Source organism: Pipistrellus hanaki (assembly GCF_964339955.1).
Source record: "Pipistrellus hanaki genome assembly, chromosome: 16".
NCBI lineage: Eukaryota > Metazoa > Chordata > Mammalia > Chiroptera > Vespertilionidae > Pipistrellus > Pipistrellus hanaki.
Window position 1 is genome coordinate 44,276,816 of NC_140518.1, and position 71,018 is coordinate 44,347,833.

At 49.6% G+C, this 71,018-nt stretch overlaps 1 protein-coding gene across 2 annotated transcripts; it reads left to right on the forward strand.

Moving 5' to 3' along the window:
- The first annotated feature begins 7,650 nt into the window (after positions 1-7,650).
- On the forward strand, positions 7,651-49,334 carry HS3ST3B1 (heparan sulfate-glucosamine 3-sulfotransferase 3B1). 2 transcript variants are annotated; one of them, XM_084861445.1, is made up of 3 exons: positions 7,651-8,699; positions 18,186-18,317; positions 45,111-49,334. In XM_084861445.1, the coding sequence occupies exons 1-3, from the start codon at positions 8,137-8,139 to the stop codon at positions 45,727-45,729; spliced, it is 1,314 nt and encodes a 437-aa protein (XP_084717571.1). In that variant the 5' UTR covers positions 7,651-8,136; the 3' UTR covers positions 45,730-49,334. The 2 variants fall into 2 exon arrangements, with proteins under 2 accessions (XP_084717571.1, XP_084717572.1); XM_084861446.1 differs by lacking the exon at positions 18,186-18,317 and having other exon boundaries at positions 7,658-8,699.
- The last annotated feature ends 21,684 nt before the right edge of the window (positions 49,335-71,018 follow it).

The following is a 71,018-nucleotide window of genomic DNA, read 5'->3' on the forward strand; positions in this document are numbered from 1 at the left end:
TCCGTGCACCGGGCCTCTAGTATATTAATATTGGTTCATCTATTGTAACAAATGTACCACATTAATACAAGGTGTTAATGATAGGAGGGACCTGTTTTGGGGGGTGATGGTGACAGGATATATGGATCTCTCTGTATTTCCACCCAATTTTTCTATAAATCCAAGCCTTCTCTAAAATAATAAAGCCAATTAACTAAAAAAAAAAAAAAAAAAAAAAAAAAAAAGAGGAATAAGGAAAATAATTCTCTAAACTCTTAAAGAATTACAACTACTACAATCCTTCAACAGAACAAATGAGTTCCAAAAATAGTTGAATGTGTCAAATAAAATGCCTTAAAAATAGAAGTAAAAGAAAAACAGCCTGCTAATAGAGATCACAAAAGGGTAGAAGAGAGTACAAAATAAAGAATTAACAAGAAATGAAAAAAATTGAATTTAATTTCAAAGATCTAGCAGTCAAGCTAAAGAAATTTTACACTCATGAAACTTGGAAAATAAGATTTTAAAACATAGAGAAAAGTGTAGGTATGAAAAACAAAGGAGATATAATGTATATGCAATTAGTATTGTTTAAAAATAGAATAAAACATTGGAATAAAAAGAATGTTCAATGTTACAAAATAAAAATATGTTCCTGAAAAGTGAAATAAACCATAAAGCTGGAAAGGTATGTTATGTTCCAATTAAAATTGATACAGCAAGGCCCATATTGAGATGGAGACCAGTGAAGTGTTTCAACTTTAAAAATAGTGAATAGCTTGAGTCAACATGTTAGATAAGCATCTGCTGTATGCAGACTGCCCCCTTGAATTCAGCCCTGAGGACACAACAGAAGCAGGAGATTGCAGAACACAGGGTGGAGGAAATGCGAAAGGATGCCTTAGGAAGCTGGAAGGCCCTTCTGTCTCATTGAGGGGGAGGAAAGGGAGTCCAGAGTGTGGAGGAGGGGCAGGTGCTACAAATGGGAAATCTGCTGGGGAGGCACTTCTTCCCTTGCATCTGTCTTCTACCTCCTCCATTCACATAAAGTACAACATTTAAAATAACCCTGAGAGGTGAGCTCAACTGAAGTTGGGAGAGCAAGAGGCTAAACAGACAATAGTCAAACCCCATTTGTCACACCAGAGTGTCTCCCCACGCTGAAAACACACGGAGGAGCACAGGCCAGGGCCCGTCTTGTCCTTCCCCAGCTCCATATGGTCAGCTGATAGCATGAGCTCACTGAGAAAAACCATACAACTGAGGCGTGCAAACAGGCAGCTAAAAAAAGATAGAGATGCCTGAGGTGACATACACAATGGTTGAGAAATGTACAGTTGACCCATGAACAACGTGGGATTAGGGACACTGAACCCCTGCAATGAAAAATCCACCTATAATTTAATTTAACTACTTAACCCCCAAACTTAACTACCAAAGGCCTTCTGTTCACTAGAAGTCTTACCTATAATATAAACAGTTGATTAATGCATATTTTATATGTTATATGGATTATATACTGTATTCATATGATAAAGTAATCTAGAGAAAATAAAATCAAAAGGAAGAGAAAATATACTCATAGTATTTGTGGGGAAATATCCAAATATAAATGGGCCTGCACAATTCAAACTCATATGATTTAAGGGTCAACTATACTCAGTAAAATGTGTTGAACTGCAGAATAGATACCACCAAAGAAAAACTAGCAACATTCTAGGCCAGTGAAAAGCAGAACCCAGCCAAATTTTTCTTCAAGTCTAAAATGACAATAGTCATATTCTCAAAAATTCAAAAGGTACAACATACAGAAACATTTCTCAAAACATCAATAATAATTATTTATTCCATGAATTCCAGCTAACAACATTATGTGTAAAAAATGAAACTCTCAGATTTCTTGGCTTTCTTGAGTCACATAACAATAAAACTAAGAGTAAACAACTTATGCAATTGTGTTAAGAGTGTAAATAAAGCCTTGATAAAGTGAAATAAAGTACATACTTAGTGAATTTTTCTTAATTTAGAGGGGTGAAAAGAAGTAGAATAAATGTGTTATTGTAGCCATTTTTCAAACAGGGACTTAATAAATACAGTCAATAAGTAAAAATATGTAGTTTTTAAGAAAGAATGATTCCAACATTTTAAAAGTGAAGTAATTTATAGTTGGTATTTTTAAAAGCGCACACACACATACCAATTTGGAATGGTCATCCATTTCATGATAGAAGATTATTTAGCGCTACCATTTGAAAAAATAAAATAAAATAAGAGGCGGATAATATATACTCTTTACTTATTTATCTCTGAAGAGACACTTGGGTTTGGGGTCAGAGAGTCGGATTTACTCCATTTCTTACAAATTTGATTTTTTTTCCAGAGCTTGTCTGAATACTTCCATCATTAAAGAAAACCTGGCACAACAAAGACAAAGAGTGAGGAAGAAGAAACTGTGCATGCAGTTGACAATGAAGAGGAACAGAAAACTGTGTTTGGAAGTTGATGTGGATCATCCCAGAGAGACACACAGACGGGCGGGGTCTCTGGAGAGTGAGCCCGATGCTCATTAGGAAGTGCCCTTGGGACCAACACCTGTAGGAGGAGGGGGAGGAGGAGGAGGAGGAGGAGGAGGAGGAGGAGGAGGGGGAGGGAGAGGCCGCCTGGGGCAGAGGGAGAAGCACTGCCACCCATTGCCAAGCCCACAGGAAGCTCTGGGGCTGCTTGCCCTGCAGGGGTGTCTGCAGTTGGCTGGGATGACCAGGCCCCTCCTCTGCCCCCTCCTCCCCCCCACCCCGCCGCCAGTGGAGGGGGGCCACCTGGGGAAGGCGGGTGATGCCAGCCTTCAGTCCAGAAGGGCTGACAGCTGGCAGCTGAGCAGGCGTGTCCCTCATGGAAGGGGTCTGGGTGTCACAGCATTGTCCATCACAGGGACAGAATGTGACTCAGAGCAAGGGGGTAGGAACAGAGATGTCCTTGAGGTGAGAGTGGCTGAAATCCGGAGCACCAATGGGGTCACTGTGTGTCCACTGGCCTGCAGCTTCCTGCAGGTGACACGAGGGCGGGAGGAGGGAGCTGGGGTGCGGCAGCATGGGGGTGGGAGGAGGGAAGGTGCAGACAGTCCCCTGCCAGCACCTGTTCCCCCACAAGCTTTGAGGAAATACTCATCTCTGGGACCGGGAAGTGGCCTCCCTGAGACTTTCCAGAAGTGGCAGGCACTTGGATTTGCCTGTGGGAAGATTTTGTGGAAAATGAAAGCAGGGCCAGCGTCTATGGCACAATTTCCTCAACGCAGCGCCCAAGGCCAGGAAGGTTGGAGACAGGGTTGGCAGGGAGATGTCCACTGTGGGGAGAGGAAAGAAGGAGAGGGGGACTGAAGCAGGGGCAGGCGGGGGTGCAGTGACAGGCCGTGGGGGAGGCTCGGAGGCTGTGGAACTTGCTCCAGGCCGCACAGCCGGTGAGCGGTGGGACAGCTGCGGACAAGCAATGCCGCCCTGGTGGGGCCCATGCCAGGCCCTGGCAGGGAAGATGGCATGCTGGGCCTGGGTGATGTGAGGAGTGCCTGTGCCAACAGGACTGCTCACAGCTGCCCGGAGGAGAAGGGACATCACGGTGCCTTGGCGTTGGTAAGGCAGCTGTCCTCGCCATCTCGGGCCCGGAGTGAGGGGACAGCCATGGGGACCTGGTCACCGCGAGGCCTCCAGCCTTGCGGCCTCAGCCAGGAGGGAGCCTGGGCACACATTCTTCCACCTCAGCTCCCCACCCTCACCCCCTACCCCGCCATTTCCCAGGGGCAAAGGAACCTCTGGCCCAGAGCAGGGTGCCATGTGGAGGAGGGATTTGGAATCAGCCCAGGCCTTTGACTCCTCGGGGAACAAGTCACAAACCAATGTGGGCATCGAACTGCTGGCATCTGGAGGAACATCGATGGGCCGTCCTCTAAACTCGCAGAGGGCTCCTCATGCATGGAGGTGTGCACTGCGGTGACCTGCTACCCATGCACAAGTGGGGGTGCTGGGAATACGCCTGAGGCTGGCGGTCCTTACCCCTTGGCGCAGCGGGGGCTTAGCGCTGGGAAGCGTTTCTTTCCTCCAGGTGGAGACCTCCAGCCTCTCCTATGGGGACTTCTAGGCCTGCCAACGCCCAGCTCCGGCCAGGAGCTCCCTGCGCGGTGAGGGGCTCCCTGGCTGCACAGACGCCCAGAGCCCTGGGTTCTGGGATGGGCGGGGGTGGGGAGGCGCCGCAGAGGCCCCAGCAGAGGGGCAAGTCTCCTCCGCGTGTCGTGTCGCAGTGAACTGCCCGCCGCTTCAGCCCCGTGGCCGCTCCAGCGCCCGCAGCTCTCGGGGCGCCCCCTTGCGGGCGGGCGCGGAGCCGCGGCCCCAGGCGCAGCCAGCCAGCCGCCGGAACCCGCAGGGGCCGGCCGCCCACTGGCTGAAGGCGTTGGGGTGGGGGAGGTTGTGCGGTTCCGGTGGCAGCCCAGGAATGAGGCCATTGCAGGGAGCAGTGGGGGACACGGACCAGGGGCGCTGGGGTCCCGCAGGGGGAGCGGGCGGGGTACGCGAGCAGCTGCGGGGGTGCGCCTCGCTCCGGAGTCCTGAATCCGAAACTCCAGGCATTAGACATCGCGGGGCTCTTTGGCCCAAGCCTCCTATTTTTCACGTCTCTGTGTGTGTGTGTGTGCGTGTGTGTGCGTGTGTGTGCGTGTGTGTGTGTGTGTGTGTGTGTGTGTGTGTGTGGAGGGGGGCGCTTTAGGGACCGAGAGTGGCGCCGGGGAGAGCGTGGAGGGGACGCCCCGGGGGCAGCCCTGGCCGTCCTCGGGGGCTGCCTGCGGGAGCCGGACTCTCCCAGGCCCAGGTGCGCAACCCCATCAGCGAACCCCAAACCATCTAACCTAGCGCAACTCTGAGCCTTGTAGGCATACTGGGGCTGAGTTCCAGATTCCTCGCGTGCACACGCGCTCACTGAGCTGAGCGGGGAGGACCGCTCGGGGCGTGGGCGGCGGCGCTCTCCTGCCGGCCCCGCGGAGAACCCTGTGCCTGTGCCGCGGGGCAGAGGGTCGGGGCTGAGACGCAAATTGTCCACCTTTAGCCTCGCCAAGGCTCCGCCCAGGGTCGGGCCCCGGTTCTGCATCTACGGATGGGACTGCTGGCTTTTGCCAAGGGCAGAGCCCGCAGCGTCGGCCTCGCGCGGGGATGTGGAGGCTCCACCTGGGATTGGAAAGCTCAGCGGGCGGCACAGGGGACTGATGGGCCAAAGTAGCGGGTAGCGGCCCAGGTCCTGCTCTGCCGCCGTCACACTCCACCGGGAGCCGCTCCGACCCGGAGGCCGCCGACCCGGGTCCTCAGAGGCCCCTGGCGCCCCAGCCCCGCGCGCTCCCGGGCGGTTTCCGACACCCACGTCTCCGGTTCCATTCCTTCCCTTCCCGCACCCGGAGGGAAGGATCCTAAACAGATCCGGTGGCTCCACTTGTAACTGCTTACAGACAGAGACCGTTTTTTATTAGGATCATCAAATATTTTCTAAAACCATGATTCACACCCATCCGGGCCTGAAGTTAGACACCTGGAAGCTACGGTTCTCCTGAACACAACACAGATCAGAAACCACTACCGCCCTCCTCCCCAACCCACAAAAATCAGCAACTCGGGCCGCCTAAAGAGGGAAGACAATAACGTCATTCCCCAGAAATAACGTGATTTGTAGATACACTCTTTGGAGACACTAATGTTCCCCTCTCATATTTCCAAAATAAAGGGTCAGGCTAATGCTCAGACACACATTCTCATCATCATCATCATCATCATCATCATCATCATCACCACACACATACACACACACACACACACGCGCGCGCGCGCGCGCGCGCGGGGGGGGGGGGGCTGGTGGTAAATTACTTCTTCTAAAGAACAAACACAACATCCCAGCGACAGGAGAAAAAGAAAAAGAAAAGCTGGAAAAATATCCCCTGCGAATGTAAAAGGGGGGGGAGGGGGGAGTCTTTTATCGGAATGATTTCTCCCTCCACAGTTTTGTCGGAAAGTATCTGGGGCTCAAAGTTGCTGCAAAAAGGTGGCGGGGAGCAGAGCCCGGCGCGGTCCCCAGGGTTCGCGGAACCTCCCGGGTCACGGCCACCGCTTTCGGGCACGTTTGCGAACCTGAGGGACCCAGGGCCTGCGTCCCGTTCCGGCTTTCTCTGCGCTCCAGCGGAGCAGGACCTCGGGGGCTTAGGGCACTTAGGGGACTTAGAGACATTCACTAAAAAGAAGAGGCCAGAGTGTCGGGGCTGGCGGCCGAGGCAGAGGGCAGGGCTCAGGTCGGTTCCGCTGCGACTGCAGTGGGCCGCGAATTGCAACCAGGCTGAGGCTCCGGGCGCGCACCTCGAGGGCGCACTCCGCCCGTCCGGCTGCCGCGGGTGGGGATCGGAAGGAACGCTCCGTCCCGGAACAGCCCGCCGCCCGCCGCCCGCCGCCCCGCCGGACCAGGTGACAGGCAATAGACCTTCTGAACCGCAAGGGATGGACCGGAGCTTCCCGAGCCTCCGCGTTCCGCGCGCCTGGTGAGGGGGCAGCATCCCTGCCCGTGCTTACCGGTTCCCGCCGCGGGCTCAGCGCCCCGCCCGCCCCCGCCCCGGGGTACTTTTCAGGAAGAGACCCGGAGAGCGGCTTCCAGTGGACTGACTCTAAATAAATGCAACTCAGGGGTCTGTCTTTAAAGTTTGGCATACATTGGTGAGAAAACAGCACCTAATAATTAGTGTAACAGGCCAGCAAACCAAACTGTATCCTAAATGAAGGTGAACGGGCTTTATTATTAATCAGGGAAAAGGGAGGATTGAACCTTTTCTCCCAACTTAATGTCCCCAACAAACTCATATCCCCACAAAACTCTTTACAGGTGACTTTCACACTCACTTTCCCACCAGCCTTTATCTCCCTGATAATATCTCTTCCCACCCCAAACCCCCATTCACCCTCATCTTTCTCAAAAGTTTGGGCAATTGGGGTAGATTTTTTCTGAGGGCAGTTTGTACCCATCCCAGCTAACGTGGCCAACCTAGAGAGATCAACTCCTAGCAAAGAATAAGAAAGCCATTAAAAATAAAAACCTGATAGCAATTTCCAAATATGCTTTCTACTTGAACTTCATAAACCTCCTACCCTCCCCCCGCACCCCCAGCCTATGGATGGTTTTGGGTCTGCACTCATGTCCCGGTCCTGCAAGTTCCATCTGACTATCGCTTCTCCAATCCCTTCGCTACTGCGCAACACACACACACACACACACACACACACACACACACACACACACACGTCGGGAGCCCGCCCACGAAACAACTGGATGGGACTTGCGTCCCGACCTCTGGGCTAGGACAGCGAGTGCGGAAATGCGCCGGGTGCCGAAGTGCACCCACCACTCGGTGGGGTCTGTCCCCTTCCAGCGCCGGCTTATGCCAGCATCCTCCTTCCCTCCGCTCCTGTCACCCGTCCCTGGCTCCGCCCTCCCTACTCTGCAGCCAATAGAAACCCCCGGCCACTTCCCTCCGCCCCAAACCCTTTCCACACCCCCGCTTCCCGGGAGCTGGTTGGCTGCTGGAGCCTCTGCCAAGCCGCTGTATTTGCATGGCGGCGCTGGCTTCTGGTAGGCGGAGCGGCCTGTCACTCCCGCTGGCCGGGCCCGCCCACCCCACCTCGGTCTCTACTCTTCCTGCGCAGTTCTCCTCCGCAGCCTCCCTCTGCGAGGAAGTGCCGGGCTGCTCTCAGCAGCGGTTCGCGGGGCGGCGGGGAGGGAGGCAGCCCCGGGCCGCGGCCGTACGCACCGTCCGAGCGGCCAGGACGCGGGAGCGCGGCGCCCTCCTGCCCCGGAGCGGGCCGTCGCGCCGTGAGAGCGGTCCCCAGCCCGGCAGCTGCCCGCCACCCCGACTTTCGATCCAGTTGCGGCTCCTCCCGGGCAACATGTCAAGAGCCGCGGCCGCTACAGCTGCTGCCGCCACCTGGGGAAGCGCAGCGGGAGCAGCGGCGGCGGTGGCCCGGGGCGCACGGGGGCAATAAAGCCCCCCCACCGGGCGTCCGGAGGGCCGAGGACCCCTCTCCGCGCTCGCGGCTCCGGCGGGACCGGTGCCATGTGCTGAGCCATGCCCCTCGCCGCGCCCGCGGGCCGCGCATGGGGCAGCGCCTGAGCGGCAGCCGGCCCTGCCTCCATGCCCCCAGCTGGCTCCTGCCCCAGCCGCAGGCGCCCCCGCCGCCGGTGAGGAGGAGGCTCGCGCTGCTCTTCGCCATGCTGTGCGTCTGGCTCTACATGTTCCTGTACTCGTGCGCCGGCTCCTGCGCCGCCGCGCCGGGGCTGCTGCTGCTGGGCTCGGGCTCGGGGTCCCGCGCCGTCCACGACCCACCCGCCCCGGCCCCGGGATCCGACCAACGGGCTCTCTCGAAGCTGTTCTTCCAAACCGTCCCGACCACCCCGCTGGCGGCGGCCCCGGAGAGGGCCGAGGGCGCCACGAGCCCAGAGGAGCAGAGCCCCGAGGCGCCGGACTCCCCCAGCCCCATCTCCAGCTTCCTGAGCGGGTCCGGGAGCAAGCAGCTGCCGCAGGCCATCATCATCGGCGTGAAGAAGGGCGGCACGCGGGCGCTGCTGGAGTTCCTGCGCGTGCACCCCGACGTGCGCGCCGTGGGCGCCGAGCCCCACTTCTTCGACCGCAGCTACGACAAGGGCCTCGCCTGGTACCGGTGAGTTTCCCCGGCAGGGCCGGGGCCAGAGGCGTCCGCTGCTGCCCAGAACGGGGGAGGAGGAGGGAGACGTGGCTTGGGCTGGGGAAGTGACAGGGGTACAGTCTCGAACCCCCGAACTCCCGGGGGCGGAGAGGGGCAGAGAACGAATGCGTGGTGCCGGCCCGCCGCGGGGAGAACCTCACCCCTGCGCGGCACCGAGTGTTTCGGGAGACGGGGGTGTGGGGTGGGGGGTGGGGGTACTTTCCACAACCCAGAGAAACTTCTCGAGCAGCTCCGGCAGCTCCGTGGCCCAGGGTGCCCTAGGAATGAATGATCAGGAGAGCTCTCCGCAGAGAAGGGCGCTCCGGGAGGCATGCAGCCCTCTAACGGCGGCCGCGCCTCGGAGGAGTCCGTGCTGTGTGGCCCGGGTTTGACTCTGGAGCTCGGACCAACTTCTAAGGGCTCCGGCTCCCCTCCTGGGGGTGTGGGTGGGAGGGACGGCGCCCCGCTCGGGCCGCCGGGAAGCTGGTCACGGTTTCGTTACCGTCCTCCTCCCTGCGGGAACCCGCACCCGAAGAGGGTCAGACTGGCTTCTCTGGAGAGCCGCTCCGGCTGGGAGGGCACGCTGGGCGGGCGGCCCGCGCCTCCACCTGGTGGCCAGGCGAGCGGCGGGCGCTGCGGGCGGACGGTGGGCGGCGGATGGTAGAGGGTGGAGGGTGGACGGTGAACCGTGTACGGCGGGTGGTGGAGGGTGGAACGGTGGACGGTGGATGGATGGCGGATGGTGGAACGGTGCTGGTCCCTGTCGGGCAAAGGCGCGCACTGCAGGCCGGAGCGAGCGCCGCGCGTCTGGCGAGGCATCCGGGCGACCCCGGCACGGCCGCCGGTTTCCGCCTTCCCTCCCGGCTGGGGTGCAGGTCTCCACCGGCCCTTTACACGTCGGAGTGCGAAGAATATTGGGGGCCCTTGGATAAGAAATGTGGGTTTCCGAAAACTCGGTTCTTGAGTCGGTTGTGGGTCCGGTTCCAAAGGGACGGACGGGTAACCAGGACCTCCGCCAACGCCTCCCGCCGCTGCCTGTTTTGTGGTGAGCGGTTCGTTTTTGGGATGAGCGGTTGGGTCGGTCCAGCTTCCGGTGAGACGCGGGACAGCTGAGGGTCTGGAATCCCACCTTCCCTCGGAAACTTCGTCGCCAGCTCTCTTCTCCCCACCTCTCCCCCAACCCGTCCCGGGCAGGACTCTGCCTTCTCCCCGGCAGCCCTCCAGGCCCGGAGCCTTCTGGAGGCTCGGGACTCAGAAAACCAACCCGGAGAGGCAACCGGACTTCCCTCCCGGCCCCCAGCCCCCTTTGGGCCCCTGGAGAGGACGGGAGATAAAAGGGGTCTGACTCAGGGGATTAAAGCCGCTATTCCCAGCCCCCCCCCCCCTTTTTTTGTCCTTGATGTGTTCATTGTCCGCAGTTGTCTCAGTTCTGTCCCGAGAGTTAGCCAGCCCTGGCAGTCCCCCTTCCCACCGTCCAGGTCCCGACACCGGCTGCTCCGAAGGACGCCCCGGCTCCCGTCTGGCTCTGGCCGGCCGCTAAGTCGGGCCGGGCCCGGTGCTCCCCTGGGGTGTGTGTGTGTGTGTGTGTGTGTGTGTGTGTGTGTGTGTGTCTGTGCTGTTTTCCGCGGAGCCCAGAGGCGGGTGCGCGGGGCAGGCAGGTGCCGACTGGCACGTGGGGCCGCTCAGGCTGTTCGCTATTGTCATCGATCCTATTGTTGTTCTTCCACCGCCGCCCCGCTCCCGGTGCGGACCCGCCCGGCGGCAGGGGGCACCGCAGGAGGCCGGGGGTCCGGGGTGTTGAGATCAGACGCCGGGCCGGGCCGGGCCGGGTCGGGAGTACTGGCAGGAACTCGCTGGATCGCCCACGTCACCGGCTTTGAAGCACCTGGCAGCCGGTGGAAATCCCCGCCGGAGGATCCACGCGGTCTCCTGGGCTCCTGCCCTCCACCTGCTCCGCTCCTTTGATTGATCCAAACCGCGGAGTCAATTGATCCAAGTCGCCCCGGAAACCCGGGCGCAGCCGGAGCGGGACGGTGCCCCCGGGCCGCGCAGTGAGTGAGGCCGCCGGGCGCGGGGGCCGCGAGGGCTGGGGCCGGGGCCCCCCGAGGCGGGGGGTTCCTCAGCGCCCCCCTTCCCGGACCCCCCCCCCCCAACATCTACCTAATCAGAGGAGCCAGGCTGTGCGGTGCAGGAGCCCCGAGGCCCGCGGCTGCGCCCCCGGGACCGCGCGGCGGAGGAGCACGCGGGGAGCGCGCAGGGCCCCTCTGGCTCCGCGCTCCTGGCGGCGCCAGCACACGCCAGCCGGCCGCTGGGCTAGCGGATATCTTTAAGGAAAAAGAAAGAAAAAAGAAATATTTTAAATGCTTTAATGGACATATTTTAGTTAATGAAGAATTTTCGGGATGTCTGGGCAAATGTGTAGAGGCACAGTTCTTTTGGAAGCGGCCGTTTTAGTTTTCTGTGACTGCCCCGGAGGGGACGTCTGGCCCCGAGGCTGGTGGTGAGAGCCGGTGCCAGGGGAACCCTGCGCCCTCCCAGCGGGGCAGGCGGTGCTCTCCGAGGTGTGTGTCCTGTCTGCCCGCGGTGCGTGCAGGCGGGCGGCAGATCGGAGAGGAGCACAAATAATAATTAACCGGAGAGAGTTGCAGTCAGACACGTGGTTCAAAGGAGGCCTCGCAGCCGCAGCCAGAAAATAGGAGAGAGGGGAAACATTTTGAAAGCAGGTAGGCATTTTGAAGGCATGATAGATAAAAACTATGGGCCTGGATGGTTGAACCCGGCTATGGGCATTATCATTCGCTGGAGAAGCAGATCTCGGCTCTGTCTGTGCCAAGACCTCAATGGGTTTAATGGATTGGTACCCAGTCCTTCTGGTGGCCTAACGGGCCCCCTGGGCCCGGGCGGATTTGTAGTGACGTCTCCGCAATTGACTGCAGTTCCTTCCCTCAGCCAGAACTGTTGTGGGATTGACGGCTGTGGGATGGAGGCGACCTTGGTCACAGCGACGTGGAGCTGACCTCGCTGCCACCAGCCAGGGAGCAGCAGCTTTCTGCCGCTGCCCTACCTGCTTAAAAGTCAAACGCGCCCTTCCTGAGTATTTGTCTTAGTCTGGGATAAGACTCTTGTGGGTTTGCTTTCCCAGCTTATTCACCAGCTCTCTTCCTCCATCAGGCCTCTCAAACTGGGCATGTGCCGGTGAGCGCCGCCCGGGGTGACACACCAGGCCTCCAGCTCCTGTGGCAGGCTGTGTGTGGTTGAGCGCTCTGGGCTGTGAGCCTCCCAGTTGCCAGGGTGGAGAAAGCACACACCTGTACATCTAGGCTCTGAATATTGACTTTGTCTATTTTTGATTTGTTAATGATAGCAGGTTGGGAATTAAGTTAGCCAAATAGTGTGATTATTAATTTTTACCTAGAAATATGCCATAAACTTTCCAGAGCAGAAACCCATTCCCCATCTTGACTCTTCTTTTCATTTTGGTTGCACAAAATAACCTGACACTAATAATATGGCCACATTAAAAAATTATGTGTGTGTGTGTGTGTGTGTGTGTGTGTTTATAATGCTGGTAGGTAACATTCCTGAATGTTTTCCCAATGTGCCCGGTACTGTTCCAAATTTTACAGAATTAGCAAATATATTCCTTAGTACAATCCATGAGGTAGGTGCTTTCAGAGATGAAAAAACACAGGCACAGAGAAGTTAAGCAACTTTCCCAAGTTGTCCCAGCTAGTTAATGCAAACTACTAACCTGGGCAGTCCTGCTCCAGGTCACTCTGCCATGCCCTCTCACTTAAGTGACCAAAAACATGATGGCGGTGATATATGATGCTTTCAAAACTGGGTTTGCTTTAAAGGAGCGTGAGTTTTCCAATGTACTCTGCGACTTCAGTGTGCATTGCTCACTTTGTCAGTCACTTTAAAAAAATATCAGCTTCAGAACTGGCTCAAAGTGGGTTTATGACTAGAATGAGGATAATTACATCACCATGGCAGTCTCTTTTCTCTGCCAGCACTGGACAGTTAGAGTCAAAGGAGTCATTAAAATGACAAAAATATCCCTCAAGTGTAAAGGCTGAGAAAACAACGCAGGTCCCTGCGGAGAATAGATTTATTCTCTTGCATTTGCCCCCTTGTAAGGCTGGGAGGTGTGGAGGACATGGGGTTAAGAGAGATGCTCTAAAACTTCTGGGAGTGAATTTATTCATTTAAAAGAAATACAGCGCCACGAGTCAAGACAAAACTTATATTTAACTGGAAGACAATTGTAGCCAAACTTTGAGTAGAGTTCTTGAGACTTAGATTTTGAAACCCAGTAACTCCAGAAAATCTCCCTCCTGAAAGCTAGTGGATGAAAGGAGCAAGTTTTCCTACATTTTAAATCTAATAATGAATGCTGAGAAATATAATTTCTCCCCTATTTGCCTAGTCTGTTTCTAAGGACAACGTGGTGGCAAAGACTGTTTTCCTCTTCATGAAGGGATATTTGAGATAAGATCTGATTGGGGATAATCCTTTTTGAAGTAATTGTACTTTCAGTCCTGGCGCTTAAACCAAGTATGTAACTCACTTCAGGCTCCTGGGTGAAGATCAGAATTCTACATTTATATGCAACAATTTGAAATATGAACCATCATGTTACAAAGCTGTCAAGATTTATTAGCAAGACGGTGTAGCATGTGTTGAACTCTGTTTTTAATTAGGCACCTAAATTAGACCATAAAATGGTTGATTAATCTTTTACAAGTTGAGGGGAAAATATAACATAAATTAACCTAATCATAAGTGTTTTCCCAGATGCTCTCAGTTAATAAAATAGTCAGTATTTAATAGCAACCTATTTGTTTTAAATAAATAAAATGCTGAAATGTGTGAATTTAAATTACACGTATTATTTTTCCAAATGATATGTTACTATTGAACAGGTCTCTAAAAATTAGGTTATGCCCATGTCTTAAAAACTATTTATTAAAAGAGAGTGCTACAATTTGACTAAACTGACAAGGGTCCATTTGCCTTTTTAATGGAGCCTGATTATTGAAAATTTACAATTTAATATAGACTAATATTTATAAAAGTCATTTCCAGCTAAAGTTTTGTTATTTGAAATTGTAAAGTGACCTGTCAAAACTTCTGTTTTTCTAGTTCGGTGCTTTATTTTTGTTTGAAGAAAAAACTTGGAGCTATTTTGAAAAATCATTATGTCCCAAAACCTCATTTGAAATTTGTATGCCGATTTATCTTTCTGTTTAAAACACGTGGGACATAAGGTTTTCTGATTTCATAAGAATCACTCAAACTATTTAGAATTAAAAGTGCACCAGGAATTTTAAAGGAAACCCATCCGTCAGTTATTGCTAGGAATCAGGGAAGTGGCATTTATTTCAAGCTCAGAGCCGAAATGCTACTGGATTAGACCGCTTGTCTGCCATGCCCTGTCAGTAGTTTCTGAATACTTTCCGTTCTCACTAGATGAACATGGAAATGAAGTTGACTGACAGAGCACAAAATGTCCACTTTGCAGGCAGAGCGTAATGAACATAGCTGCTGCTGTGAATAGAGTTAGTTTCCAAATAGGGTGCTATCTCTCTCATTTAACAGTCTGTGGTTTCAGACAGTAAGGGACACTTCATCCCCGGCTGTTGGGCTGGCCAGGAATCCCAGCAAAATGAATTCCCCAGCTATATGGCACGTTTTCAAGGGTAATGAATACAAGCTGCTGCCTACCTCAAGTGAAAACATTTCCCATGATGGGAAAGAAATGGGATCCTGATATCTTCAAAAACTACTTGTAAGTAGAGCATGAAACTTTAAAAAAATATTTTAAACATTACCTGCCAGAACTCCCATGTTCTTCTGAAACAGTACCAAAACCTAACAACAAATTAAACACATGTTAGTGTTTCTTGAATTTTCTTTCTGATGTTAGATTTGGGTAAAGTTCAGGAAGTGAGGAGCAATTACTAGCTTAATAATATGATAATAAATAATTTTCATGGCAGTCAAGAGGCTCAGAGTTAAAATACTGCCCAATGCTAATAGACCCCTCATTCATTTTCTTTGTAGAGATACGAGTGCAGGTAATTTTCTATAAGTCATACTGTAGTTTAAATTCTTCCTTGAAATTCCCACGTCTGTGCCTTCAAATATTAAAAATAGCCTAAGTTACTGGGTCATTAAAACGTTTACTTCAGTGTGCCATGGATAGAACATGTTTAAATAGTCAAGCCATACTGACAAGATTTGTTTGCCTCCTGAAGAAAGCTACTTTTAAAAATTATTTGTGCGGGTCTGTGCAGAGAGTTGATGAAAGAGTTCTCGCCAGGGAGGAATTAATATTTCTTACAGTCGTTATAAAATTATGTATATGATTCACCATGACTGTAAGTTGCCCAATTAGTTACAGAACAGATACAATATTTTTCTCCTAAATACAGCAAATGTGTTAAGTCTCCGGTTTAACATCAAATTGATTGCATTTAAACCGACGCCAGACTATTCCATGAGCACTTTCAAACGCTTTTGGCCAGCATGTGAATTACTGCATGTGCATTCCCCAAGCAGCAGATCTGGGGCCAGTGATGCAGAATTCCTGTTTCCTCCCCATCCTGGCCCCCCTGGCTGAGAAACCAGAAATGCCAAAAGGCTCTTCTGGGCCACACGAGGCTGGGGAAACAAATGGGGAGTGATAAGACACGGGAAGGGAGCCGGGGAAGCAGCATTCTGTGCACGGGTCTCTCCAATGAATGGGCAGCGTGGCCCCGGAATGGCCCGGCGCGGCCACGTGTCCGCGGCTTCCCGGCTGCCGGAGGGACGTTTGCGTCCGCCGATCCCGAGGTGGCCGAACCCGCGGCGGAGAAAATGGCTCCGTCTGCACGGCCGGGTCGCGGGGACGGCGGCATCTGGTGGCGGCTGCGCCGGGGGGACAGATGGTCGCGCGGCCGGGCGCCGGGGGCGGGGCTGGGGACCTGGCCCGGGGTTGCCCTGCGTCCCCGGGTCGCCAGCCGCGGCCACGTGACCAGCCCGAGCCACGCTCCGGCCTCACCTGTTGGGCTGGGTAGCAGTCCCCCCGCCCCCCCTGCGCTCCCTGTGGGCGGGGCCCGAGGGTCGTGCCTGCACCGATTGGTCGTAGGGGCTGCCGGGAGACCAATGGCGTCCCGCCTGCGCTTTAGCCCCGCCCCTGCTTGAGCGGACTTCCCCGCTGCATGGCCTCTAGTTCTGGGAGCTGAGTTGGCCCTGAACTGCCCTCGCCTTCCGAACAGAGCTTATCCCCTGATCTATTGTGCTTCCTTCCTTCCTGCGTTCCTTTCCTCTCGGCCTCTTCCAAACCGTCCTGCACAGATGCCCCTCCTTGTGGAGGGGAGGTGCCTCTGGTCCGAAGTTTGCTTCCGTTGGGCTGAGCAGAGAGGACTCAGGTTCCCTTCGGATTCTGGAATCTCCGCTGCACTGAGGCTCAGTGGCCATCTCTCCTCCCAGCACGTCTAGTGTGCATCCATAGAACCCCTCGGGCACACACTCCCCTTTCCTCAGCCCTGGGCCCACAGTCTGGAGCTGGCCTTTTGGACAATGTGAAAGCCCCTTCTGCTTCCTCCGCCTGCAGGGTGGGCCGGAAGCGCTCTCTTGATACTGACCAGCTCACCTTCTCTAGTCCTGTCCAGGAGGAAGGACAGCCTGAAAAAGGCCCCCAGTGAGGAGCGGAGTTACGGCTGGCACTGGGAGTTGATTCTGTTGTGGATTTGCATGAGCTAGGCTTGCTTTCTGGAAGGTTTGCAGAGGTGCAGGAGGGGGCCTGTGCTAAAGGGCAGGAAGCTCACACAGGACGGCCTCCATGGCTGCAGGAGCTGTTGAGACAACGCAGGATTCGGTCCACACATCCATTAAAGCAGCTTCCCCCAGGAGAGTACACACTGAGCCTACAATTAGAGAACAGCAATTCCCCGTCAGAGCACTCCTGGTGCCTCCCTATCCGAAAGGACGCCTTCCCCCTTCTGTCTGTCTGGCTGCAAACTCATCCTCCCTCAGCCAGCCATTCCTCTGATGTGTGCTGTTCATTGGGTCCCTGGTGCCCTCCTGTCTGATTGTTTCAGAGTCTCCAGGCACTTAGCATATGCAAGTGCTGCCAGTTAACACAGATGCACACAAAAGTAAACATCCTGTTCCCAGCCAAGAGCTTTGTACAGAAGACCCAAGCAAGTGAGTGGGTGTGTGGGGGAGGGGAGAGTATGGTAGAGAAGATCATCATCCTTGTCATTGACCTGAAATACTTAATGGAGGAAGCGAAAGGTGACCATTTGAAGTCTGTTTTCTGTCGTCAGTGAATAATATATTCTCACAAACCCTGCTGACCTACGTTTTCACTTATCTAACAAAGATTTATAATAGTACTTACTTTAAAATATATAGACTTTGTTTTTTTAGAGTAATTTCAAGTTCACAGCAAAACTGAGCGGAAAGACAGAACTCCCATATACGCGCTGCCTCACATAAGCACAGCCTCCCCGACTATCAACCTGCAGGATCAGAGAGGGATATTGGTTACTATCGATAAACTGACGGTGACATGTCATCCTCATCTAAAATCCATAGCTTACTTTAGGGTTCACTCTTGACGCTGCACATGTCACTGCTTTTGACAAATGTATGATGGCAGGTACTCATCATTATAGTCTCATACAGAACAGTTTCATGTTCTAAGCATGACCTGTTTGAGCACTTTCACCATGTGCTATACCGGGCAGCACTTGCGGTGGTAGGGAAGTACAAGACGTGAACTTGTCCTTCAGGGGCCTGCTAGTCCGTGAACTAAAATCTACTGGCTCAAAGAGGTCTCCAAGCAATGAAAGCACTAGTTAAAAAAATCATTAGTCCCTCCGATTCACTAATAAATCCAATGAAGGAGAAGAGGAAGCATGTGATAAGATGATGCAATAGTACAAATAAGAAATGTGACTTTGTATTTACTTTTCCAGGAGCTTCTAAAAAGAGCTAAGGTGGTAAGGAGAGGAGAGAGCATAGCAGTCACTCTGTGACGCAGGGGCTGTGTGCAGGCCAGTGGCTGGCGCTCAGGGCATCTCAGCAGTGGTCCTTTCTCTGTGATTTTCCTCCCTTTGCAGAGGAGCAAAGGGAAGCCCTCAGAGGTTGCCTAGGGCAGTGGTCGGCAAACTGTTGACTAATGAGTTTGCCAACCACTGCTAAACTAAAGGTTACCGTGTAGTTGGAAGCTGTGAGGATCAGGCAATTATGGCATATGGTGTACAAAGAGGTGAAAGGTAGTATATGACAGAGGTCAGCAAACTTGCGAGCCACAGTTTGCCAACCACTAGCCTACGGTCATCAGCTATAGCCATGGATGGCTCAGCCTCTTGAAGCTCTTACATCCCGAGGGCCCTTCTAACTCCACAACTCAATTTAAAAGTGTGCCTAAGATCATGTATTTTCTCTCTTTTTTCTCCTTTCCTTTAGTTCTCCACACTCAGTCCTCAGCTCCCTCTGTGGCTATGACATCTGCATTGATGACGCAGCCTTCATGAGTGTCATCCATGCACTAACCTGTCACTGTGGCGTCATCCCTATGGCCCCTGCTTCAATGACCAAGTCTGTACATTTGATGCCCCTGGGTGACCACAGCCTCTTTCCACTTCCTCACTTGCCAGCGCATCTCTTCTCTCTCACCCGTTCCTTGAAGCTGTCTACCATGCCCACACCCTCCCCACCATGCCCACACCCTCCCCACCATGCCCACACCCTCCCCACCATGCCCACACCCTCCCCACAATGCCCACACCCTCCCCACCATGCCCACACCCTCCCCAGCATGCCCACACCACCCAGAGCTCAGGATCACACTGAGACGCTCAGCACTCACCCCAGCGGCTCATGGCTTCCGTAGCTGACACCCAGACACCCTTGTCCCACCCTGTGGACACATCCCATTTTGCACCAGTTGTGTAGAAGGTCTTGTCGTGGAGTACACCTGGCCCATCCAAATCCCGTCTCTGCCCAAGAACTTGGGCCTCACTCTGCAACTTAGCCCATGCCAGACCCCACGATGCACACTGGCCCTTCTGGGTGGCATCCCGCGCCTTCAAGCACTGTCCATAGGACGCCCTCCACACAGGGTGAAACTCCAGCAAGATCCGACATTTGTCAGAAGGCCACTCTCTTGACCACTTCTCAGTGTGGCCTTATTTCTACTTTTCCCACGACTTTCCTCCATCGTTTCTAAAAAGCATTGTGTTCTCTCTTTCCTGTATTATTCAAAGAAAATCCAAGACATCACATTTTACTTAAAAATCTGGCATGTGGGTTTTTTAGTCGCATTTGTATGCACACAGCTGTAAAAAGTGTACAACTCAGAAGCGTGCAGCCTGGTGAATTTCAAAAAGCAAGCACACCCGTGTAGGAGCCATTCAAGAACCTCAAGGCCACCATCATATTCCCTTCCTGTCGCTGTCCCTCTTCCAAGGATAGTCACTGTCCTACCTTTTACCACCATGGGTTAGTGATGACTGCTTGGACTTATTGCAAAGGAAATCCTGGAGTGAATATTTGTATGTTTTTAAAAATATGTAAATTCATCAGGAATATCAACAGATTCAGAGATGTCACAGCAAGCAGCTTTTCTGCTGCTTTTATGAAGGCAGCAGCTGGCGGCACCTTAAGAGCAGCAGCAGTGACTGGGAAGGGGGCGTGTCCTCTTCTGTTTGCTGGAGTCCCCACCGCTCCTTATTGCTCACCCCCTTGTTACTTGGCTATTCCCAGGTCTGGGTCAATGCAAAACAGTGTGGGAGTTAAATTTTGGTCTCCCCCCCCACCCCCCCACCCCAACACACACACACTCTTTTTTTAGGTATGCACTGTTTCAGGATTGAATTTCCACTTATCGTGGACGTTATTGTTAGATTTCGGAATGAAGTTTTTTGTCTGTTTGTTTTTTCCTACTTGACTAAGTTTTTACTTTACAGCTCTGTAGCCATCCTGGGAGAGGCTGCGTAGAGGTGGGCTAATTGGATGCCAGTTAAAATTAGAATCACCATCTTAAAATCATTTTCAGTGACATGCTTCTCCTGCTTTTAATTTATTTTTAATTTTTTTTATTGGTTAAGGTGTTACATATGTGTCCTTATTCCCTCATCATTCCCATTCCCCCCCCCCCCCACTTAAATTTTATTTTTGTTTGTGTTTTTTAACCGGCTCTTCTCCTATGTAGCCCCCAAATGGGGCCAGCCTTTGGCTATGGGTGCTCTGTGACTTTGGGCAAATCTCTCTATCTCTTTGGTGTCAATGACTACACACCCCGTGCCCTTTATCTTCCACCACAGTGTGTGGCACCCACGCTCGGCTGTGCTCCAGTGAGTTCATTGATAAGAGCCTTGGATGTTGGCATGATTCCTTGTGGTAGCTTTAAACTCCTCCTCTACCTCCTTGAAGACAGTCTGCAGGCAGACCACACTTTGAGAAGCACTGTCTCAAGTTTCTTCAGGGAACAAAATGTTCTAAAAAATGTATAAGTGATTTGTAAATATATATATATATATATAGTAGTCCCATGCTAGCATATTAAAGGCTCTTAGTATTACTATCGCTCAAAACAAAACACACAAAAACCTGTTTAATTTTGTTAAAGTTTCCTTGAGTACAGTCCCTTTCCATTCAGTGCCTGCGGGAACCGGAGGGGGCCAGCTGGGCCCGCAGCCACCAGGGCAGGTAATGGGGCAGGTCCCCAGGGCTTCCTGCCTGTGCTCCCTGTCCAGCCTTGGAGCAGGATTAGACTCCATGTTCTCCCTCCTGAGACATCCTCTCACATCATGTGTCCACACCCTGCACCCTGAACCCGGGGTGATTGTGCACAGGAGTAAAGGGGGGAAACCAGGGGTGCAGTAAATCAGGGGCCTGGGCAGCGGGTGCAAGCCCTGGCCAGCCTGCTGCGGGCCTCTGGTGGCTCCCACGTGCTGCCCTGGCCAGGCCGGCTAATTGCAGGTTCTGCTTTCCTCCCAGGAGCTGTGTCCTTTTCAAAGGTAAGGGCTCCGTACCGAGCTGTTTACAGAGCAGCCCTCTGCTGCTTTGGAAGAGGCGAAGCTTTGATCCCTGCCTGCCAAGCGCAGCCCGCGGTCTGGGCGCATTTTATGGCAGCACCAGCGGGACTGCTCAGGGACACAGGAGCCTGGAGCTGCACGCCGGACAGCCGGACAGCGCCTCATTTCGTAAACGTGCACTCTCCCTTTCTGTGTCTGGGGCCAAGGGCAGCCCTGAAAGTGCTCCTTAGTCACACTGGAAGCCAAGGAAACTTCCCGATTAGGTGTCACTGGGAAAGGCGAGTGGAACCTTTTGCAGAGAGATAGGGATCCACTTACCCGTTTGTACAAAACTTAACACCGCGGTGGCTGGCTTCCCCCCTAGGCACTCCGCACTTGCCACACGATCTCGTTATCTCCTGAGACGCTCACCACGGATTCCTGGTGTTTGGCAAAATTCTGATGTGTCCGGATGGCCCCCTCCCAGCCAGGTGTGGGCCAGGGTGTGTGTGTCACATAGTGCGGAGGGGGGCAGTTTCACACCACAGCGGGGTCTTCAGTTGCCTGTGCTCGGCTAGCTTTTCTTTCTTATCACACTTCCCGTCCTATAAAGTTACGGATCTTTTAACGCGACATTTAATACCCACCTTCTCTTTCTCTGCCCGTGTGAAAACCAGACACTAATGCGCAGCCGTGTGCCAAGGCATGACCAGGGCATCCGGTGGCACCACTCACGGAGTAACGTAGCGTCTGCCATCCATTCATTCGTGATTTGATTTCATCTGCCCGTGTTGGAACACCTAGAGTGGGTCAAAGGGTATGAAGGACTTGGGAAAATACAATGTTAAGCAGGTGTTAGGCGCCTTGAGGAGATCGTTTTCTTGGTCAAGTGGCCATGGTGAGAGATAATATACAACAAAGTGAGAGCCAGGAGAGGCAACCACGGCACTGGGCCTTGACGTATGGGTAGGAGTTTGTCAGCCAATTGTCCCAGGAAGCAAATGAAGGTGTTCAGGGCAGCACTGTGGGAAAGGCCTGGAGAGAGAGGTGGCAGAGCACTGGCAATGGGAGAGGAGAGGAAGTGTTGGGCATGAAGGGAAAGCGGGCAGAGGCTGGCTCCGAGGCGCAGTGTCTGTGAAGGGAGGGCCTTCCTCTCGCTGGGAAGGGGTTTTGGCCCAGCGCCCACTCCTACACCAAAGAAATTCAGAGACTTCCCACGCATTATGCATTGGAATTATTTTCAAGTATTGTTGAGAAAGGTGAAATAATTTGGTGTTCAAGGCAGAGAAAGCAAGAAAACATGCAGGTGGTTTTTGAGGGGCAGGACACAGCCCTGCGGGGTGCCTTGTGCGCAGCTCTCCGAGTTCTAGAGCTGCGTTAGTCTCCAGAAGGATGGACTCGCTTTCCCTCTCACAGCACCCACTCGGCCCGCTCACTGTTGCCTCTTTGTGTCACTTGCATGACGTCCCAAACACACACTGGCCCTCTCAGGATTGAAGTTTTTTTTGTGTGTGTATGTGTGTGTGTGTGTGTGTGTGTGTGTGTGTGTGTGAGAGAGAGAGAGAGAGAGAGAGAGCACGAACGCCATTCTTTTCCAGCTGCCAACTAGACTCCAAACGCCAGCTTCCCAGCCCAAAGCCAGAAGGAAACAGATGGCCGAAACCTGCAGGCCTCCTGACCCCCATCCTTACTGGGGGAGGAACCCTGGGAGGAGCTTCTGAGAAGCCCAGTAAGCAAGGTGGAGAGGGGACCTCACGGACCACCATTCTCTGGCCAGGGGACAGGCCTCCCCTCCTGCCTCAGAGCCCTGCGAGTAGAGAGAAGCCATGTCTGTGGGGGTCCCTGCCTTCCCAACGTGAGCCTGCTTCTCCCCACCCTTCACCGGGGAGGAACCCCGCTAAGTTTGGGAGTGTTCCACATGAGCGTGTAACAGCGACTACGCTCCCCAAGGAAGTGTGGCTGAGCCCATGTCCCCTGGTCAGAGCCACTTCTTTTTAGAAGAGAGGGACCAGAGGCCAAGGGTGTGGGGCTCTGGAGGGAACAGTCTGGGGCTCCTGGTTGGGGGATGCCCTGAGCATGGCTGCCTCCTCCCCAGGGGTCTCCTGTGGCGGATGGCCTGTCAGGCACAGGATTGTCAGGGCTGTGTTTTATTTCAGTCCCAGCTGGAAGGAGATGTAGAGACAGACTTGTCGCTCTCGTGTTCTGTCAAAGGAGCGTTTGCTGAGGGCACACATACCAGCCCTCATTCATTCATTCTGAGGACTTTCATCAGAGCCACCGCATCTTACCCAAATGGTGTCTTTTGGGGACGTCATTTTGGGGGCTGGGAAACCCAGAGGCATGTCACCTATTGGTGGGTTGCTCAGCCCCCAGATGGGGCAAATAGGTCTTAGGTCCCAGAAGCTCAAGGTGGGGACCCAGCGCTAGCAGACAGCTGTGGTCTGGGCTGCAGGTGGAGGCACCCAAGTGAGCACAGCAGTCAGATTTAGAGTTGGGTTTAGGTCCTAAAGGGCGGCCCCACTCATATTTAACACGTGAACCCCATAAAGAATTTTCCAGTTGCTGGTTGCCTATCAGTTATATTCGAATTTGGACTTGATGCGTTTTGCTTCCATGGTGAGATATTTGGTGTCTCTCTACTCAGTGGAGCATGTTGAGAGGACAATCTGGAGGAGACCGGCCCTGGGGACCTTGGGGATTATACTGTCCATTGGAATTCAGCCACAGGGACAGAGCACTGAGGAGGAATCCAGTCCATTTTGTGTCACTCTTAGTGTCCCTGCATTTGTATGCCCACTGGCATCAGTGTTATTTCTTATAGTTGCATATTGATTTTATTCATTTATTGAGCATCTATTCTATGCCGGGCTTTGCAGATGCAAAGCTTTATTCATTTCATGGATTTTATTGCCTGTTTTATTAGCACTGACCTTGCCCTCATGCTACTGACATTCTACTGGGGAGATGGACAGGAAACAAATAAACAAGTAAACTAATAAAAATAGAAGGTGATGGAGCCATGACAAGAAGTAAAACAGAGGGAGGGGGGGAGTTGTGGGAGGAGGGTGGCAGGAGAAAGGACTGTGTCAGCAGGAGGTCTTGTTAAAGAGAGGATGTTGAGCGGAAGCCTGAGCACGAGAAGGATGTTTATGGGTCTGTGAGATGACACTGTGACCAGAAGGAAGACGTCAAAGGAAGAGGAGGGTCAGAGAGGCAGTTCCGTGTGTTCTTGGGGTGAAGGGGTATGGGGGAAGGGGGGACTCTGCCTTGTGGAGACTGACTCTGGAGAGTGAGAGTGAAGACAGGTAGAGACAGCTAAGTAGGGTAGGGCATGGCACACACAGCAGCAGAGGGAATTCAAGGCCACATATGGTAGGGCATGGTACACAAAAACGGAGTCCCAGGCATAGGAATACTGCGGGTGAGTGGTTAAATGTCTAGGTGGGGGAGGGTCTCCCTGGGAAGGCTTCCGAGAGGAGGTGACAACCCAAGCAAGGTTCTGACAGGTAAATGGAGTTTGTGTGAAGATCAAGAGGGGAAGGGGCTTCCTTGCAGAGGGAATCCACGGGGAGGGGCAGGGAAGTTGACATGAAAAGTGTGGTGGATGCCGGGAAGGACCCACGGAGGAAAAATGCGGGTGAGGTTGGACAGCATCGTGGGGTTGGTGTCTTGTCAGTGCGCCTTGCCATCACTGGGTAACAGTTTACCTGCGCCTTTTTCTCTCTCAAGTATTTCAGCTGGGAAGTGGGATTTATAAGCTGCCACTGAATAGCGTTAGACAGGAATTGCTTTTGCTGGTGATCAGACAGCTGGGATCCTCTCAGGAGGTTCCGGGACCCAGGTCCTCAGGCCGGCTGCTGTTTGCTTGCCTGGACGGAGCCTCTCATTAGGGTGCAGCCTAAAGCCATGTAATTAGAAATTCCACTTCTCAGTGCCTCGGACCTACACAGGGAGCAGCCCGTGGACGCTCCTTCTCAGCATTCTTAGAGGCTGAGAGGGCCCGCCTGCCAGTGCCAAGATGCCAAACCCGGTAATTAAGTGGTGGCTCTGCAGGCACACACCTGTTCTGAATGTGTAATTAGTGCCTGCTGCCCTTCTTACTGTGGCTTAGCCCTCTGTGCAGGCCATTCGCAGGGATGGCGTGTGCACAGGCATGAGTCTGTGTGTGTATTAGTGTGTGTGTATGTGTGTGTGTGTGTGTCTGTGTCTGCGTGCATGCATGAGTGTGTGTGTGTGTTCCTCCCCCTTCTCTTCCTGATTGTTCAGAAGAGAAAATGCAAAGAAGGGGCCGTGTGGAGGCCTAGAGGATGCTGTTGGGAGGAAGCTGTTGGGACTGCCCTTTGGATACTTTGCCCTCTGCGTTCCTGGTTTGCAGCCAGCTAACCTCATGTCCAGCTGCGGGGCTGCTCCCGCAGATGGGGATCGCGAACGGTTAATGAGCTAGAAGGGGAGGCCGCCTCATGGCCGGGTTCCTGGACTTGCTCTGTGGCTTCATGGTGCCAGGTGTCAGCCTGCTTGTTTCTTGATTGGAGAGGCTTGTTCAGCCCGGCACACCTTCGGGAAACTCCCGCTGTGACTTCTGGCCTCTGCACATGGAAACCCAGCTCGCTTCTCCTCTCCCACACCTGGATGCTGGGAAGGGAAGAGGGAGAGCTGAGGGACAGCCATGTCTCGGCCATCTGTCCATACCTGTGTGCACTGTGGAAAGTCTGCGCCCCTCCCCCTCTCCAGCTAGGTGTGTGTCACCAGTGGCCACCCGCTGGGCCTGCTGAGTGGCAGCCAAGGCTGGGGAGGGGCCAGTGTTCCCTCCTGCCGGGGCCTGGCCCAGTGGAAAGTCAGGACCAAGTGAACAAAAAAGAGCAGGACTAGTGACAGAGGACCCAGTGGGGCAAGCCACTCTGATTTCCATTTTGTGCTGGTCAGTTGCAGGGGGCTGAGTGAGCATGAAGCATGAGGGCAGAGATGGGAGAACAGAGGTTCAGTTCCCATGTCCAGAGGCCATCTCTCTACATGTACATGTTTATATGGTATTTACATAAGGTATTTCCATGGAAGTATATACAGCCCATATAACCCCCCAAATTAAGCCTTTTCTATTGTCAGAAGGGAGGGAAGTGAAGGTCTTAGGAAGGAGGCGGGTGAGGGCAGGGCTGGTGGGATGGCTGTTGTATCTGAGCATTTTGTCTTGGTTCTCACATGATGAGAAGCAGAATGAACGTGATACTCCGAGTTAAACATCCCTAGTCCAAGTCTCTGCTTCGCCATGGCCTGGTGTTTGATTTGGGGGAACTTCGTCTGACCTCCCTCAGCCTCCCTCCCCCCTCTTTGACACAGAGCAGACACACCCTGAGAAGGGGGCTCAGTGAGCCAGCGGGGTCCTAGGCGTTCAGTCCTGTCTCATGGTGTTAGGAAGGTCTTCGAGGTGACCCCATACGGCCAAGGAAGAGAGAGGAGCACCTTGGCTCTTCCCAGAGGCACACCTGCTCTGTTGGATGAGCTTGGCATGTGCAGCGTGGTGTCTGTGGCTTCACAAGACCACGTGCAGGCCCTCCCTAAGCCGGCTCTTATCTCAGTGCTTACCAGGCTTCGAGGGGAGCTCAGCCAGAGCCTTGGAGGTGAGCCCAACTCCTGGCCTCAGTGTGATGCTGCCCTCCTCTGTGCGGAGAATGCGTGTCCGCTCTGTCTGACCTCTGAGGACCTTCTCGGTCAGGCCTCAGGCCAGGACAGCCAGGTGGTGGCCAGGGCCAGGTGGTGGCGGTTGCCCAGTGGTGGCCGGGGTCCAGTGGTGATGGGTGCCCAGTGATGGCCTGATCCTGGGGCCCGATGGTGACCTGTGTCTAGTGGTGGCTGGGGCCTAGTGGTGGCCGGGGCCTGGTGGTGGCCGGGGCCAGGTGGTGGTGGTGGGTGCCTGTTGGTGGCCTGTGCCTGGTAGTGGCTGGGGCCAGGTGGTGGTGGGTACCCATTGGTGGCTGGGGCCTGGTGGTGGTGGGTACCCGTTGATGGCCTGTGCCTGGTGGTGGCTGGGACCAGGTGGTGGTGGGTACCCATTGGTGGCTGGGGCCTGGTGGTGGCCGGGGCCAGGTGGTGGTGGTGGGTGCTCGTTGGTGGTCAGGGCCAGGTGGTGGTGAGTGCCCATTGGTGGCCTGTGCCCGTTGGTGGCCGGGGCCCGGTGATGGCTGGTGCTGCTGGGCTGTGTGCACCTTTGCTGCCCCGAGGGGCCACCTCCTTCTCAGACACCACAGTCCTTCAAAGCTGAGGGTGCTGCGCTGTGGGACTTGCTGCCTGTTTGGCAGTTGGGGGGTGGGGTGGTGGTGGTGGTGGTACCAGTCTGTGGTGATAGTTCATAAGCCCCCATTTCTGTTCTGAGTGTGAAGAGAACCGTCTCTCAGCAGAGAGAGCGGCCAGGGAAGGGTCTTCCTTGGACAGATGTGTTTGTGTCCCAGAGAGAAATCCGGGTGGACTCGTGGGATTCCCTGAGGTTCCCTGAGACACAGCCACCACATCCCACACAGCCCTGGTCCCTCTCCAACGTGTCACCTGGGACACAGCCACCATATCCCACACAGCCCTGGTCCCTCTCCAGCGTGTCACCTGGGACACAGCCGCCGTATCCCACACAGCCCTGACCCCTCTCCAGCGTGTCACTGGGACACAGTCACTGCATCCCACACAGCCTGGTCCCTCTCCAGCGTGTCACTGGGACCCTGCCGCTGCCGCCAGTACAGTCTAATCTGTGCATTTGGCTAGCCCAGGAAAACTGTCCTGCAGGGTCCAGCTGATGTCCCCAACAGGCTAACGGGGCAGCAAGGCACCTCCTGTTCTCCCCTTAGAGGCTGTTTGCTCAGGGGCTTAGGGCTGTGCACTCCCAGCCCCAGGGCTGGGCAGGGACTCACTTGGGAAAACAGCAGCTTAAGATCTTTATTTGGCTTTGTCAGCCAGGAGAACTCCCCTGAGCATCTCCTGCCCCTGGTGGCCCCCTCCCCCTCACTCCACCCCACTAGGCAGACGGAGCTGGCTTTTCCAGCCCAGGGAGGCGCTCTCATCCAGGATCTGGTGCTCCCCCTCCCTCAGCGTCTATTTTCACACGTGGACACGGAAACTACGGTCTTCATTTGTTTGTGGCAGCTCTTGGATGAGCACCGGAGTCTGCGCTGACCCCCACGCTGAGCACCCCGGAAAGCCCCTGGAATTCCCGTGGCTGATTTCAGAGCATGTTAGTGTCACCTTTGCTTAGAATAAGGTGAGCAGACGTCCCACTTTTGGCGGGACAGTCCCGATTTTCAGCAATTTGTCCTGGGTCCCAAGGCATTTTAAAAAAGTCCCGATTTTTTTTTCAAAAATCGGGACTTTTTTAAAACACCGCGGGACAAATTGTTAAAAAGGGGGACATCTGGTCACCTTAGCTTAGAAACAGAAGGTGGCCCTCGCTCCCACTCTTTCCTCACAGCTAACCTGTCGCTAGTGGTACTTACTTCCTTCAAAACATGTTTGACATGAGCTGCTCTGTCCTTGTCACTCCTCCTCCCGGTCACATCTCCAGAATGGCATTGATTTGTACCCACCTTTCTGGAAAGGTACTTAGGGTGGCCTTTCAGTGCGACCTAAAGGGCCACAAATACATCCAGTGTGAGCGACAAAGAAGACAAGGAAGAGTTCAGCCGTCACATGGAGCCAGGAGTTGGCCTAAGAAGTGGCTCTCAGGTGGCTGGCCAGGATCCTCCACTTCCTGGCAGCCTTTCACTGAGGCTAGCCTCTGTCACACCACACAGAGAGGGCACCACGGCCCTGGGTCCCAGAGAGAGGGTGGGGGCCCTGCCCCGGCCTGGAGAGCGCCCTTCCAGGAAATGCATGGTTAACCCAGCCTTTTTTTGGTAAAGAATCCTTTTCTAAAAACAAAAGGTAAAATGGTGACTCTCATCCAGATATAATGGTAAGGATTGCATCTCCTTAATGATCATGTGAGGGATTTCATTCCACTCATTGTTAATGAGAGAACCTTTGGTTCAAAGGGGAAGTCAGAAGAACGCGCATTTACTTGGAATAAAGGGATGTGGAGATGAATATAAAAATAGATAGGGCCTTACCCCATTGGCTCAATGTATAGAGTGTTGGCCTGCGGATTAAAGGGTCCCAGGTTCCATTCCGGTCAAGGGCACATGCCCTGGTTGCAGACTCCATCCCCAGTGGGGGGTGTGCAGGAGGCAGCCGATCAATGATTTGGATGTCTCTATCTCTCTCTCCCTCACCTTCTACTCTGAAACCAATTTTAAAAAATTAAAAACAAATATAGGCAGAAAGTACATGATGGGAAGTGGAGACCCAAAGCTCCAGAATCTCCTCCCAAAAGCATGTATTCGCATGCCGATGGTGAAGAATTTTATGGCATTGCTACCTTATCTGTAATTTACAGAGTTGCACAATATATCAGAGGCAATAAAAGGCTGGAGTCAGATAACCAGCAGTGCACTGCTTCCGCTGGAGACACCTAGTAAATGTCTTTATATTTTCTTGTATCAGTCTTCAGGAGGCTCAGGAGGTTTATCTCCAGCTAAAAGCCCAAATCGGCTTCAACTCTGCTTCTGGGAGCACTGCCTCCCGCTCCTAATACATTTGCCTGCCACTCACCTCCGTTCACAGGTGGCTTCTCATGGCCTCTGAGACCAAATTCAAATTCTTACTTCATTGCTCATTCACCCTTTATTCATCTAACGACCATTTATTTTTGCCACAATGCAAATAAGACATAATCCAATCCTCAAAGCCTTCCAGGACTGTAACAGCAGATAGTGTGTGTGTGTGTGTGTGTGTGTGTGTGTGTGTGTGTGTTGAGGGTGGTGGTTGGGAGAAGGAAGCAAGGACTGCTAACCCAGGCTGAGAAAGGGGTGAGTCCCATCGAAATGTACTGGACGGAGGAGGGCTGGAAAAAATGCTCTCAGAGGAGGGAAGTCTATGGGGGCAGAAACTTCAGGACCTGCTTGAGGAATTGTAGGGTCTTGTCTGTAGTTGGGGTGAAGCAGAGTTGGGTGCAGTGGTGAGGAAGGAAGTGGGGAGTTCAGAGTTCACTTCAATGGTAGGAACCCCATTCTGAGAGGTGGTGCAGACTTTGCTTCTAGGTTTTGCTTTTGCAGTGTCTGTGAGTGGAAGCTGTGTAGAGGGCAACCCAGTTTGTTTTCCACTCTTTCCAGTACTGCCCACCATTCCTAAGAAAAACAGATGCAGACAAAGATCTCCAGTCCAAGCTAAGTGGCTCCATTACTGCCGTATATTCCTAAACTGAGGTAGATTTTGTCCTTGACTTCTTCATTTCCACCTTACCCTGAGGCCCAGCTCAGGGAAGCTCGATTGTGTCAAAGGACACACATTCTGGGTGCTGCTTTTCCGCATATCTCATTTTGGACCAAGTAAACAATATCTACAATATTGGTAAACTTCCTTCGTGTGGAATTTCTTTCTAAGTACACAGTATGCCCCAGGAGGGCAAGAATTATCTCTATATCCATACACACCTGCCATGTCACTGATTCCCTGACACCCCCCGCAGCGCGCCCCCCCTCCCCCCCAGAGATATTACATTTACAGTCCTAGTCAGCTTACTTCTTGCTCCTGGTGAGAGGCGTTGGGGTATCTTACTCCATCATCACTTGATGGATACCTGGGAATGCAGACAAAATTTAATAATCATTAAATCAAAATAATAAGTAAAATAATAATTAATATAAATCAGCTAATTAGAGTCATTTTCTCATCATTATTAACTGCAACCACTTATTAGTTTGAATAGGGAAGACGGTTTATTTCAGGCCACCAGAGGTGGGGCATTCAAGGTTCCTGAGTGAGCTATGTCACAGCTTGCTCTGTCCCACAGGAGCCATAAGGAACTCTTGTCTTGGGCCATGCTTGTTCTTTGCTTGAGCTTCTGATTCAGGTTCAAGACCTTCTTTATGGGTAAGGCCTCTTAAAGTAATTATGTCACGTAATGTAATAGGTCTGGTGACACATCAATGTTGCTCTTGAATTAACTTTGGGCGTCGGGATACTGAGATCATCACCGTTTTCAAACCTGGCCCCAATGGCAATTTATAATTCCAGGTTGCCCCCAATTCTCCTTACAAAGTTACCCTGTGACCTCTAGTCATTAGCTTTCACGTTGCTCACTCATTCCCTTCATTCAACAAATGTTTTTAAGTGTGTCCTATGCCTGGTGTTTTGCTGTTTTTCTTGTATTTCTTTTGAAGATAAAAATCTTTACGATTCACAATGCAAACAAATAACAAAACAAAACACAGACAGCAATACATTTCAACCAAACATGCTGTTCTTATAAATTAGTCATTAGGCCAACCAGTAAGGATAGTTACAGGGTTAGTTTTTCATTTGGGCTAATGCAGGGTGAAAGACTGATCTTACTTGTAATTCTTAGCAGCTCTCGCACTAACCATTGACCAGTAGTTATTTGATCTCCTTGGTGCTTATAGTTCTGTCCCCTGGTGGGAGTTGCGGGGTGGGGAGGGAGCGCTCCGTCTAAAGTGCATCATCTGCCAAAGCGTTCTCATAGCAGGGAAGCCATGAAGAAGGGATGTGCTCAAATAACATCATTTGGTCGTTGCTTCAGCCTCCAACACGCCCATCTTCTGTCCTTCGACATGAAATACACAAGGCAAGCAGATCTCTGTATAATAGTCTCTGCAAATGTATAAGAAACAGTTGACCATACAATGAATGAGTGAGGAGTTGGGGAAGTTAGTCTTCCTTCTTTCCTATTGAAAGTGGACTCTGAGAAACCCATTGCTTCCCCAGCCGAGAATTCCAAAGAGGGTCTGCGAGGGGAAAGAGGGGGACGTTGATGGATGTCCTTGGAGTACCCATAGGCGTTGCCAATGGCGTCGCTTATTTTCTCAGGACACCTTTTGGTCAGCTTCAAACATTGGGGCAACCAACTGGCGAGAAGGAAGTCCTGAGGCTGAAGAGGAGGGTGAGATAAGAGACAGCAGCTTCTTCTTTGTCAGCAGACCCTCCAAGTTTACAAATCCCTCAGATGTTCTCTCTGGGCAGAAAGTACCTCTTTTCTCTAAAACGTTCTTGCATATTTAAAGCCTGTGATAAGAAAAGTTTATTTGCACTCATTTCCCTTTGTTTTAGCTTAACTCAAACTTCTGTCTCTGATTTTTATTGACCTCATTTACTTTATACTGTTTTCAGTTGATAACCATAAAATGGGGTTGTTTGTCGAAGGAGGAGGGAAGCAGGAACGGGATGGAGCCATTATCTTGGACTTAAGTCAAGAGTTGATGGGTTTTTCTTTTCCCAAACTCCTCCTGGCCCCACGGTGAGGAGGCAGGAAGGCAAGTGATTCTATCAGGCCTTCCCGGTGGGTCTGGTTTCAGCGCTTGTGCTGTTTCTTTTCATCAGCCTAGATGGACCTCTTCCCCCCAAACTGTGGGGGGCTTGCGCCTTGTAAACTCCATTCTCTGCCATGCTATAAAAAGAAAGAATCCTCCAAAGTGGGCTGTGTTTGTATTAAAGATTGCCTCACTTCCCACTCCTCTTCAGCTTGTAAAGGGGACCACAGTTTTGTGACCCCAAAACTATGCCTGTTGGGGTATTGATTTTTATGCTGGTTGTTAAGACACAAAACACTCAGTAAGAACCTTTAACCTTCCTGCCTACGAGATCCAGAGGGAAAGCCTGCTCAGGGAGGGAATCTGACCGCCAGCACCTTAGCTATAAGTAGGGAGGCTCCAGGCAGGCCTGGTGGCAGGATTTCCTTCACCCCCCCCCCCCCCCCAATCCCATCCCTCCACGTCCTAACCCCCCACCCACTGTGCCCCATTGTTTCTGGGCTGCTTAGCAAGAATTGGCCTGCCACAGCGTGCTGTTCTTTTTTAGCAACCTGTAAATTGCCTATTCTTCCTCTGAAATCCCATCACTGTCCCCCTTTCCTTTGTCCATATGGGCATATTCAACCTCAACTGCCCCAGTGCCTCTGCGGCTCTCATCCCTTTTAACACCCCTGGCATGTGCATCTGTAGTAAACTTTGTACATTTCCGCAGTACGCTGTTCATTTCGCAGGCCAGCCAGAACTGGAAGGTGAGAGGAGAGTGCTTTTTCAGTCCCCACTCGGGGACCATTCCATTCACTCAGTGACCGGGACCCAGGAAAGGAGCTGGGTCTCTGTCTCCAGGGTCCTAGCGGGCACTAAGACAGGCCCAAACAGGGGGTTCTCCATAGAGCAAATGATGAGTTTCAGGAAACAGACTCTTTCAGATGAGACTGAGTTTAAGAACCAATGTAGTGTTTCTCTTTCCTTAGCAGTATTTCCTTCGAAATATCCCTGGTATCAAAGGAGATAATAGAGGGGATGTAAATGGATTCATTCCACCTTACTCTCAGGTGGGGTTTTGTACTGTAAAAGCTTATTCATCTACAAATAACATTTGCGTTTCAGTGTGTGTGTGTGTGTGTGTGTGTGTGTGTGTGTGTAAAATAGGACAAATATTTCCATTTTACAGATGAGGAAAGACAGCTCAAAGATGTTAGGCAACTTACCCAAGGCCACACAGCCTGACCTGCCCACTTTTCTTTCTACTCCACCCAGCACCAGGATACTTAACGAATGGGTGTATGGTTTAGGATACACTTGACATTGATCTGTATCTGAATTATGCTCTGGGGTTGGTCTATACCAGTGGTCGGCAAACTGGGATAGGGTCTTAATCACAAGGAACAACAACAACCTGTAATTATTGGAATCGAGAGTCTAGGTCAGTGGTCGGCAAACTCATTAGTCAACAGAGCGGCAAACCGTGGCTCGTGAGCTGCAGTTTACCGACCACTGGTGTATACTCATGCCTCTGAGATACACGTACAAATCCAGTCATCAAGTACTTATAAAGGCTCTCTTTTAACTCTGCCAACTTGTGTAAAACTGCTGCTGGCTGAAGGAGGAGGCGGGGTGTGGATGGTGGAAGAGTGGAGATGGTAAAGGTCATCTTGGAGAATGTGAGAGCCAAAGAACATCCTTTTAAACCAGTGCACTCATTTTATTCAAAGGGAAACTGAGTCCAAAGCTTGGAGCATTGGTCCAGGGTCAGGCTCCTGTCAGTGGCAGGCCAGGCCAGAAATCCACAGTGTCACATGTCCAGTGCCCCGTGCTGTCACTGAAGGTCTGGAGGCTGACACCCCCCCCCCCCCCCCCCCCCCCGCAGTGTTTTCAGTCACTCCGGGTTGGCTGGTGCTGCCAAGTGGTTGGAAGCCCTCAGGTGAAGGTCTTACAGACACTTGCATTGAGTTACCCAGAGCTGTTGGGGTGCAGCAGGAGCTGGGGGAACTGCAGGAGCCCGGGAAGCACCCAGTGCCTCTGTGGAGGGGGAGGGCTGACCCTTTGTTGCCCGGAAGGAACCTACCCAGAGCAAGGCTCTCACCATCCCCAGGGACAAGGCGCAGCGTCCAGCACTGAGCAGCTGGAGGGGAGGCGGCGGTCCCCAGGGAGGAGGAGGGCCTGGCTGAGCCACTGCCCTGGGGCCTGGTGCCCCTTCCCCTTATTCCTGGGCCCTTGCTCCCCTCTGCCCATGGCAGCGCTCATTTCACTGTCTAAAGTCTGTTTCTCAGAACACTTTTTTCCTCCTTTCTTTTTCTCTTTCTCATGATCAAAACAAAAAAAAAATTTTTTTTTTTCAGGAAACGGACGCATTACTCTGATTTCACTGATTTGTCCCGGCACAGGGATGTGCCATAAACATGAGCGATGCCCCAGAGAGCTCCCACACAAAAGGCTATTAGCTTTTAATTGAAGCCGCCCCCCATTCACTCCTCCCCCCCCCCCCCCGCCCCCTCCAGGAACAGGAACCAGGCCTTTGTGCAGCCGTCTGTAAGGGAGGATTCTGCCCAAATGAAAGGAGTCTTGAGTTGACCCAGAGGAGCGGGATGCTCTTTTGTGCCCCACCCCCTTGTGGCATTCACAGGCCTTTCATTTCTGAGCGGCATTGAAACTCTGGGACAATGGAGGCCAAATCCTGGAGCTGGAGGTTGGGGGCTGGGAGTAGAGAAGAAGGGAGGGCTGGAAGGGGAGGAGGAGGAATGGGGATCCCATCCTTTGTTATTTTTCTTCTTTCCTACCATTACCTTAGAAAAAGGGGGCGGGGCTGGAAAGTTTTAATGAATGATGACGTCACTTCCGGTAGCCCTCTGCTGCTGGGCTTAAAGACCCAAGAGGCATTGGGAACAGACTATTTACAATTTCATTTTAAACGATTTTAAACCCTCTCAAAGGAGTTCTTTGATATGCAAACATCTCCCCCAAATGGAGATAATTATTGATGGAGAGTAGCCCTTTGAAGAGGAGCTCAGAACTGGTGGGCTGAGTCTTCCCACCAAGGAAGGAGGTTCCCTAGGAAGAGGGACTATGCTGAGACACGTTTTCCCGCCCGCTGCCTCCTGCCTCCCGGGAAGAAAGCTGCTTTCAGAAGGAACTTCCAGGGTCCCAGCTCCCAGCTGCAGTGCCCACTCAGGAGCAGGCTCCTTCCTGGGCTGCCTCAGGTCTTTGGGGAGGAGGGCCGGTCTTGTCTCATCTGGGAGGAGAGAGGAGGCTGCAGCGTTGGTCTTTCCCACTGTAATATATAAGGCCCTGAGAGGGCAAGACACCGAGCTGTGTTGGGTGCCTGATTGCGGTGGTAACTGGCCTCCTCGGAAGTGAGGATAGGCTGGCCCACATTATCACCAGAGAAACTGCTGTGACCGGGGCACCCAGTCTTTCTTTTCTCCCAGACTTTTCCTTTAAAAAACCTCTGGCCTGGAGTCCCAAGTGCCCACTCACACCTGGAGGAGAGCCTCCTCCCCACACCTCTGGCCTCACCCCTCCAGGACCTGCCCCTCCAAGACCTACCCCTCCAGGACCTGCCCCTCTAGGACCTGCCCCTCCAGGACCTGCCCCTCCAGGCCTCACCCCTCCAGGACCTGCCCCTCCAGGACCTGCCCCTCTAGGATCTGCCCCTCTAGGCCTTACCCCTCCAGTACCTGCCCCTCCAGGACCTGCCCCTCCAGGCCTCACCCCTCCAGGACCTCACCCCTCCAGGACCTCACCCCTTCAGGATCTGCCCCTCCAGGACCTGCCCCTCCAGGCCTAACCCCTCCAGTACCTCACCCCTTCAGGACCTGCCCCTCTAGGCCTCTCCCCTCCAGGATCTGCCCCTCTAGGCTTCACCCCTCCAGGACCTGCCCCTCCAGGCCTCACCCCTCCAGGACCTGCCCCTGCATCCCCATGGCTTGCCTGGCAGCTTGGAGTTCCTCTTGGAAACATCACCTCCCTCCATGTTGCATGTCACCTTCCCTCTAAGTCACCTTCTTTCCATGCCCCCAGCTGCCCCCCCACCCCCTTCCAGTGGCCATGTAAAAAATGTCCAAATCTGTAGAGAATTTCCATGAGTTTATTTGAGCCAAGCTGACGACAGTTGCCAGGAAGCAAAACGGGCCACAATGGGCTGAGAAATGCTCCTGAGAATGGCAGTTTTGCAGCTTATTTTCTAAATTACAGTCCAAGGCGAGGCATGGACACGGTCACATGAAACCCATTGGTGGTAGGCTGAGGAGGCGGGAGAAAGCCAAGCCGGGAAATCCCTGGGATTGGGTAAAGAGTAGAAGGAGAGACACACACTTCCCTCCCATCCGTGGGCACAGGATAGTCAATACTGACAGCTCATAGAGATGGCATGTGGGGAACAGGATAGCAATGAGGGCTCTGCGGGCTCCTGCTCTGCGGAGAGGCTGTGCCCTGAAGGGTGTGGGAAAAGGGGTCACCCTGACATTGCAAAGGCACATTACCCTAGGTGCACAGAGACAGTGGACAAGCGCAGTGAGGCAGAGACTGGCCTTTGTCAGGGAAGACACTGGCCTAGGCCATGGCTATCCACCTGACTGCTTTTCGGTGGGAAGTTTTCATTTCAACCTCCGGTGTGGGGCCTTTGGGTCTCAGTCTGTAAGGCCACTACGCCGGCCTCCCCTGAGTTTGTCAGGTTGAGTATGTGGCCCGTTTTCAACCACGGGAGTCAGCCAGCTGAGTGGGTTTTCTGACCCCCCTGTGCCAGGGAGACTGAGGCACGCAGCTAAAGCTGAGCCCCAAACAAGGCCCTGGCTTCTCTCCGGTCTCCAGCTCCTCACTTCCTCCCCGGGGACTCCCCGGGTGGCCCCTGAGGCCTCTGGGCCCAGGAAGGGAGGCTAAGGGAGGGTTTGGGCCCCAATTCTGCCAGGAATCAGAAAGCGCCCTAACCCAAGGGCATCCTTTTATCAAATAAGACTTTAAAAATTTTTTTCAAGACGGAAAGTTTGATAGTTTGTCCCTTGTCCTACATATCTTAAGTTAAGACATGCTACCTTTTACAAACCTCATTTTTACCCCAGAGGGAAGGTTTTCTTTCTTTCCCATGGCTGGGGGAAGGGGCCAGTGTGGCGTGGAGGTTAGGCGGAGCGTGTGCCCGGAGCCCAGGCCATGGAGGAAGCTGAGTCTGGGGAGAGGATGGGTGAGAGTGGGCACTGCTGGTGGTTGCCGGGCCGAGGGTTCGAGGGCATGATCCCGGTTCTTCCCCAGAGAAGGCCAGAGTTCATAGGAGAGATTGTGTGTTTAGAGTAGGTTTAGGTTCACAGCAAAGTCAAGCAGAAAGTACAGAGGCTTCCCATGTGCCCTCTGCCCTCCATAGCACAGCCTCCCCCTCATCCTCCTCCCTAAGCCGTGCGTTCGCTGGAAAGCCTGCACCACTGTGTCATGCCACCCACAGACCCCGGGCATGGCGGGTTTCCCCCCCCCCCCCCCTCGCTGCTGTGCACCATGTGGCCTTAGACAGATGTGTGAGGCGTGCCCATCATTGCGGTACCTGCAGACTGCTCCCGCCCTCAGTCCTCTGTGCTCTTTTCCCCTCTCTCCCAGCCCCTGGGGATTCCAGTGCTTTTGAGTTTTGCTACAGATATTTAATAGCTTATAGGATTCTAAAAAAAAAAAAAAGGGACTTTATTTTGCCCCTTTTAGGGGGTGTGTGGTTATTTCCTACCCACGGAGGACTGGATGTGAGGAGAGAGCTTGGTGGCTTTGTTGGTTTGTTAATTTTTGGGGGGAGAGGGATGCAACCCTGGGGCCCCCCATTCTGCTGTCTGTGGAGACTTCCCTTGTTGCACTCTGGTTCTGGGGAATCCTAGAGGCTGGGCCAGGGCTCGGTGCAGGAGCTAAGGCTGAGCCGCAGGCTCGTGGCCAGAGCAGTGCCTCCGAATGGCCTCGCCCTGGAAGCTCCGGCCAGCGGCCTCCCCGGGGCCAGGACATGCCCAGGAGGAACAGAACTTCAAGTCCTCCTGTCCCACCAGCAGTAAATAACTCTGTGTCAACATTTCTAAGTCTCTATTGATTGTTTTTCTCATTTCAATCAATATTTCCCTCAAAACAGTGTGGGAATGCGGCCGCCCGGCTATGGTGCGGTACCTGTCCTGGGGAGCAGCTGCTCTGTCCTCCGCCTTGGCAGGGAGAGCGCATTTCAGAGGCTGCGGACGGATGGACGGACGGACGGACCTGCCTCCCCATTGTGGTGGCGGCCATTACACAGCCCTATGCATTTGTCAAAACTCATAGAATTGGATTCCGATAATGATTATTTACTATATGGTAGTATAGGAGGTTAACAAGTCAATTTAAAAAAGAGAAATACATCTTCATAACCCAGAACATAGGTTTTTTTTTTTCTGCAACCGAGCAAAGAAGTCATCTCCCAAAGCAGGAGGGGAAAGGGGCGCCCAGTGTCCCTGGGTGGGAGAGGGCTGCCCCCCCCCCCCCAGCATGGCAGTGGGGTGGCCTCCCCTCTGAGGCTCATCCCCCGTCGTCTGTTTTGTGTCAATGCCTCTGCCTCTCTGGCTGGGTGAGGGGGCTCAGCCATCAGCCTCCTTCCCTGTTCTGTGCAGTGAGCCCCTCCCTAAGTCCAGCTGCTGACCCTGGGAGAGGCATGTCGCCCAAGGAAAGAAAGAGGATTAGGGCAACATCTGCTAGCGGGAACATCCCAGTTACAGGGCTTTTTACGTCTCCAGTTCGTGTGACTTTCCTCCTCACTGAGGCCTGGAGGCCTGTTTAAAATACTCTGCTTCCCGCAGTCACACATAGGCCCCGGGACCTGGGAGGTTCCCTGTAAACTGTCTCCTGGGAAGCCCCGTGACACCAGGCCGGTGAGAATCCCCCTCCCGCCAGCCGCTGCCTGGTGCCTCCCCAGTCTGGCACCCCCAGAGAGGCTGGAGATTCCCAACCCCGACTCCTGACCCACCCGCCTGGAGAGGCGAGAAGGGGCGAAGGGCGCATGGGCATATTGGACATCAGTTATGTTCGTTTCAGGGGTCTTTTTACAATGAATTGGGATCCACTGTAAGCTGCCGCCCCTGGCAAAGCGGACATCAGCGAGTCTGGAGCTTGCCCTGCTCTTCGCTGGGGGCCTCCTGTTTGTGTCGGTGTCTGGCTTTTGAAGATGAAAGAATGAGATGCATCTGTGAGCCTTTCACTGTCACGGACGTACAGGTGGCCGTATCCTCCGTGGGTTCCTTCAGCTGGCCCCCTGTGTTTTGCTGGTAGCTCCATTTGTATTTGATCTCTCTCTCTCTCTCTCTCTCTCTCTCTCTCTCTCTCTCTCTCTCTCTCTCTCTCTCTCCCTGTGTGTGTGTGTGTGTGTGTGTGTGTGTGTGTGGCGCCTGCATTGGGCTTGTTCTGGCTATCTGTCCTCTGCAGTTTGTGGACCACCGACCAGGCGTCCCCTCATTCCCTCTGGGACCTGGTCCGCTGTCAGCTGAGAGAGTACTACCTTTGCTCTCTAGATTTAACTCTACTCCTTTGACTCAATAGTCTTGGATTAGCTGAACAACATTAAGTTTCATTCACAATATTGTTTTCTTAATCCCCTCGCTGCCCCACCTCGCCCTGCAATGGTGTCTCCTCTGAGGGGCCATGGGTATCAGCGGAATAAACTGAAGGACGCAGAATGCCGCAGAATACTGACTTCACCCCTTCTGCGCATTGGATCCTCTCAGAGAATCTGTGTGGGGCCTGGCCACATGGGCCTGGCTCTGTGGTCTAGGGCCAGGCCAAGGCCTAGGACCAGGCAACTAGTTCAAATGCCCTGAGATTCAGGGTGCAAGCAGGGTGAGACTGGCTGCCACAGAGAGCCGTCACTTTGCCATGAATATCCTGGAACACACTGACCGCCTGCACACCCCGGTCAGCCCTCATAGTTCTCGGTTCCTGCGCTCTGAGAGCCAGTGTTCCTGGGAGTTCCCTGGGCTGCCATCCTCAGGCCCAGGCAGGAGAGGACCAGCCCGCCCACCCGTAGGTCCTCTTGAGGCAGTGGGAGCCCCTCTGCTCTCCGTCCTGTGTGTCACCTGCATCGCAGGCTAGCATCGTATGGGGAGCAGTAGAGACACTGTCCAGCCACCCCCCCCCCCCCGGCTTCACAAGCACCCAATGGCCCTGTGTGCCAGGTGCCAGAGAGGTGTCCCCCATGTAAGGAGGAGGAGGCCGGGCAGGGTGTGAGTGTGTGTGTGTGTGTGTGTGTGTGTATGTATGTGTGTGTGTGGCGGGGGAGGAGGGGAGGGCTGTGCAATGACTGCAGAGAGTCCCCACACCACAGACTCAGGAGTACGTGAACCTCAGAGGTCTGTTGTTCCAGAGTCTGGCTCATTTCTGAACAATTATGATTGCAGTCATCTGATTCTAGCACTGAAATACCTATTATTAAGATCCTAATCTATGATCAAGAGAAAAAATAGGTATTTAAGGGGAGGACAGGTGTGCGGTGCTGTGTGCTCCTCGTCATATTAAGAAGAAAACCACAGGGGGCTGAGGGGAGGGTCATGGCAAAAGGAAGGAGGGCGCCTCCCAAGGGCTGAAGCCAGGTCCCAGCTCCTGCTGTGCAGGCAGTGACCCCCCTCTGAGCAGGCCACTCTCTCCTTGAGCCTCGTTTCTTCTCGGGCAAGCTGGGGCTGCAGTACCACCTCACAGGCTTGCTGTGCGCAGTGAAATCAGATAACGCTGTGAAAGTCCTCTGCGAGCTCCCAGCACTAGATAATTATTAGGTATGGCTATCAGTTTGAGAAATTGGCTTTCGTAATGAGCAGCTCAATTAACCTGCAACCTCCCTGCGGGCTCACTCCGGAGGCTTCTCTGGGCTGGACCGCTGCTGGGGTGGGCGTGCGGGGCCCACGGGATGGGCTCGCCCTTGGCCAAGGCTCAGACTTCTTCTCTGAGTCACTGTTGTGCTCAGAGCGGTTTTGAGCCTGAGGGCAGGCGAGTGAGGCCAGTGCAAGGAGGGAAAGGGAAGCGAGTACAAAGGAGTTTGCTCCAGGACCAGGGAGTGGGTGGTGGGCGGTGGGTGGTGGGGGAAGAGTGGCTGAGGGGAGAAGGGGGCATGCCGAGACTGTCTGAAGATTCTGTGCCAGGAGCAGTCCCCACACTGCAGTCTGCTCCGTGTCCCCTGGGTGGTGGTGGGGGCCTGGGGGGGACAGGGGTGCTGAGACACCAGCCCCTCGGGGGCCCAGCGCCTGTGTAGAGGAGGAGAAATAATTCCCCTCCACCCTTCGGAGCTCTTGGCTGAGATCCTTTCTAAGAAAAGACAGAGTAACACAGAAAAACAAACAGAAGTTTGTTAACATGCATACCCACTGCACATATGGGAGAGGCCCAGGAACACTTATTAGCATGTAAACCTCCTGCTGTACACATGGGAGAGACCCAGGGACACTTGTTAGCATGTATACCTCCTGCTGTACACATGGGAGAGACCCAGGAACACTTATTAACATGTATACCTGCTGCACACATGGGAGAGTCCCAGGAACACTAATTTAACATGTATACCTCCTGCTGTACACATGGGAGAGACCCAGGGACACTTATTAACATGTATACCTGCTGCACACATGGGAGAGACCCAGGAACACTCATTACCATGTATACCTGCTGCACACATGGGAGAGTCCCAGGAACACTCATTACCATGTATACCTGCTGCACACATGGGAGAGTCCCAGGAACACTTATTTAACATGTATACCTCCTGCTGTACACATAGGAGAGACCCAGGAATAATTACCATGTATGTATACCTGCTGTACACTGAGCAACTCCCCCAAATGGCCTACCCCACCAAGTTCAATACCCTCTCCGCTAAAGACAGAAGATGCTGGGGACGGGAGCAGTCAGTTTCGGAGGCGAGGGGGAAAAACAAGAAACAGGCCTAAGGTTGCTGTGCAGATTGCAGTCCCGCCTCCTTCCTGTAGGGGATTTCTAAAGATTCACTCGTGCCTTCTTCCTGGCACAGAGGACACCCTCACTGATGGACATGTCCCTGTAGATGTGAATGTGAATGCCTCCTATGCAATGACACCTTCTGCTTGGTGTCCAGAGCTTCTTTGTGTCCGCTGAGTCTTACACACAACCATCCTCACTGATCCTCGCGCTGAAGACACACATTTGGGGTGGTGTGTCTGTTCTCCTCACCTGCCTGGAAGCATCTGGGAAGCCAGCAGGGGGGCAGGGGAGGCGTTTGCAGAAATAATGGGAACCTAGCTGTGCATCTCACCCATTGGCTTCCACCAAGCACGCCGAGGGGACGGACGGTGGGGCCTCGGCTGGACCAGGGCTGAGAAGTTGGGGTCACAGCCGTGGTTCCCTGGCTGTTAGTGTGATGATGAAGGAGTCCTGAGGTCCCTGAGCTTTCCGATCTATGTGTACAAACGTGGACCATCCTGGGGTGAGGGGTTCCCTGGAGCTGGGGCCCAGGATGGCTTGGATGGCTGCAGGCAGTCAGCCACAGGTGGTCTGCCCACGCTCAGAGAGGCTGATTAATGGCTGAGGAGGCTCTGCCTCCAGACTGGAGGCCATGGAGGCTCTCCCATGTCCTTTGCACCAATCCTCTGGTGTGCTTTGTGTTCCCAGCTGCCCAGGTAGCCATTGTGTGCGGACCTGCCAGGCTTTTCCCTGACGCTGCGGGAAGGCAGGTGGCGAAGGTTCTGTGGTTGTTCTGGAGCCGGAGCCGGCTGAGGGCAGAGGCTGCTGTCCCACATCTTGGCCTCCATGGGAGCCGAGCCTCCCCATTGCCTGTCTGTGCAGAGGGACAGCATGAGGGATCTGTGCATGATCCTTTCCTCCTATTTTCTTGCCCAGATCCTGCCAACAGGAGACCACAGCTAGCTCCAGGCCAGGTACCAAGGTTAGGCTCACAATCATCTTGAAAACACCAGGTGGTGGACAGTATCGTGTTTCTCATATTTCCAATGAGGAAGCTGAGGCATGGACAGGTTAATGACCTGTGACCTATGCGGGGCCACACCCCTGAATCAGGGGGGATGCTGAGGGTCCAACCAGTGGCCTGGCTTCAAAAGCTCAGGCTGGGACAGAGGGACTCTCTGAGGACAGACCAAACGCAACCCGGCATGGCTCTGAACAACTTTGAGGGTTAGGTTTCCTTCAACGAGGCAGTAGCACTTTAATTCTGAATATGAGCCTCTTGTAGTCTTGTAGACTGTCCGGTTGCAGAGGCTCAACATGGCAAAAAAACTTGGACTTTATCTGAATCACCCTGCTTTTGGGTGAAATGAAAAATAAGTCAAGAGTTGGATTCTCTTTAATCCTCCATCACATTAGTCTGCTGACGCGGCTGCATTAATCTAAGTGATTAACGGGCAAAGTGGGTCAATCAGCTTAGGCCACAGCCAGGGCTGCGCGCAGGCAGGCCTCCAGGGCTAGCACCTCCTTTGCTGGGGGGGTGGGAGGGAGGGAGTCCCCTAGCTGGCAGTGTGAGTGAGTTTAAGCCATCATTTCCATAAATGTGCTCAATATTGGAGTTGGGTCTCAGTAGATTAGGAGTGGCTTGAAGCTGGAAGTTTTAGAATGTCCTGCTGAGAGGTAAATATTTGCTCAAAAATGATGTGGAAATTTTTTTTTTTTTAAATTCCTGGCCTCAGGTAGGAATCAATCAGTGGGGAAAAAAGAGAACATATGTAATATTTTCAATAATAAAGATTTTTTTAAAATTGTTGTTTAAAAAAAGAAATCTATTTCATAGCTAATGGAAAATTGTACATTTGTGACCAAAACTGAGTATCCACTTAGTTAACACATCTCCTTTGGATGAGCCTGTTCACACACATGCTCAACTTTGCTCCTATCATGTGCAAGAACCTGTGTGTTGAACATTATAGTGATGATTATATATTAGGTATATACCATAGGACAGACATGTCAAAACATGTTATGATCATTAATTATTTTAATTTGAATTAAGCTCACCTGAGATAGGCATTAGCATCTTCATTTTTACAGATGGGGAAAAGAAGCCCAGAACAGTTGAGTAAGTTGTTCAAGGAAACACAGCTTATAAGTGACAGGGCTGGGATTTGAACCCAGGCTTCTGATTGCCATGCTCACATTCCTTAACTGTTAAGCCAAACTGCTTTGGTTTTATAAACCTCATAACAACTGAATAAAGTAAGCGGAAGTATTCCCATTTCACATATTAGGATGCTGAGGCTCAGAGAGCAAATAAGATACAGTCTTCCATCATTGAGTCCTTGTTTGTTTTTTCTTTGTTTTTTCAGTGCTAGTTGTTACCAAGAAGCTGGATTTTGGTCCAGTTGTCATAGCCTGCATCTATTGTAGGTTGTAACAAGTTTGTCTATACACTTTTGCTTAAATTAGTGCTGCATTTGCATATCACACAAGTCCCTTTTTAAAAAATGGAATCTATAGTGTTTTTGGAATTTCTTGGCAATTCTTTGCACAGTTTATGCTTCAGCTCGTTGCACCCAGAGTTTTGGCTGCGGTGCCTCACAAGGATGCTTTTCTGGGGAAAGGGGCTTTGTCTGGTCCCTGTGATGAAGCCGGTGCAGCCCGGTGGGCAAGGGGGACATGTCCTCGCAGCTCATTGGCCCAGGCTTGGGGAGCCCCTGGAGGCGGGCCAGTGAGGGCTGTGGGCAGAAGAATCTTGGGGGACCCCAGGTGTTACTATTTAGGGAAGGCACATACCCAGAGGCACTTGGTTCTGGCATCAGAGTTTGGGAGCGGGTAGAAGCAGGAAACCCTGGGAAATGAGGGAGAGGTGCCAGGAGGAGGGTACCTTAGAGAGATGGGCAACTCACTGCTCACCTCCTAGAAGGTGCTTTAATGCTTCAGGTACCTAGTGTCTGGCCTCCAAACTTCAGGTGGCACAGTAATGTGTCTTTCTGCTCAGAAATTCTGCTTGCATTTCTTTTGTATTTCTACAACTGTTCCCAATGAGGAGGCGGCTGGGGTTGGGAATGCTGACATTGAGAGGTGTGGCCAAAGAGGTTCACCTTCTGACCTGCCTCTGGCCTGCTCTTTTCCCTCAGGGACCTGATGCCCAGAACCCTGGATGGGCAGATCACCATGGAGAAGACGCCCAGCTACTTCGTCACGCGGGAGGCGCCCGCACGCATCTCGGCCATGTCCAAGGACACCAAGCTCATCGTGGTGGTACGCGACCCGGTGACCAGGGCCATCTCGGACTACACGCAGACGCTGTCCAAGCGGCCTGACATCCCCACCTTCGAGAGCCTGACGTTCAGGAACCGGAGCACGGGCCTCATCGACACGTCGTGGAGCGCCATCCAGATCGGCATCTACGCCAAGCACCTGGAGCTCTGGCTGCGCCACTTCTCGCGCCGCCAGATGCTCTTCGTGAGTGGCGAGCGGCTCATCAGCGACCCGGCCGGCGAGCTGGGCCGCGTGCAGGACTTCCTGGGCCTCAAGCGCATCATCACCGACAAGCACTTCTACTTCAACAAGACCAAGGGCTTCCCCTGCCTCAAGAAGGCCGAGGGCAGCAGCAAGCCCCACTGCCTGGGCAAGACCAAGGGCAGGACGCACCCCGACATCGACCCCGACGTGGTGCGCAGGCTGCGAGACTTCTACCGGCCCTTCAACCGCAAGTTCTACCAGATGACCGGGCACGACTTCGGCTGGGATTGAAGGCCCCCCTTCTCCCCTCCTCCCCCCATTCCTTATCCCCGGGCCCGTGTCATTGACCACTTGGCTTATATATTGAGAGAGATTATATGTATGTAAAATGTACAGAAATATATTTTATAATAATTTATTTTTAATTCATAAGCAATTAATTCACTAAGCTGCCTAGCCGCACTCTGTAGAGTTACCTTCATAATCTCTTAACATTCCAAAGTGTTTAACTCTATAATGTTTTGTCCTTATTTTTTCCTCCTCACAATGGATGGTGCTTCCGTTTTCTCCCTCCTTCCCCGTTATATTTAAAAAGAAGAAAAGCACAACTTGAGTTTTTTGTTGTTACGGGTACGCAGCCTTCGATCGCTGTCTGAATTCACTTGCTACCCCCCCCCGAGTGGGTCTCACACCCCCGCTTCCTGCCTGGGTACCACACAGGAGCCGCCTCCGCACGGCTGCCCTCGGAAAGCGCGGCCCCGGGGAGCAGCTTCCTCTCTGCGGGATGCCCTTCCCAAGGTCGCAGATGCCGGGCCCTGGTGCTAGAGTTTCTCCCTGCTCAGCACGTGGGGTTACTGCCTCGGCAGGGACATCCACATCCTTAGAGCCTGTGCGCCAGGGTCCGTGAACTTCAGATTCTGAGTGTGAAGGATGACCCCGCCTCTTCTTGTGCCCTAGTTTCTGTGTCATTAACCAGCTCGAAGTGTATGCAAACGTTAGCCCCTCTTTCCTAGGTCACGTGTGTGAGATGCTCGGGTGCTGCTTTAGAAATAAAGACGGTCTCTTCCATGTGCATGAGTGCACCGTGCTCCGTCCTCCAGGCAGACAGTTCTGCTTTGACACACCAAAGAATCTCCTAGGCGAGCAGAGCCATAGGCACAAACCCAGGGTTTGAGGTGCTGAGGCCCAAAGGGCTCAGGCGCATCCCACGCCATCAGTGTCCACCAAGGTGCTGCCAAGTGCAGAGCCAGATGTGCGGAGCACATCACAATGGGCTGACAGCCCAGTGGGAGAAGAGAGAAGGCCCACAGAGGACAGGTGGCCAGCAGGGGAGGGGAAGTCCTGCTTCATGTCTGGGACCCCTCTCCTGGAACTCCTAGCTCATCGCAGATTGACAATACGGTCTGTGTAGCCAACAGCAAACAGTGAGGTGCAGGAGTGGTGCCTGCAAGGACAGGTTGGGAGAGTGGCCTCGTGCTGCCTGATGCGTGTGCAGCCGTCCTTGTCTCAGCCCAGCCCTCGCAGGGGCTGCCAGAATCCCTGCTACAGACGCAGAATGCTCTCCCCACACCTCTCTGTTGAGAGAGGAGTCGGGGATCTTTTGTGATGACTAGTTAATGGCAATTGGGTAACCACATAGCAATATCACATCATGACACATTCATTTTATCCTCAATTTTCTAAACCAGGATGCTTCTACCATAAAAGAACTGTTATTTGAGTTATACATCCTTCAAGGTGTATGTGGAAAGATACACATATTGTCATAATAGTTGGGTTGTGATATTTACAAAGGACACTTTTTATGCTGTAAGGCGTAACTTGCCCCATAGAGCTAGAAAATTTGTATGAAGAGAAAAACAATTCATCTTTAGAAACTGATCAGAGATGCCACTGGTCTTTAGGTGATGATCTAGCTAGGTTATGCTTAACAGCAAAAGCGTTCCCACTAGGTTCTGTGTGGGAGGAAGGGAATCGGAACTCTGCATTCCCAAGATGTTCTAGTCATTGCCCAGCTTTGTTACTGCTGCTACCAAGTAGGGCAGCACCTGTGCTTAAGGTATTGCCATCATCTCAGCATGGTTCCCCCACTTGTTGCTTGGGTACAAAGATATCTGCATAGGGCGCCAACTGGTTGTGCATCTTTCCAGGAGAAGGCTCATTTGAGCCATGGCTTAGTACACCAAGGTTGCAGTTCCAATCTCCGGTCAGGGAACATATAAGAATCAAGAATTGAATGAATGAATGAATGAATGAATAAGTGGAACAACAAATCAATGTTGTTATTTTTTCTCACTCCCCCCTCTCTCTTCTTTCTAAAAATCAATAATAATAATAATAACAATAATAGAAAATTACTTGCTCAGCCAGCATGGCTTAGTGGTTGAGTGTTGACCTGTGAGCCAGGAGGTCATGGTTCCATTCCTGGTTAGGGCACATGGCCAGGTTGCAGGCTAGATCCCCAGGGTGGGGCATGCAGAGGGCAGCTGATTAATGATTCTCTCTCATCATTGATGTTTCTATTCCTATCTGAAATAAATAATATATATAAAGATGGCTCATTTGAAATAAAACTGAGAATACCTTTTCAGTTACAGTATAAAGTAAAAGTCAGTCTTCACATCTTCCACTTAATTGTGTCCTGTCCTCTTTCTGGACACTCCCGAGATCTGCCCTCACAACGTAGAATTCCTCCTCCTTCTAGCCCCTGCCTTCTCACTAGGCCGAACAGTTTTTGATGAAGTTGTTTGTTCCCTGCCTTAAAACTGAAACAGGAAGTTTTCAGATAGAAAGAGGGTCATTTAGTCATACACACTGAAGTGGGTCAAGATTCTATTCTGGGTCAAGTCCTTGAATCCCAACAGATGTCGATAATTAGCACTGAAGGACCAGAGCAAGTTTTTCTGTGTAAAACAAATAAATCAGACTTCCTGTGTATCTGCTCGTAGGGGTCTGTGAGCTTGCAGTTCTGCCTGCTCTGGACAGGGCCTCTGCCCACAGTGACACCCGCCATGTGAGAGCTGTCGCAGGGCCCGTGCCCCAGGTCTTCCTCTCAGAGAATCTAGGCTACACACTGAAGTAAGCCTTGAGTTCCTTCCTGGTCTAGCAAACTGCAAGGCCACCAGCTTAACCTCAGCTGCCAGAAGACAAGACAGACACCAGCTCATATTTGGCAGTTTGTCCTGGCATGTGTCTTGTGTTCCCTCCAGTTTACAGGAAACACTCTGGTAGTCATTGGGACACTTTATTCCTCTCAGTTTTGTTCCTTTCTCATTAAAAACAAAAACATGAACAAAAAAGTTGGAGGATTGTGTTGTTCCTCTCTTCGTGTTTGTGCAGTGGTCTGTTGACTTGATAGGTGGCACCTGGAAGGTATCTAGGTGCAGAGACGGCATTGGATGATGGAGGGGGAGAAGTTGTCTCCTAGGATTCCCTCAGAGGTACTTTTGAGTGACAGATAAAGTTGAGACAGTTGGAGGAACAGTCTCAGATCCTGCCAGGGTGTTTTCATAAGAAAGAAAAACCAAGGTTCTACTTTAACATTTGTATCTGAAATGCTGACGCTGAAGTCATTGTCTTTTCTTTTTCCTTTCATTTTGTCAAAAAGGATGGTCAATAAAACTTAAAGGTGTGGTTCAATTTTTCTTCACTTTTGTAACATTAATTTATGACTGCATTTCATTCAGCCTCATAATCTAAATACTGTGCAAATTCGAGCAGCGCCTCCTGTAACCTGGATGTTAGAGTAGCCAACATGTGCAAAAATTAAATCACGTATTTTGTCCTATGTCTAACACAATTTAATTTTACACAGAGAAAGACGTTTCTAGGAAAATGAAATTCTGGTAATTGATACTATTTCTTTGTATGAACAAATAAAATATATATTTTACCAACTTGTGGGTACTTTTATGTTTTGCAGACCAACAAGGAAGTGATATTTTATTCAGTAACTAATCACACACACACCCCACAAAGGCATCTGTGGGCAGGTTGACCTTTCACACCTTCCACCTAATTCTGTCCTGTCCTCTTTCTGGCCACTCCTGTGATCAGCTTGAACAGTTCGAGGAGGGTGGGCAGGAAAGCCCTTGGAAAGCATACATAAGCTCTTCCTTCTTCAAGCCCCTGCCTCCTGCACAAGCTGGACAATTTCTGATGAAGTTGTTCCCTTCCTTAACTGAAACAGGAAGTTTTCAGATAGGAGGGTCATTTAGGGTCAAGATTCCATTCTGGGTCAAATTACCCAAGCAATCCACAAACGTCAGGGTGCATTTTTGTAAAGGATACAGGATGGGTGAGACCCTCTGCCCTGGGAGGAGCATAGCTGCCCCAGAGGGCGTGCAGTGCAGGGGTGAGTCCAGGACACCCTGGCCCCTGAGTGGGGCAGCCTTTCAGTGCTGGGTTCTGGCCGGGGCGGGTGCTTGGGGGCTGCCATGTGCGGGCATGGACATGACAGGCGTGATGGAAGCAGAGCATCAGTGGCTGGGGCACCTGGGGCACCCGGACAGGGTGGCATTCCCGTCTTGGGTGTCTGTTATTTTGAGACCCTCCCCTGGAGCTAGAGGTCAAAAGGCCTGCAGAGCTGGGCATTTCTGCCTCAGCTGCCTCAGTGCCTCTCCGCTGTTTTCCTTTCATTTAGCACACATACTTGATGGTTACCACTCACTAGTTCACACAATCACTCTTTTTTTTTTTAATATATTTTATTGATTTTTCACAGAGAGGAAGGGAGAGAGATAGAGAGCTAGAAACGTCGATGAGAGAGAAACATCGACCAGCTGCCTCTTGCACACCCCCTACTGGGGATGTGCCCGCAACTGATGTACATGCCCTTGACCGGAATCGAACCTGGGACCCTTCAGTCCGCAGACCGACGCTCTACCACTGAGCCAAACCGACCTCGGCACAATCACTCTTTTTACTTCTGGTTGAGTTTTAAAGTAGCTGACAACAAATTAATAAGATAATGCTTAACCCCAAGAGTTCTGACTTAAAAAACCACTTTACTGAGGTACGATTGGCATACAAAATTTATACATTTTATGTATACAACTTGATGAGTTATGAAACTATCACCGTAATCAATACCATAAGCATAGTCATCACCTCCACAAGTTTCTTCCTGCCCTCTTCTTTGTTTTTGTGATAAGAACATTTAACATAAGATCCACCCTCATAGCAAGTTTTTTTTTTTTTAATATATTTTATTGAGTTTTTACAGAGAGGAAGAGAGAGAGATAGAAAGCTAGAAACATCGATGAGAGAGAAGCATCGATCAACTGCCTCCTACACACCCCCCAGTGGGGATGTGCCCGCAACCAAGGTACATGCCCTTGACCGGAATCTAACCCGGGACCTTTCAGTCTGCAGGCCGACGCTCTATCCACTGAGCCAAACCAGTTTTGGCATAGCAAGTTTTTAAGTACACAATATAGGCTGGTTAACTACAGGCACCAAGGTGCACAGTAGGTCTCTGGGACTTAATTGCATAACTGAAACTTCATTTAAAAAGCAAACATTATAATCTTAGGTGAAATGCCATGATCTCTGGCCATAAAGAGGAGGTGAGTGTAAACATACACACACAAACAAAACAAAACAAAAAAACCCCCACAAACAAAACCAAAACACAAAAAACAAAAACAAATAAAAAAGCACAATGAAATCAAAGCAATGAGTTCATTTCTAGCCATGCCAGCCTGAGGCTCCTTGGGAGCCGCCAGGGTCGCTTCTGGGAGCCAGTACGTACAAGAGCTGCATCTTGCCAGGAAGGTGAAGGAGAACTGGGGAGGGACCACTTGCCCAGTCTGTTGATGTCGAGTCCACCAGTGCCCCAAATAGAAGCATCCTCTCTAGTAGCGCCGTGGGCTTTCTCACATTAGGGAGGCTGGTCGCACTAAGAAACACATGGGGAGACCAGGTGGGAAATGAGCCTGGCATTTTGGGAACAGGCTGCTGAAGGGGGATCAGGTGGGAAACAGGTCTCCGTGGACTTTTGTTTTTGAAAGCCAGAACTGGAGAGACTGTTCCTTCGAGCCTTGGCACACGCCAGCTGGTGAAATATGTGTGGGCCTCGAGTGCTGACTCAATGTTGCTGTCCATCAATTTGGTGCTTTTTCTATGGTAATAAAACAAACGAAACATCTATTTATCAACCCAATGGCACAGGTTAGAACAGCAATTCTCAAGCTTGGGCAAACACTCGAATGGCTCGGAGAGGTCTTAAGCATGCTGAGCCCGAACACACCTCAGATACCTTACAGTAGGTCGAGGGGCGGGGCCCCAACATTGGTATCTGTAAGAAGCTCCCGAGGTGGGCCTGGAGGGCAATGCCAAGTGAAGTAAGTCAGACAGAGAAAGACAAATACTGCCTGACCTCCTTTATGTGGAAGCTAAGTAAGACAAACTCTGAGAAACAACAGAATGGTGGTTCCCAGGGGCTGAGGGATATTGGGAGGGGAAGTAGGGAGAGATTGGTCAAAGGTATAAACGTTCAGCCCTAAGCTGAGCAAGTTGGGGGATCTAATGAACAGCATGGGGAGTATAGCTAAGAATTCTGTATCATGTATTTGAATGTTCCTAAGAGAACAGAGTTTAACTGTTCTCACCACAAAAAATAGAAATTCTGTGACAGTGATACCATTATAATAACCTGGTTATTACTAACAGGACAGGAGGAAAGGGAAGACCAGATAATGTAGACATGCCACGTATCCAGCTTTACCAGGAAGCTGCAGTTAACACTGTCCAAGTCTGTTCCCTGCAGATCACTGGGGATGGGACTGGACAATAGACGCATGCCCAATAGGTCTGGGTGATGTGGGAAGGTGCTTAATTGTCTGTCACACCAGGAACAAGCCAGGGGCCAGAATAGGCATGGCCACTTCCAGAGCACAAAACCTGAATATTTAAATTTCTGGAAAAAAGGAACTCCTCTTCTCTTCTCGTCTCTTCTCTTCTCGTCTCTTCTCTTCTCTTCTCTTCTCTTCTCTTCTCTTCTCTTCTCTTCTCTTCTCTTCTCTTCTCTTCTCGTCTCGTCCCTTCCCTTCCCTTCCCTTCCCTTCCCTTCCCTTCCCTTCCCTTCCCTTCCCTTCCCTTCCCTTCCCTTCCCTTCCCTTCCCTCCCCTCCCCTCCCCTCCTGTCTTTCTCTCTCTCTCTCTCTCTCTCTCTCTCTCTCTCTCTCTCTCTCTCTCTCTCTCTCTCCCACCCCCTGGACTCCTGTTGCAGAGGGCGAGCTCCCCTGTACCCACATGGCTAACTCACACACGGACTAATGGACTGTGATTAGCCTCATGCTGTACCGGACTCAGTTCCACCATGGAATGGACGCTCTGGACACTGGCCCTCCTTCTGGCTCTACTGAACCCCATTTTTCAGGACTGGGTTAAGAAACATGGAACTTTACACCGAGAAATGTAACTCCACAAAAATAAAGCCTTTTACCACATCTAATCCTCCTGGGGGGTGGGAGCTCTGAAAGTGTCCATTCCAGCAGTGCCCCAAGAACCCCACTTCCACTACCAACAGAAAAATTCAGTTCTCTGCTAACAATAGGTTGGGGGTGGTAGCTAATGCAATAGGGTCATCATTTTACAGTGCATACATAGATCCAATCAACACATTGTACATTTATTTTTAAAAATTTTTAAATATATATTTTATTGATTTTTTTCAGAGATGAAGAGAGAGGGATAGAGAGTTAGAAACATCGATGAGAGAGAAACATCAATCAGTTGCCTCTTGCACACCCCCTACTGGGGATGTGCCTGCAACTGTGGTACATGCCCTGGACCGGAATCAAACCCGGGACCCTTCAGTCCCCAACCGATGCTCTATCCACTGAGCAAAACTGGCTTCAGCAGCACATTGTACACTTTAAACGTATATAATATTATGTGCCAGTTATATCCCAACAATGTTGTAAACAATTTTAAAAATAAAAGAGCTCCACAAGCGATTCCCACATACAGCCACGACAAAGAGCATGTTCTCACAGCATGGCTTCTGGCCCACATCAGCCTTCCCATGGCCCTTAGTAGACATGCAGATTCTCAGGCCCTCCCTCAGACTCACTGAATCAGGAACTATGGCTTTAACAAGCATTCCAGATGATGGTGATTGCTGCTAAAGTAAGGTGTTGATGGGTGTCATAACATTTTAAAGCTACAGAGCTTGAATTTCTAATCAAGTACATTTTCTTCTGCACTACTCTCTTCACCAATAAAGTCAGGTACCAAGCAGTCACCCCTCATCACTCTGAATCTCCCTTAAGGGAAACCCTGGCATAGTCAACCTTAGCATTTCAAACAGTGGCCATGTGCCCCGCATCCCTCACCCTGCCAGACTCTCTTTTATCACTCAGCCCCTAAGTCCTCATCTAGCGTGTTCCTAGAATGATAGACTTGGGTATCATAAAGGTTTTTTTTAATAATGAGCTAAAATTCTTTAAATCTCTAATTTTACCTCATCTTCTAGATTCAGTCTTTAACAATATATATTCTCAGGATTTTGCATATGATTAATAATTATTTATTTCTCATCCTTCACAACTAAATACACACCGCCTCCCTAAAGTCCGCTGATGGGCCATTCAAGGTTAAAGATTTCATCTGGCCATCCTTTTCTCAATAATAATAATAAGCTTATCTAAACCCACAGTTCCTATCATTAGCATCTAGTTTTATTTTTCCATTCTCACTCATTTTTAGGCATGAAATATTGTTATGTTATTGCACAAAGTCTGCTGTAGTAACATATCTGTGGGTACAAAACCTGCATCTCCCACTTGAGAGCTTGAGATGTTTTTGTTCCCATCCAGCAGTCTATTTTCATGTGAACTAAGTGACTTAAGGACCTCAGTGCCTGGTTCTCTAGGAAGGTGAGTACAAGGCACTGAAGACCCTGCCTCTGCCTTTATACCTGTGTCAACACATCTGAGGCTCCTTGTGTATTCCTGTGAGGTCCCCGTGCCCAGACTCCAGTGTCCCTCGTGCTATGTAGAAGCTGTTATAGTTTCTCCATGGAAGCCTAACCTCAAGACATTAGGCCTTTTGTGCTTTCTCTTTCAATATACTTAGCAAGAGAAGAGATAATAGAGGACACCAAATCTCCATTAAAAGCAGGAAGGCTTCGGAAGTTCTTGAGAAGGGGAGTTGTGTGAGGGGAGGGATGTTCAGAGAAGTTGATTTTGGATGTGATATTCCATATGAATTGGAGCAAGAAGTGGCTGCAGTCAGAGATAGATTGATTCATTCAATAAATATTTATTGAATGCCTAATGTTGCTAGGAACACAATGCTAGATAAGACACATTTCCTACTTCAAGGAATTTGTATTCTATGGAGGAGCTGAAGATGTAACCTGAATATAGTGAGACAAGGGTCATGACAAGGTGTTGTGGGAAACCAGGACAGCCATACCTAACCTTATTTAGGATAATGTAGGGTAAAAGTAGGGTCAAATCTACAAATCTGGGAGGATTTAGCTAGATGATGATTAGAAGCAGGTAGGGAGGCAGAGGGAATCATATGCAAAGATCTAGATGTGAACAAAGACGGCCTATTGGGAACTGCCATTCAATGTGGGTGTAGCATAGAGTGCATAGGGGAGGGGAGACAGGTGGTTCTGGGGGGATAAGTAGAAGATTGTACATCAGACACATTTTCAGTGGCCCAACTGCTTTTGAGCTCAGGATTCTTCAACCCAGTTGCTGCCTGACACTTCTATTTGGATGTATTTATAAGCATCTCAAGTAAAAACATGCCCAAAATTGAACTCTTGGTTCTCTTTACTAAATCTTCTCCCCTAATCTCACCTGCTCAAGAGTGCTCCAGCTAGAAAACATGGAGTCCTATCTGGCCATCTCTTTCTTTCACATTCCTCATCTCCAATCCATCTCTAAGTCCTATTAAGACAACTTCCAGAAATTCTCCCAAGTCCATTCACCTATTTCTATTTTCTTTGACACCTCCACCTGGTACAAGCTACATTCTGTTTCCCTGGACTCCTGCAGTGGCTTTACCTGATGTGGTGCCCCACATAGTCCATCCTGCTCTTTCCAATCTATTCTGTTCCCAACAGTTTGGGGGATCTTTTAAAAACTCAGATTGCACTGTGCATTCCTCCAGCTAAAAGCCCTTAAGTAGCCATCGTTATGTTTCAGATAAATCCTAACTCTGTGTCTTGGAAGTCCAGCCTAATTTAAGCACTTGTCTCCTTGGTCCCCATGCTTTAGCCACAATAGTCTTCTTTTAGCTCCTGTGAGGGTTACATTCTCTTTGTGGATGCCTTTCTTCCAATTCTTTGCCTGGATAACTCGTACTTTTTTCTCAGATCTCAATGCCCCACCTGTATGAATTCCTCAGGAGGCCTTCTCTAACTACCTGTGGTGGATGGTTATGCAGTGAGCCACACCTCCTGGGAGTTGTACTCTTGGGCAGTCCTCTCTCACACTGACTTGGTGCTGGAACTATGACTGCTTTAACCAATGGAATACAACAGAAACAAGGCTGTGGCTATTCTAGAATAAGCCTTCCATTGGCTTGGCCTCTTCTGCTTCCTCGCTGAAAACATCCACTCACTCTTGTGATGCTTTCCTTTGGAACCCATTCCTTAAGTAGCCCAAAATCCTTGGAGAGATCACGTGATCACATGTAGGTATTTTAATCAACAGTCTTAGCTGAGCTCTCAGTAGACAGGCGGCCTCAATTGCCAGCCACATTAGTCAGCTGTCTTGGATGTTTTAGCCACTCAAGCCCCCAGCCAACTGTAGCTATACTCAATATCCTATGTATGGAACAGAAGAACTGTCTAGCTGAGCCTAGTCAGTCAATAAAATTGAGAGAAATTACTAGTATAACTGCTTTTTGTTTTAAGCCACTAAGTTTTGGGGTGGTTTGATATGCAATAATAGATAATTGGAATAATTTCCAATCTAAATAAACTTTTAACTCAGAGAATGCAACTTAGAAGTTCCTATTTATCTGTTGAATGAAAGAATAAGAGGTTTAGATTATATCCTGAGGGAAAAGGTATACATTTTTAAAGAGATGTGTGATAACACAGTTTTACATGATAAAAAAAAGTGATATTTTAAAATCTAGCTTTTAATTAGGGCAGAAAATTTTTTAGTTTTTCTATGGATAAGAAACAAAGACTTTTGGTATTGAAAAGAGAAGGCTTTGGGCTAAGTCTGGGTGAGAGAAAATGACACAAGAAAGTTTAAGTTACTGAAAAGGTGATTTCCTTAGACAGAGAAAAAATGAGTTAAAGAATTTTATTTTTTGAAATGGGCTCTAGAGAGGCATTAAGAAGATAGAAACCTAGAGTGGAATTCATGGAGGCAAACTTGGTTCTGAAAGTGTCCTCCAGGGCCATGGAGCGAGGCCAGGTCCTAAGAGAGAGACGTGTAGATTCCTCATGGTGGAAGAGTGGTTAAGCCTGGGTGTTAGCTTCCTGTGGCTGATGTAACAAAGAGCCACAAACTGGGTGCCTAAAAATTCCAGCAATGTATTATCTCACAGTTCTGGAGGTCAGACATCTGAAATCAGGGTATGAGCAGCGCCATGCTCCCTCTGAAGCCTTTAGCTGAGATCCTTCCTCACTTCCTCCAGCTTTGGTAGCCCAGGCATTCCTTGGCTTGTGGCAATAAAACTTCAGTCTCTGCCTCTGCCTTCACATGGCCAACGTCTTCTGTGTCTGTCTTGCTATTGTATAACATTCTTCTCTTTGTCTGTGTCTGACTCCAAATTTCCTTCTTCATATGAGGACCTCAGTCATATTAGACCCACGCTAAGGACCTCATCTTAACTTGTTTACATCTGCATGTTATTTCCCAACATGGTTACATTCAGAAGTGCCAGGTCTTAGAACATCAACATAGGTTTTTTTGGGATACAATTCTACCCATACATTGTTACACAATTTAAGTTGTTACTGGGAGATGCTCTAATTCCTTTCCAATCTGCAACCCAAAAGCATTTTTTAACCACTATGGGCTTCGTAAACCTTTGCAATGAAATATCAGAGATTTTTGGGGATGAAGTGAGGGTTTGGGGATTGAGTTAGAGAGAGAAGACATGTACCACAAGGCTCCCTCAGGATATTTCTTATTTCTTATTCCTCAGAAATAAGAGGCAAGAGCCTGGGCTCCTGCAGTGCTGTCCTAGTTATCTCATTTGGCTATGAAAGAAAAGCATGAACTTGGAAGGCTATGGAACTTGGAAGAAAATCAAGTTACAATCAGATTAGCACTTTAGAAAGATGATGTTGGCAGCTGTGTGGAATATAGATTGGAATAATGAGGAGGAGGGACCAAGGGGTCAGTTGGAGCTGTTGCAGTGACTCAGATGAAAGATGATGGTAGCTGGGCTAGGGTGATGGATTAGAGGTTGGGGGAAGTCATGGGAACCATGGAGGGTCGATTGAAGGAATTTAGAGGGTAAGGAGGCATCAAGGATGACAAACAGGCTTATGGCTTAAACACCTGGATGGATATTAACACTGAAGCTTAGCTGAGACACTAAGAAGGAGGAACACTTTACTGCAGTAACATGAAGGTTAAGAATGAGGGCCAAGGTGGGGTAATGCTGGAGCAGGACTCTGGCTTGCTGACTAACCCCTGCTTTTCCAGTTGGCCTTCTCCCCCAAATGTCATGGTATGTGCACTGTCAGACTGAATACGAAAGATCCTTAAGCATCTGAGAGCACAGAAGGGCAGACTGAACTGGGGACGATTGCATCATCTTATTGAGTTTTTAATCATCATTTATTGTTTAAAGGATTTTTTTAAACATCATTTATTGTTTATAGGATTATGCCAATTAATGATTCATGGGTAGAAATGTATGCTCAATAGTAACAGAACATTGTCACCTTAAACGTTTGTTTTTAAAGGCTTATCAGGCTCTTAGAGATGCAGGCATTTGGGCAGTATCAGAATAATATGTTACATGTGTCAAGAGACAGGTGCTTTAAATTGATGATTGGTGATTTAGTATAGTGTGATACTTCATTAACCCTCATCACAACATGGTAATTGTAAAGCATCTAGTTGATAACATTAACATCTGACAAGCTCATCCATAGGATGAACTATCATCTATGTCTATGTCTATGTCTAAGTCTATGTCTATGTCTATGTCTATGTCTATGTCTATGTCTATGTCTATGTCTATGTCTATGTCTATGTCTGTCTATGTCTATATCTATATCATCTATGTCTATACTACAAGTCAGGAATAATAAGCTCTATACAAGTGCCATCTTGATTATCCTGAATGTAAAGATCCATTTGGGTCTTTGTCTTCTGCCCAGATGACCATTTACTTATGTCTTGTTAGGGTCTGACCATGGGGACACAGGAGAAGAGGAACCTAGAGGCTTGTGAGGCTGGAGACTGATGTTTAGTCTCACAGTATCAGTCTGTTCTTTCCTCAATTTTCACAATTTGAGTTTCTTACACCTTCTGCAGGCTCAGCCCATTCCACTCCAGATTTGGAGCTCTGTGCCAGCACTTACTGTCTCTGTTTCCTTGGGGGAAATTGCTAAATCTCTCTGAACCCAAGATTCCTTAACAGCTGATTGGAATCCATGTTACTGACCTAACAAGTTTATAAGGATTAAAAGAGATTTTATCTGCAAAATACTTATCATATTATCTGGCACAACCAATATTTGATAAACATTGCTTTCCTTCACTCACCCCTCCTGAGTCAATTTCCATCAAGTTGGGACTGGTATCTAAGTCTCAGGTTCCTTTTGGTGGTAACCAAAAAAATGCCCTTTGGGTATAGCTAGCCTTTTGTGTTCTAGGGTAAATCCACTCGACCCAGGGACCTCAGAGCTATGGGAGTCCCTCCTGCCCATTGGCCTTGTTTACCTGCTTTAGGATTTCATATTTGCTCTGGAGTAAAGAATGCCCTGGTCTCCTCTGTGTTCAGGTAACACTTACACTCAGCTCTTTCTCAAACTCTTCTAGCACTTTCCTCTCTAGCCCCGGGCCTTGAGCCCAGCAGGGTGGCCAGTCTGTGCTCTGTAGTTCTCACCAGTTCTCACCCCCTGCTTGGCAGCTTGTGGACATCTGGTCCCCACACGCACCAGATTAACCCTCCAGGTGAGTTCCTGAGCTTGCCCAGCCTTGACCTGTACACCCCTTGGCACCTTCCACTCCTGCCCTGCTCCCCATCACTGACAGCCGAGGGGACACTGGCAGGAAGGTTGCACAGGCAACCACATGTGAAGAGAGGCTGCAAATGTTGACTTAGCTGAGCCTGTGAAAGTGGGAAGATAAGCCTTAAATTTCTTGTCACAGAGGAAAATCTATGGACTCAAGAGATGCCTCTTAGGTATTGTAATCACTCCTCAATCAATCGCCATACCCCCACAAGGAAATGCTTCTGATCCCCTTATCTCCTTGCCACCTCCCTCACCTGCAATTTCTTGCCAGACTGCCTGGAACCCTGACCTTTCCCAGCCCCCTTTCTCTTGCCCCTTCCTCCCCTGCAGCCCAACTCAAACCTCATCTTCAAAAAATCCATTATCGAAGGTTTAAGTGCACACACAGTCATCTCCTTTGAACATCTCCTGCCCATTTTCCCAACAATACGTGCTTTAGCACTTGGTAATTCAGCGCACTGCCTGTCCTCAGGTTTACTGTCTCACACTAGTTCCCATTCTGAGGATGTTTGTAGCCCTCTCTACCACTCTGTGCCAACACCACAGCATCCCACGTGATTACGGGAAGAACCTCCCTCTAGGTGTGTGCCCCTGGTCGCACCTTGACACAGTGACCACCACAGTGCACCCAGTTGGGTATTTCAGATCCTTTGGTGATTCCCACCATTTGCAAGAACCAATCTACATTCTGTCATGGGATGGCACACACTTTGTCATGATCTGTGCCCTGGCCACCTCTTCCTCTTTCCTAATGACAAGAAAAAAAAAAATTGTGATGTTCTAAGTTAAAATCACAACGAGAGAGAAAGAGAGAGAGAGAGAGAGAGAGAGAGAGAGAGAGAGCGCCAGCTTGTTAATAACAGCTGTGGGCCAGCTCAGTGTAGGTTGGAATTTGGGGTAAATTTCCAGGTGGTTATTTCCGTGATTATTCTAAAGGAAAAATTGCCAGGTGCCTCCAACCCTAGGAACCTCTGTTTATTTAAACATGAACTTTCTGGACTTGCCCACAGCCATCCAAGAGAGCAGGCACTCCTTCCTAGGACTCTGGGCCTGCCCGGAGCCAGATCCTTTCACTCTCTCCTGCCCCTATTGTCTGTAGTGATAAAGACTAACAGGGTCACGAGGAAAACACAATGTGTCCCAAAGGTCTAACTAGAATTTTGGGGAACATATAGGTAAAATATTACAATTTTACCTATATGTTCCCCAACAGTCTAGTTTAGCACTTCTTAGTTGGGATTCAGGAATCTGTATTTTAACAACTCCACCAGGTGATTCTCATCATGAGAGAAGTTTGGGAAACACTGGTCTATGGGAAGAGCTAGGGCTTATGAAGTCTCGTTGGCAATCGCAACAGCACATGGGAGCTCCACAGCTGACAATAAAGCTCAATGGTTCTAACTCTCCCTTCCCTTAGCTTCCTCTTCCTTGAGACAAATACCCATCACAGGCCAGAGTGTGCACGTGTGTGCATGTCTGTGCGTTGGGTGGCAACCCCTTTTTTCTGAATAAATCCTTTTAGGTGAAGAAACACCCAGTAGATATTAATTTTCAGACAACAACTGCTAATGTAAATCCTTCAGAACAGCTTATCTCTTTCTCCCCCTCCCACTTGAAGTACAAACACACATTTGCAAAACCCAGGGACAGCAGGCCCATCTTTCCTACCTAGCCATGCTGCTGTGGGTTAGACTCCTTGCCCACAAATAGTCTCCCCGCCCCCCTCACCCCTTTTTCTTCTTCTCCTTCCCCCTCCTCTTCCTTCTTTTTCTTCTTCTAACGATGGCCTGATAAACCCTTTCTTTTCAGCCATAAAGTTATAGTTTTGTTTAGTACTGTCTTCATCAGCCTCCACCCCTGTTCACAAGCTCTGCTCTGGCTACAGGGAGCATTTGCTTCTAGAATAGCTCCTTGCTTTGCATGTGCAATTTCTCCTTCTTTTCTCAAACTCTTCTATGCACTTTCATTCTGCGTTCACATCTGCTTTTTCCTTTTCATTCATTTTAAAATCTGTGAAGTATACATGCAGACAATTACATAAAACATCTGTGGGCAGTTTATCAGCTGTCCTGTTTATATTTACTCAGATAAGGAAATAGACCATTATCAGCACCCCACATGCCCCCTGATGTCCCTCTCTGATGGTATCCCCTCACCTTTCCCAAGAGATTCCCAACATCCTAACAATTGTGATCATACTTTTCTGACTTTCTTGAGTCCTGCCCCAGTGAATATGGGACCCTCAGCAGTAAGGATTAGTTTTGCTCGTTTTTCAACTTTACGTGACTGAAACCATATTCTTTTGCGTCAGCTTCCTTCACTCACCATTGTGCTGGGGAGCACCATCTGTGCTGTGTGTGTAACTGTGGTTCTATCTTATTCCCTCCTGTATCTAATTCCATGAATATACCATATTTGATTCATATCACTGCTAATGGACATTAGGGTTTTGTCCGCTTGATTTATTCTTCTTCACAGTGTTTCTCTATCACTAGCATATTACTTAAAGTCCACCTTTCTCTAACTGAATGTAAGTCGCACGAGAGCAGAGACCGTTTTGTTAAATATTGGATTTCCAGAACCGACCCAGAGCCTGGAACATAGTAGGTGCTCAAAGGAGGTGTTGAATGTATGAATGCTGACAAACTCTTCCTGTTCCTGAGAGGTGTTCCTCAAGCATTTCCTCCTCCTCCAGGCCCTTATCAGCTTCTCCAGGCAGAAGGTCAGCAGCACCTCAACAATAGCATTCTGGTGGTTGAGTACTTAGGCGGTGTGCTAATACACATGATCTCAGTGACTGCTCCCACTCTTCCGAGAGAAGGCAGTCTTATTACCCCCATACTACAGAGCCAGACACCATCATTTAAGAAAGCTGTCAGGCCCTCCGTCACAGAGTTTGGAAAGGAGGAGTCAAATCAGTGATTGATTTCCGAGGTGCGGTTCTTTGTTCCAACGACATACTGATCCCCATTAGACTAATTCTGTCCATAGATGCATTCAGTTTGGCTCACCAGGGTTTTGCCACTGAAAACAAAATTTTATTGGAAAAAAAAAAAAAAAAGGTGTGTTTTGTAGCATGATCCCCAGATGGTTGTCCAGATGCTAGTCTGGATGGTCATTCCACCGTTTGGCAGTTCGGTCAATTTGCATATTACACTTTCATTATATTGTTACTCGTTAAAGATATTTTTAAAAGTGGAGATTTTTCACAGAGTTGTAAGAAGTCTTAGTACAGTATTAGTGATAGGCCAAAGCTCAGAAAGGCAACATAAACCTTTAAAGTAGTTATTTAGCTTCCAGCTAGCTCAGCCAAGCTTACACCCATCTACCAAGTCTGTTCTTTCCAGTTGAATATTCTGCCTCAATGCTATTAAAGCAACTGTGAGCAAGAACAGTGTGCCTTGGGGACCGTGAACCACTTCCTCTTCAGGGCAGCCCTCCCCAACCCTTCCCTGTTCCCCTCTCCCAGGCCTGGGGGCTGGGCCTCTTCTTTGAAGCTGTCCTGCAGATTAGGAAATCTATTCAAACTCTTCATGGGCCATTAACATTTTTCTTTTGGCTTGGCCTTCTGTGAAGAGACTGCCCTGTTTCAGAGGAAAGAAACATAAATACATCCTTGAAAAAATAAATTTTGGCCTGAAGAGTTTGTAAAATTCACTTCTTTATCATCTTGATCATCTCCAGTCCCTAAATCGGCGAAATAACATTTCAAAATGTCATAAAATAAAGTGGCCTGGATACTCGGTGATTGATTTGGGGGGTCTGACAGCTCTAGTACTTAGCTTGGAATTTATGAATCAAAAGCTTTAAAACTTAACCCAAGAAAGTTTTTTTAAGTACTGCTATTTCCACCTAATTAAGAACTGTCATACAAACATGATTTATTTACAGCTATCATTCATCCAAGTTTTTTTTTTTTCTTTTTTTTTTTTAATTTTTAATGACTTTTGTGCATTAACTCAAAGGGCTTTTAAAATATATTATCTTTTCCTTTCTGGATAAGAAATTAATGCCTACTTATCATATAAAATTTAGAAACTATAGAAAAATATAACGAGCACATAAAAATTACTTGAATCTCACCACCTCAAGGCAATCATGGTGAACACTTATATGATTATATTTTCAATTTTTTTGTGTGCACAGTAATATGTAAATTTATATATGTATATTATAAAACCTGCTTAATTGTATATATATATACACTAGAGGCCCAATGCACAAAATCCATGTAAGAATAGGCCTTCTTCTTCCAGGCTGCTGGTACCAGTTTCCCTCTGACACCCTGAACCTGGGCCTCCCTTGCAGAGGAAGGCCCTGCCCATCTGCTGCAGCCTGCCGGTCAGTGGCCTGGCCTCCCTCTGTGGGGTGATCATGGGGCAATGGCCAGGCTCCCAACCAATTACATCTCGCCTGCTTTGGCTAGCCTGGTGCCAGTGGGTGTCAAAGCTTGTTCCAAGATGGTCATCTGATGGTCATTCTGCTGTTTGGCTATTCGGTCAATTTGCATATTACGCTTTTATTATACAAAATATCCTGCTTTATTTATTTCACATGACCTTGTTACTCATCAAAGATACTCCTAACAATACACACTGCTAGAAAACATTGTTATGCCAATTTCGTGATCCCCAAGGTCTACCAGGGAGCTGAGTCCAACGCCATAGCAGAAAGCCTGTATTCCATGCTAGCGTGGGCTCTGTCCCACTTACAGCTGCATGGCGGAAGAGCACGAGCTTCAACAGATCAAAGGGTTTTATAGGGGTGGTGATGTCACTGCTTTGGCTGACCCTGATTGGTTGGGTGAGGGCTAGGGTCCAGTTACACAAAATGGAGGATCAGGAGTTCCGCCCTTCCCTCTCATTCCGAGGAGTTAGCCCTGCCCTGCCCTGCCCTTTCAACATCATCTGGAATGACTTCAGGGTAGTCCAGCTTGTGGATTTACTGGAGTTGGTTTAGTTTTTCTCTGTTATTGGAAATGCCGTGTTTCCATTTATTTATTTATTTATTTTTTTTTTTACGATTAAAAATGATGCTTTAAGGCACATGTGTCAAACACAAGGCCCTCGGGACAAATCCAGCCCGCCAGGCCTTGCAATGTGGCCCGCACTGCGCTGTCATCACTGCACTCCGCTGTCAGTTTATGACATTGTCAGTTTATGACTGTTCAGTAAACCATTCGGCCCGCGATTTAGGCTGGATTTTAGATTTTGGCCCCTTCTCTGATTGAGTTCGACACCCCTACTTTAAGGAAACATTTTGACATAAGTACTTGTGCATTTTGGATAACTTTCTTAGTCTAGATGTAAAGAGCGTTAGTAAGATTAATACACATTCAAAAGTTATGGCTGTTATACAGAATTGTTTTCTCTCTTTTTTGTCAATAGCTTCATGAGAAAACATATTTTGTATTATCAGGTGAAATAAGCGGGTATGAAATTGTATCTTCATTGTATCTCAGTCATTTAAAACACTTTAAAAGTATTGCTCGATGAGAAGGATTTGTTTTAGCGCTTGCCTCTGAGCAGGGAATCGCCTTCGTCCCTCCTTTAGGATTTTTAACGTTTGCACAGTAAGGGTTCCTGAGCAGTCTCTGCCTGCCCTCAGGACACATTTCAGCAGCAGGCTGTGCTCACCCGTAGCGCCACCGCTTTCTCTTATTTTACATTTTTCCTTTCCTTTCCTTTTCTTTGTGGATGTGGTTATTGCTTTTTAAATGAAGATTATAAATGCCAGTTAATTCTTCAAGGCTTCTTACCCGGGACCCCCTGCGGCCTGTCCCTCCCACTCCTCAGGAGGTGCTTGGTTTCTACTCCTTGCGTAGGTGTTTCACATTTTATCTCCCTCAGATCTTCCGCTGCCAAATTACTCAGGATCCCATGTGATTAGTGGACACACCGTTGGTGCCGAAGTCTCAAAAAGCAAGGCTCAGGGTAAGTTACAATGGACTTCTCCTGGGCTGGATGCTCCACCAGCGTTAGCTCAACCCATGGTTAAGGACCATCTAATTTTTTTTTTTAAATTTAATTTAATTTAATTTTTTTATTATTATTATTTTAAAAATATATTTTATTGATTTTGTACAGAGAGGAAGGGAGAGAGATAGAGAGTTAAAAACATCAATGAGAGAGAGTCATCGATCAGCTGCCTCTTGCACACCCCCTACTGGGGATATGCCCGCAACCAAGGTACATGCCCTTGACTGGAATCGAACCCGGGTCCCTTCAGTCCCCAAGCTGACGCTCTATCCATTGAGCCAAACTGGTCTTGGCAAGGACCATCTAATTTTAAAGAGAAAACTACTAAGCTGTGTGTAAGTACAATTATAATTACTTCAATTATATGTAAGTACTAAAGCTTTTTTAAAAATATTATCCTTTAAAATGTTTTAATTTCTGTGTTTATTCAGAATATATGATTGAAAACCAACCTAACTCCTGAGAGTGGGTTAGGTGCAGGTGCCACTCCACTGGGGTGTGTGTGTGTGTGTGTGTGTGTGTGTGTGTGTGTGTGTCAAATATTCTGCTATTGTGGGGAGCTCTCTGTATCCCCACCTGTTACCAGTGGGAGTGGGCTTCTGGGGTGCCTTGGGGATAAGAATTTCCTGAGGTCCCCACCAAGGAAAATGTCCCATTTCCTCTTCAGCAGGGCTGCCCAGAGCTCCCGCTCCATAACTGCACAGCCCAGGCAAGCATCTGGCTGGCTTAGCTTGTGTTCCCAGCTGCAGCCCATTGCATATGGGGTCCATATGGCCACGGATCATGCGGCTTTTAGGGCCACGTGCCTATGGAGTCACACAGGTGAATGCAAGGAAGTAGGATAGAAGCAAAAGGAGCAAGAGAGAGGGAATTCCTTTGTCTGCGGATGATGCATTTCCGAATTCTTAGGGGCTTGCCTTGGAGTCCACCGACCCAGCCAATTCCCTCGTCTCCAGGTTAGAGTGACAGGCAAACACCTTCCCTGTGTCACCCTGACTTCACTGTGCTTGCTTCCATGTCCTCCCTTGTTGGACCCCTCCCCAGTGACCTGTGGGCAATGGTGGTTCCCCAGTGAGTGTGAAGCTGCAGCTTCCTAGTGATGCCACCCAGATGGCCTCGCTTACAATGTCTGGCCTTCTCTTGCTTTCTTCTTACTAGTAATATTAATAACTAGTTAATTACAAAAGTAACTACCCTAGCACCAATTCTAATGTGTGAACTACTACCAAGTAATTAACTATTCTGACACTACCTACCAGATCTCACAGGTGAAGGACTCGGTCCTGCAGGACTGACCCTACCCCATCTCTGTCTTCGGACACTAATCGCAAGTCCATGTTGCCACTGGCTGTAGACTCTCCATGGTTCATCAACCTGGAAAAGGACGTTTTGGTTGCTCTTGGTACAAAATTTTCAAGGGTTTTCAGAGCTCTGCACCAGAAATGGGGACAGAAATCAAATACATATTTTTATTATAAGTCACAATGTTACAGGAGAAAATGGACATTTGTGACATAACCACAGTAATTACAAATAAATATGCAATTACAAAATGTGGTGAGTATTCAGAAAGAAAGCACAGGACATTGTCAATCGAGGAGCATGATTTCATCTGAGGATCTCAAGAGAAGATGGTGAGCTAGGATCTGAACAAATGAAACAGATGAAGATGACGAGGGGAGGAAAAATAGAAAATAGTGTTGCACGTGGGTGAATAATATGTGCAAAGTCCTTCATATCCAAGTAACACTGCCCAACCCATGATATACAGTGTCAGGGCTGGGACATCTTCCTTAGCCCCTTTAATTCTTCTAGCGGGTCAAATAATTCTAATGACACCACAGATTAACAGGAGGAAATCAGTTTTCAATATGTGTGCACAGGGAATTCGCATTAGCATGAAAATCCCCAAAACAGTGAGGCAAAATGAGATACAAATGTAAGGATGGGGGAGGTAGGCAATTCACAGGTAGAGGAGAAAGAGCACACATTTGGTTACCAGATTGTTGTAGGGCCATCCAGAGACAGGGAGACACAGGGACTCTAGCAAGCAGATTCTTGCTGGGATGCTTGTCATCATACTCAATCTGTATGTGCCAAGGTAAGCATGCTAGGGTTCCCTTCCTGAAGCAGGTTTTTCTATCTGGATCTTTTTTCTTCTTCTTCTCAAACCAGTTTTATTGTGTGTGTCTTTAAATAAACATTTTACTATTGGTAGTGTAACAGGTACCCCCTTCCTCCATTCCCCATCCTCCCAGGATTATTTTAGGCAGGTAAAAAACTCTTCCTGAGTTTGTTGGGCTTTCATTGTTTTTAGCTCTAAATAATTTGCACACCAGGGTGACATATTCCAGGGGAGACTGGCTCCTGTGTGCAAGTGAGCAGCTTTGGCTGGTGGTCCCTTATCCCACAGATACATTATTTTGGAGCATTTTTCACAAAAATAGCCATATATTCATGGAATGTTTGAGATATGCAAGGCACACCACCTTATGTTTTTTATTAAAACCAAGCATTCTAAGCTGTGTACTTTTAAAAAATAATTTTTATTTTTCAATTACAGTCGGCACGCAATATTATATTAGTTTCAGGTGTACAACCCAGTGATGAGACATCTGTAGAACTTACCAAATGATCATCCTAGTAAATCTAGTACCCATCTGGCACCATACATTGTTGTCACATTAGTATTGACTATATTCCCCATGCTGTACTTGACATCCTGTGACTATTCTGTAATTGTCAGTTTATACTTCTTAATCCCTTCACCTTTTTCACCTATATCCCCACTGCCCTCCCATCTGGCAACTGTCAAAATGTTCTCTGTATCTATGAGTTTGCTCCTGGTCTGCTTGTTCATTTATTTTGTTTTTCGAATTCCACAAATAAGTGAAATCATATGGCATTTGTCTTTCTCCGTGTCTGACTTATTTCACTCAGCACAATGCCATCTAGATCATTCCATGTTGCTGCAGATGGCAAGATTTCATTTTTTTTTTTGGCTGAGTCTTATTTCATTACATATATGCACCGCTTCTTGTTTACCCATCTGTATTTACTGATGGGCACTTGAGTTGCTTCCATGTCATGGCTATGGTAAATAATGCTACAACAAACATAGGGTGCATATGTCTTTTTGATTTAGTGTTTTGGGTTTCTTTGGACAAATACCCAGAAGTGGAATTGCTGAGTCCTTCATTGTGCCTTTGTTTTAAAGTCTGTTTTGTTAAGTATAAATGTTTCTACCCCAGAATTTTTTGGTTTCCATTTACATGAAAAAAATTTTTTTTCATCCCTTTGTTTTCAGTCTGTGTGTGTCTTTCGATCTGAAGTGAATCTCTTATAGACAGCATATGTAAGGGTCTTGTTTTGTTATCCATTCATTTACTGTATGTCTTTTCAGTGGAGCATTTAATCCATTTGCATTTAAAGCATTTGTTGATAGATATGTAGTTATTACCATTTTATTATTCATATTTTTCTTTTTCTTCTTAAAGATGACATTTCTTGTAATATTGGTTTAGTGGTTATGAACTCCTTTAGCTTTTCCTTGTCTGTGAAGCTCTTAATCTGACCTTCGATTCTAAATGATAGCTTTGCTGGATAGAGAATCTTGGTTGTAAGCCCTTGCTTCTCATTATGTTGAATACTTCTTGCCAAGCTCTTCTGGCTTGGACAATTTGTGTTGAGACAGTCTTATGGGAACTCCCTTACAAGTAACTGATTGCTTTTCTCTTGCTGCTTTTAAGATTTTCTCTTTGTATTCAAACTTTGGCTTTTTAATTAGGATGTATTTTGATGCAGGCCCCTTTGGGTTCATCTTGTTGGGATTCTGCACTTTCTGGACTTGATTTTCTTCACCAGGTTGCAGAAGTTTCCTGTCATTATTTTTTTCAATAGGTTCTTTCTCTTCTACTTTTGGCACCCCTATAATGTTGAAGTTGTCCCAGAGACTCTTTAAACTATCCTCATTTAAAAAAACTTTCTTTTTCTTTTGGTGTTCTCATTGGGCATTTTCTGCATTCTTATTTCCCAAATTGCTGATTTGCTCCTCTGCTTCATCTACTATTGATTTTCTATAATGTATTCTTCATTTCTGACTGGATTTTTTAAAATGTTTTTTTGTCTTCATATTTATATTTCTTATCTCTTTGCTGAAATTCTCTCTAAGTCCATCCATTCTTCCCCTAAGTTCATTAAGGTATGTTTTGAATTCTGCATCTGATAGATTGCTTGTCACCACTTGTTTAGTTTTAGTTTAGTTTTTTGTTTTTTTCTCCTGGAGTTTTTTTCTGTTCTTTCATTTGGGACATATTTCTTTGTCTCCTCATTTTGGCAGCCTCTCTGTGTTTGTTTCTATGTATTAGGTAGAGCTGCTATGTTTCCTGGTCCTAGTAGAGTAGTTTTGTATAGTGAGTTTCCTATAGGGCCCAATGACTCAGCATCCCCAGGCACCTAAATTGGATCTTCAGGTGTGCCCCCAGTGTGGGCATCAAACTAGCTAACACCACTCACCCAGCACTGGTGGGTCCCTGAGACACCACCCCACCCAACTTTCAGGCCAACCCAAGCCATTTCCAGTGGCTTTTTTATATAAACAGCCTGTCTTGGCTCATGCTTTGGACTTTTGAACAAATCTCTCAATGGTTCATGAACACCAAACAAGCAGCATCTGGTATCAACATGCCCTGTATCTCTTGCTAAGCAGCACCAGGCCCAGTACTAGCAGCAGACAGCTTCAGTTTGAAACTTGGTCTCTTCCCGGCACCTCCAAGCCCAGCAAAGTAGCAACTAAACTACAGAACAACCATCATTCAGAATTGCCTGAGGTCTAGCTGAATAGAAGTCCTATAGCCAAGGATATAAGAAGAAGCCACAGGGAGACTGATATGAGAGAGACAAATTGATTGGTTGCCTCCCTCACATGCCCCAATAGGGGCCAGGGATTGAGCTTGCCACCGAGGTATGTGCCCCTGACCAGCAATCGAACTGATGAACCTTTGGGAGAACACTCCAACCACTGAGCCAAACAAGCCAGGGTGTGGGGGTATTCATTTTAAGTTGTTTATTAAGAAACAAGACTAAGAAATAAATGCTGATCCTTCCCCCTTTCCTGTTCAAGAGACAGACAGAAGAAACTGCTTCAGGAAGTAGTTTAGGATGATACCTTAGCCTAATTTGAATTAAATGGTAAATAGTGGGTTTCAGGCGGGTGCCTGAAAGGAAGATATCCTCTGTGACCTACTATCTCTGAATGTTTAATAAGAATTTCCCTGCCATTGTGTTCTGTTCTTTCTCAACTACTTGTAAATCGCTCATCCTCACATCTGAAATCAAATACTCCAACCCTCCCCTTCTCCTTTGTCCACACTGTCTCATATACCCAACACTGCCTCATGGTCTTTGGAATTCTCATGCTTATGT

What these genes read in the sequence shown, in the direction of transcription:
- HS3ST3B1 (XM_084861445.1), top strand. Translation starts at nt 8,137, where the DNA reads ATGGGGCAGCGCCTGAGCGGCAGCCGGCCCTGCCTCCATGCCCCCAGC. An exon ending in AAGGGCCTCGCCTGGTACCG is followed by an intron (nt 8,700 to 18,185) that starts GTGAGTTTCCCC and finishes CCTTTCCTTTAG; the next exon opens with TTCTCCACACTCAGTCCTCA. An exon ending in GCCCCTGCTTCAATGACCAA is followed by an intron (nt 18,318 to 45,110) that starts GTCTGTACATTT and finishes CTTTTCCCTCAG; the next exon opens with GGACCTGATGCCCAGAACCC.